The sequence below is a fragment of the Emys orbicularis genome, chromosome 10 (assembly GCF_028017835.1).
Source record: "Emys orbicularis isolate rEmyOrb1 chromosome 10, rEmyOrb1.hap1, whole genome shotgun sequence".
NCBI classification, from domain to species: domain Eukaryota; kingdom Metazoa; phylum Chordata; order Testudines; family Emydidae; genus Emys; species Emys orbicularis.
The window spans coordinates 71,896,284-71,964,862 of NC_088692.1; the positions used below are offsets into that span (position 1 = coordinate 71,896,284).

The window sequence follows — 68,579 nt, forward strand, 5'->3', positions numbered from 1 at the left end:
TGCGCTGTTGGCTTTTTGTAAATGTAGAAGCTTACCACTTAGAACTCAGTGGAGAACCCCTCCATTAGCATGTATGTAATGAACAAGGGGTTCCTATAGGCACCCACCAAGGGACTATAATCCCACCCCTTCAGTGCTGAACACATAACTTGAATTAAAACAGTAATTCTGTTAGTTGCCAGTAAGTAGCAGGCTCTTATCCTCCCTGGGTCCAGCCATTACCAGGACACAGAATTTCATGCGCTACACCAATATATGGCCCTGAGGTCACTAGACCGCTATCTGTAATGATTTTGGTCCCTACTGGCCTCAGCCCGGGTCAGCCTCTATAATCCACTGTCACAGCACCCCCCACCCCTGAGACATCCAGTCCCGTCTCACATTTATTATTTGTCAGTATTACCAACCCCAGCCATTCGCAAACCATGAGGCAGGCCACCCAAAATCATGAGACTGTGAAAGGAAGGCAGGTAGGAAGGTTGGGTTCTTTTCATTTCCTTTCTCATTGTTGAGGCTTTAGGGTGCACTTGGGTCAGATTTTCAAGCTTTTCTTTCCAACTGTGAGCATTAGTAACATTTTTTTCCCCCCAAAAGAAAACTGACTCTCACATCACCTCATGCCTCCAGGAGCTTTAAGAAAAATACCAAATATTTCAAGGCTTGCAAGAGTTGGCAACACTGCTTCTGGCTATTGGGCTATTAGGCAATTGTCTGCTGCAGCCCATCAAAGACTGGCCTAGCCCACGGTGTAACATGCTAAGGTTTAACAATACTAGGCTGGGTAGGAAAATAAGTGCCACTGAGACGGTTCCCAGTGGGCACAGACAATGTGGAAAGGATTCTGTCTGCTTTTCTTTATCCCCATGCTGTGTTGGGCTGCTTTTGGAACCATCCTTGACACCCCCATCCTCATCCAAATTGTACATGAATGTGTGTCTGGGTTATTTCATGGGGAGTGATTTACTCTGTGGCTATTGACAGAGACTGAACACCAGGCTGCATTCCCAATAGTAAAAAGGGTTAATGGAGAAACAAATCATCTGGAGGAAATTATCTTAGACATCAAAAGAGTGCAGGGAAAACACACACGCACTCTGAGAATTACAGGGGGGAGGAGTTAGATACATAGTTCCCACTACATTAATTTGCCTACGCTAACCCTTCTCTGAAATGCGTGGGTCTGGCAGATAAAGAGAGGTATAAAGGCTGAAGGATGAGCAGGCAGCAGTGAAGGAGGACAGAGCTTCCTGCAGCCAACTGAAGATTCACAGCCCAGATTGGAGGGGGTGACTTTGGAAGGAGCCATCATGGAACCAGGGGAGTACAGAGAGAGAGGTGAGTGAGGCAGATCTTCCTGCGGGCCTCTTCAGGCTATCAAAGTGGGTGGGTGGCAATTTGCTTGCTGGGAGAAGAACTGTTGTGGGGCTGGGAGTGGTGCATGGCAGTCCAGATGGATTTAGGGTGACCCGATGTCCCGATTTTATAGGAACAGTCCTGATTTTGGGGTCTTTTTCTTATATAGGCTCCTATTACACCCCCCACCCCACCCCCTGTCCCAATTTTTCACACTTGCTGTCTGGTCACCCTAGGTGGGTTCTGCACACTGAAGTGAACGTACACACACATACCCACGCAGGCTGACACTGTGCACTCAGGTTAATGGGAGTTAACACTGTAAAGCAGCAGGAGAGAGATTGGGTGGAATATCCCTTCAAAGATGAGTTTCAGAGGATGGCTCTGATGTCAGTTCATTTCCTTGCGGTTATAAATAAAATACTACAGCAGCCTACGGCAATGGTCCATAGCCCTGCAGTCTAGACAGGGCCGGCTCCAGCATTTTTGCCGCCCCAAGCAGCGAAAACAAACAAACAAACAAACAAAAAAGCCGCGATTGGCGGCACTTCGGCAGCAGCTCTACCGCCGCCACTTCGTTCTTCGGCAGCAATTCGGCGGCAGGTCCTTCCCTCCGAGAGGGACTGAGGGACCCGCTGCCGAATTGCCGCCGAAGACCCGGACGTGCCGCCCCTTTCCGTTGGCCGCCCCAAGCACCTGCTTGCTGTGCTGGTGCCTGGAGCCGGCCCTGAGTCTAGAATAACCTTATGGGAGAGGGTTGTGTTAGGTACTGTGAACCAACTGCCAGCCTCATTGACACCCCATGAAACCCTGCTGATGTCAGTGTGGTTGCAGAGGTGTAAATCAGGGCACAGCTCAGGCCCATTAGAACATGTCATATAGTTTAAAAGTCAGGCACACTCCATGTCTGATGCAGGAAAGGGAGAGTGTCTAGCAAGTGGAGAAGGAGCCCAGAGCCGTGATTGCTTTTAGGGAGTGACGGGATAGTCCCTGACCAGCACAGAGAGAGAGAGGACTATGAAAGGTTTGAGCATGATCTTTATTTCTCTGAAACACACCATTTCAGCCAATTTGAGTTGAGGCTGAGACTATCTGAATATCCATCAGTGATTAGACACTGCGCCAAGTTACAAGGCACTTGAGAAATACTGTCTGATACTTAACACCGACATAGCTCTCTTCATCTGTGATCTCAGAGCTTTTTACAAACATGCTATAAAGGGCTCTAGGCCACTTTACAGATGGGACATGGAAGCACAGAGAAGTTAAATGTCTGACCCATTGACAGAAAGAGCCAGTTCAGAGCTGGGACCAGAACCCAGGTCTCCTGGCTCTGGGCTCCCTGCCTTTTCCAGAGAAAAGGCTGTTTTCCTTCATGAGGAATATTCAGAAACCCTTTGCCTTTGGGAGGCTGTTTCACAAATGCATCTCAGCTGTGGTGTGCACTGTGTGTGTTCCTGGGGAACAGGAGAGTACAGGTCCACAAGGCTGTTATAAACTAAGTGTAGTAATTGAAACTATTACCATGGCGTCTGGTGCTCTTTTATTATATGGGCAATGAAACAAGTATATTGCCAAGCAAATGCTATCAGGGGAAGTTCTTCTTGGGACAGAGAGAGTCTTAAGCAAACTCTCAAGGCACTAGCCAAAGTCAGCTTCTGAGGAGAGATGCATTTTTAACTAAATTCTAACAATCTGCACTGGAAACCCTGGGGCTACTTTTAAATGGTCACTGAAGAGAAGTGACTGCCAAGCACAGGGGTCCTTAGTGTAGGTTTCAATGTAGTTGGCATTTTAAGCATTTTACAGACATCAGTGGATTTCCTTTGTCTTCCTGACCTGCTCTTGAGTTAGGGGGGTTGAGATCAAGGCACTTTAGAGTTTCCAGCCACTGTTCATGGGGGGACACATGCCACTGTACCATTGAAAGCCGAAGCCCATCACTCAGGATTTGCCTTCACTGGGTCACTCCCAAGAAACGTGTGAGATACAGTACAAGAAGCAGGTGACTTACAGGGGGAAAACGTGGCTCTTTTAATGTACTCAGTTGAGTTTTCCAAGCCTTGATAGCTCTGGAGTGTCCATTGTATTCAGTACTGCAGCTATGCATTGAGCAGTTTGATAACTGAGCCCTATCAAATGCAAAGAGTGTGTGTGAATTGCTATCTGCTGTTGTTCCTATGGCCTGACTTCAAAGGGCACATCCTGCCTCTTCCAGGGAAAGAAATGGTGGATTACATTTGCCAGTATCTGAGCAACGTGAGAGAGAGACGGGTGACTCCAGATGTGCAGCCTGGTTACATGAGAGCCCAGCTGCCAGACAGTGCCCCTGTAGAGCCAGACAGCTGGGACAACATCTTCAGAGACATTGAGAAGATTATCATGCCTGGGGTAAGAATTAGAGTAGAACCGGACTCAGGAAAGGGTCATTACCATCCAGTGTGAACATCTGCACCCTGGGAATGAGTAGTTCATAGTGAACTCTACTTAATTAACTAGCACAGGCATTCTAACAGGGGAGAAGATCCATGGGATTACAATTAAATAATGGTGAAATCAACAAGTCACTCTTGCAGCAAACTCCATAAAATACAATTATAAGCCTCCCTGAATAATCTGATGTAAAATAAAGTTACCGTAATGGATGGTTGCCAGAGGACCATTATTTCCTGTTTGAAAATGTACGGCTGTATGTTTAATTTAGATAAATACTTCTGGCTTAGTTTGGAGTTTATCTAGTTACTGCATATTACTATCTTTTGAAAATGCTCTTTTGCTGTTAATGTTGAAACTTGCTGTTATCAGATCTTCAGCAGGGAGTGGTGAGACTTTCCCATCACATTGTTTTAATTTGTATGGTTGGTTCAGAGTTCTCTGACATTGTTCCTGATATAATTTCTCTGCATCCTCTGATCTAGGTTGTCCATTGGCAGAGTCCACATATGCACGCCTACTTTCCAGCTCTTACCTCCTGGCCTTCCCTGCTGGGGGACATGCTGGCTGATGCTATTAACTGTTTGGGATTCACGTGGGTAAATAATGTTGTTTTTATATAGTTTTGAAATGCTGTTCCTTGGTCTGTGTTATGCAGAAGTCCAGACCAGATGATCATAATGGTGTCTTTTGGCTTTAAAATCTGTGAATCAATAAATTAATTTATTTACTTCAAACCATTTTAAGCTGTTTGCACAACTAAAATATAAAACTGCTTTAAAAAATCTCCAATTTTTAGATGTCATAATTTCAATGAATGGCAGCAAGAGCAAGAATGATACACCAGTAAGGGCTTGTGTGCATATAAAGTTGTTCCTGATTTAACTGTTCCTAAATGACTCCATGTGTGGATACTCTTAATCTGGAAAAAGAGTAGGGTTGCCAATTTTGGTTGGATGTATTCCTGGAGGTTTCATCACATGACAATCTTTAATTAAATATTAATCTTTAATTCCTGGAGAGTCCAGGACAATCCTGGAGGGTTGGCAACCCTAAAAGCCTTGTGCTTATTTAGCTTAACCCAACTGGAGCTAAGCTAAACTACCTTAATGTGTGTTAACCTGCAAGTACAGACAAGCCCTAAGAGGCAAAATGACAAAAATCAACCGTTAGGAAGGCACCTGGTCCAGCTTCATGTTTCTCTTTGCTCTTGGTATGGAAGTAGCACAGCAACCTACAGTAACAGTCCCTGTCAATTCCCTTGGGTTTATGTTGGTTTAGACTAGGTCAGTGGGAGTTTGGAGATCACCCTTTCTCAGCATGGAGGCTCACGTTGCAAAAGTGGTCAAAAGTTATTGTGTGTATTGCAGTAGTGATGAGATCAGGGGTTGGCAACCTTTCAGAAGCGGTGTGCTGAGTCTTCATTTATTCACTCTGATTTAAGGGTTCGCGTGCCAGTAATACATTTTAATGATTTTAGAAGGTCTCTTTCTATAAGTCTATAATATATAACTAAACTATTGTTGTATGTAAAGTAAATAAGGTTTTTAAAATGTTTAAGAAGCTTCATTTAAAATTAAATTAAAATGCAGAGCCCCCCGGTCTGGTGGCCAGGACCCGGGCAGTGTGAGTGCCACTGAAAATCAGCTCGCGTGCCCCCTTTGGTACGCATGCCATAGGTTGCCTACCCCTGGGCTAGATGCTGTCCAAAGCGCTTGCAATCTGAACAGACAAGACAGACTAAGGGTGGGAAAAAGGAAATGTTATTAAACATATTTTACAGATGAGGAACTTGCCTAAGGTCACAGAGGAAGTCTCTGGCAGACTTGGAATTGAATCCAGATCTCCTGAGTCCCAGCCTATGGCCTTAACCATAGACCATTGCTTCTCTCTCAGAAGTGCCAGTAACTTCTTTTGGGATATATGGGATATCCTCCCATTTTTCTTGGACATGAATGTCAGCACAACAATCCATGGCTTGTCAAATCCAAACTAGTCTACTGTAATGGGTATTTTAAAAACTGTAGTATTGTCACTTAAGGAAAACATAGGGTATGAGGTTTACTATCAGAGGGATTAAAACATGACTGAGTCTATTTGTTCCAATTTCTAGGCCTCCAGTCCAGCCTGTACAGAACTGGAAATGAATGTAATGGATTGGCTGGCAAAAATGCTGGGCCTTCCAGATACGTTCTTGCACCATCACCCAGACAGCCAGGGAGGAGGAGTATTACAGGTAGGAGAGCTCAGTGGGTGTTTTGCAGAATTGATTCGCACACTTCAGAATGGCTATTCCTTTGCTCAAACAAAACTCCCTTTAGAAGTCAGTGGAAGTTTTTACCTGAGGTAAAGTTTCCAGGAGTCCTGTGTCCAATTCTGGGTACCCCATTTTAGGAAAGATGTGGATAAACTGGAGAGAGTCCGAGGAAAGCAACAAAAGTGATAAAAAGTTTAGAAAACCTGACCTATGAGGAAAGGTTAAAAAAACTGGGCATGTTTAGTCTTAACAAAAGAAGACTGAGAAGGAACCTAATAACAGTCTTCAAATATGTTAAGGGCTGTTATAAAGAGGATAGTGATCAGTTGTTCTCTGTGTCCATTGAAGGTAGGACCAAAGGCAATGGGCTTAATCTACAGCAAGGGAGATTTAGGGTATATATTAGGAGAAACTTTTTAACTCTAAATGTGGTTACGTTCTGTAATTTTAAAATCCAATTTTTATATAGAACCATTGCATGATGGGTCCCTGAGTTACAATATAGGAGCTATTTCTCTTTGGAACTGTGTTATTGCTAAATGAGGCCAACACAACTTTTCCTTCTGATTTCTTCATTTCACATCATCCTTGTATGCTCCAAAATTATGTGAAACCACCTGGGGATAGTGGACACTTCTCTAACAACCTTTCTTCATGCCAGTAACCCTGCCCCATTTACTTCAAGTCCTGTGTACTTTGAATGTGTAAGAATTGCAGGATCAGGCCCTGCATTTTTAACTGCTTCCATAAGCCCTCCTCCAATGCCCACTGAAGTCAATGGAAAAACTTCCACTGACTTCAGTGGGCCTTGATCAGGCCCATAATTTCTGTGGATTATACTACTTTATAGCCAAAGGAAAATGTACAGTACTTTCTTCTTGTTAATGCTCTCCTGCTCGTTCAAAGCACACAGCATTCAAAATGCATCACTTTCTGCTGCTGGCCCACAGAGACCAGCAGCACAATGGAGACGATAAGTGGGGTTCCACTGCACATGAAATAACTTGTGGCAGAAATAAACTAGGGGATGGATAAGATGATTGCTTTAGTGACTAGCAAATCCATGCCAAACTAGCAAGAAAGGAGGAAAACTCTTCTGGATATTCTGCAATTAATAAGCAGCTGTTTCTTTGCAGAGCACTGTTAGTGAATCAACCTTGATTGCTCTGCTAGCAGCGAGAAAAAACAAAATTCTGGAAATGAAGGTTTCGGAGCCAGATACTGATGAGTCCACACTGAACTCTCGTCTTGTTGCTTATGCATCTGATCAGGTAGGTTCCCGCTGTTATGAATAAACAAATTAGCTCCTGTGTTATCAGACTGAATAATAACACTTTGCAATTTTATATCAGTAGTCAAAGTACTGTGCTGCTGTGACTGAACCCTGAAGTGGGCGGTGTTAGTCCCGTTTTACAGAGGGGAAGCTTTTACAGCAAAGTGAAGTGCCTTTCTTAAGGTCATAGTGGCACTAAGAGATCCCCATTCACCTGACTCCCAATCCTGCACTTAGCCCTTCTTCCTTCCCATTATTGGCCAAACCTCCCATGTGCTCCATCCAGAGCACAGCACCTGAGAGATCATCTGTTTCCCCAGAACATACATATTGCCACAGAATAGATGCTGGAGCTGGATCTCCCTCACTATAAATGAGACGGATGTTTTTGGTAAGGGCCCCTTGTTTTTGGAACTTTCTCTTCTCCCTTGGTTCATCTGTGCCCAGATTTGCTATCCTCTTAGGCACACTGCAAAGCACATTTCTGTTCTCTCCTTCCTACGTCTCCAGAGGAGGGAATCGAGTGAGGGAGCTGTATTTCTAGGCAGTCCTTTCTGTTCTTTTAGGCTCATTCCTCAGTAGAAAAGGCTGGCTTGATTGCTCTTGTGAAGATGAAATTTCTGCCTGTGGATGAGAACTTTGCCCTCCGAGGCGAAGCCCTGAAGAAAGCCATCGAAGAAGACAGAAACCAAGGCCTAGTGCCTGTCTTTGTAAGTTCTGCTTTCGGATATTGACATATTGGTGTATTATTATTGTCCATGTAAAAATGTGTCTGAATCACTTTGCTATTATGGTAACAATAATGAATTCAAGGTAGAAATACATGTGAATAATTTACACTTTGGTCTGTTCAAATAAGAAGGTACAATTTCCATTCTGACTGAATTCTTAGCCTGATTAGTTCTTGAATGTGTGGGTCAAAAAAAAAAAGATTATTTAAATATCCCATCTTGACAAGTCTTTGTTTTCTTCCAGGTTTGTGCGACGTTGGGTACAACTGGTGTCTGTGCTTTTGACAATCTATCAGAGCTGGGTCCAATTTGTAAGCATCTCTTTAACCATAAGATCATATACGGGCAGTAAAGGGAGGCAAGTGTGGGATTTTTTGTGGCACCAAGAGCAAACAGGAAACCACTATTCAGCTGACCTTTTAGGACCTGATTCAAAGACCTTTGGAGTCAATGGGAATCTCTCCATTAATGTCTGCGATGTTTGAAATAAGCCATTAAAATATGTCCTGTTCAAAATGCATGAAATTCACCCACTAGCAGAGGTTCCATGGAGGTCCCAGTCTGGAAGAGGTTTTGAAAGTAGGGGCTGGCAGGACATCATTGTGGCCACTAGGTCTATGTTTCAAAGGAGTGGGAAGTGATTGTGGATCCTACTCCAGCCCAGGTTCTGATTATTGGGTGCAGAGAGACTGGTGTGCTGCTGCTTACATTGCCATTGGTTGGGTGGGGATTCCATTCTGCTGGGATCCCCCGACTCTGGCTTTGTGGTGGGGATGTGATGAGGAATTTCACTCACTATCAGTACAGATGACAGGACCTCAAACTTTAAGAGGCTGCCTTACAGAGGGGGAAGGATTAGCCAAGGTTCTGTCGTTGAGAAGAGATGGGCCTATCCGGATCCAATCTTTTCCAGTGGATTTAGGTGTCTGATGCAGAAACACCTTTGAGATGGACTGGTCTGTCTTGCTTCCACATTCTTTTCTCTTGTGTCCTAAACAAAATGTAAACCTACTTCTCCAGAATGGAGAAGCTACGTGTTAACTCACTGAGCCACCATGACCCCACACACATTTTCTATTTCTCCAGGTGCCACTGAGGGTCTCTGGCTTCATATTGATGCTGCCTATGCAGGAACCGCATTTCTCTGCCCTGAATTTCGACTATTTTTGAACGGCATTGAATATGCAGATTCTTTTGCTTTCAATCCTTCTAAATGGATGATGGTTCACTTTGACTGCACTGCATTCTGGTGAGTAGAGCAAAACAATCAAAGGGAACGAACACTCAAAGTACAACATACAAATTGCAAGGTCTTCCTCTGAGGATTTTTTTTTACTAAGCACAATTCATTCTATTATTGATAGGGTCAAAGACAAATACAAATTACAGCAAACCTTCAGTGTTAATCCCGTCTACCTCAGACATGCCAATTCAGGGGCTGCTACTGATTTCATGGTAAGTAGCCATCTGAACCAATACTTTACATTTCCTACAAAATGTTTGAACAGAAATTGTCAGATTCCTAATACTCCTGGAGCATGTTTCATGTGATGATAAGAATATCTCTAATGCAGACTATAGAAGCAATCATAGTGAAGTGTTTAAATAGGGGAGCGTAACATGAGCTCTGGCAGTAAGTCTGCATTGAGAGTAAAATTGCACAGAAACTCTTCTAGATCAAATATAGAAGCTAGAAGTGATAAATATAGACGCTAGTTAGGTTAATCAAACAACACTTGGATATTACAATCTTCTGTTGCCCTGGACATTTTTTGTCTGTGTGTACTGAGATATTGAGCCAGATTCTCAGTTGATCTAAATCAGTAAAGCTCAATTAACTTAATTGGAGCTACATTAAGTGACATCAGCTGAGGATCTAGCCCAGTGCCTCAGCCAGAAAAAGGTCACTTCCGTGCAGGGGCGGCTCTATGTTTTTTGCCGCCCCAAGCACAGCAGGCAGGTGGCTTTTGGCGGTGCGCCTGCAGGCCGGTCCGCTGGTAACGTGGATTCGGCGGCATGCCTGCGGGAAGTCCGCCGGTGCCGTGCCATCAGCGTCTCCTCCGTCGAATTGCCGCCGAAGCCGCAGGACCGGCGGACCTCCCGCAGCCATGCCGCCGAAAGCCGCCTGCCTGCCGCCCTCACAGCCACCGGTAGGCCGCCCCCCGCGGCTTGCCGCCCCAGGCACGCGCTTGCTGCGCTGGTGCCTGGAGCCGCCCCTGCTTCCGTGTAATTTATTGTCAGAACAGTTCCAGTTAATGAGGTTTTTACATGTTTGCGGGGCTTATTCTGTTTGTCTTATTCCTACTCTAACCTACAACAATTATTCTGATACATGACATAGTTATGGGAAAACATGTAAACAATGGAAATTCCTTGAGTTGAAACAGCAGTAAAATAATAAAATAAATTAAAATTTCATTGGGCTTTAAATGCAGCTGTTGACGGTGGTGGGGAGCTAAGAAGCAAATCATTTCAGATCTAGCTAACTAAATCTGAATACTGTGTTACAAAATAATATTCTATAAGACCAGTGTTTCAGCTATGTGCTCATCAAGGTCCTGAAAAAGGCAATTGTTTTCTTTCTTGGTCTCAGTATAGCTTATTTCTTTAATTAGCATACATTGCTCCCTCTGGTGGTTAATTTGGAGGCATGTAGTTTTGTGGATTCTTTGATATAGTTTCTTTTTTTTTAAATGTCGTCTGGTCCCTCCGTTAGATGGCTGCCATTGCTCTTTCTAATTTTTCTAGTCTCATTTGTCTCATTCATCCTTTAGGCCCTGATTTGGGAAAACATCCCTCTTCAGGACAGCAGCTAAGCACATGGACAAGTCAATGGGACTTAAAGTTAAGCATTGCTGTCCTCAATTGCAATGGACTAATCATGTTAAGTGTTTTCCTGAATCAGGATTTTAATCAGTTTATACTGCCCTCGGCACTGTGAACTGGAATAATAAAAATTAGTAATGCTTTACAAAAAGTTAGACACATCTAGGGCGCCAACCACTGTAATATCTGAGTGCAGTAGCCAAAATATAATGGTTTTTCAAAACACCTGGGAAAATAACTACATAGAATCTTCCTTTAATGACTGTTTGTTATGCCAATTTCCGCAGTCTTGTTTACTCAGGTCAAACTCCTTGTCTGAGTAAGGGTCACTCATCTGAGAAGAGGGGTGCAGGACCACACTTGATTATGCTGAAGTGGGACTCTCTTTAAAATTGTTTTTTTCAGCTTGTTGATGTGCCGTTGTTTTGTTCACAGCACTGGCAAATTCCACTAAGTCGTCGGTTTCGCTCTTTGAAGCTCTGGTTTGTGATTCGTTCCTTTGGGGTGAAAAAGCTTCAAGCCCACGTCAGACATGTATGTGAATTAACTGGACAAGTGTTAACATATTGATATTGCTTTTCAGCATCTGAGTCCATTAAACACAGCTGTGAGGCTGGCTAGCAGAGATCCTCTCACACATGAAGTTTGTGTATATCTGAATGCTATTGACAAATGTATGCTGCTTTTAGCCTGTTAGAGGTCTTGACTCTGTAGTTCCTAGGGAGGCAAAATTCTCATTGGATTTGCTAGGAGTTTTGCCTAAATAGGGTCACAGGATGGGGCATACAGACAAAAGCTTTTTTTTCAATCCTCCACAAACACAAAGAGCTCTCCATGGGGAAGGCGGTGAGTTATGAAGAGGCCAGGCAAGCGGATCCAACACCCCTCTGCACTCCACAAAGCAGGACTCTACAGAGGCTTTCTTTGGAACAATGTGGGGGTAGTTCATGAAGTAGGCAAGGGGGTGCTTCATGGGCAGTGTGTCTACAACTATGCGAATCCACAGGCCTAAACCCCTGAGTGTAAGTACAGGAAGCCACAGTATGATACAGCATCAGCTGTGGAGTGTCTCTACTGGTGATCCACAGCCCAGAAGCATGGGGACAGATTCCATTCTCCAGTGTTCCTCCAGAAAACCCCAGCCAAGCCCAGTCATTCTAGTTTTGTACAGATATCAAGGGTTCATCTGTAAGGGTCTGATTCACAACCCATCAAAGTCACCGTCTTTCCATTGATTTCAATGGGTTGTGGATCAGGCTGTGAATGATCAGGCCAGATATTTTGGCAACTGGATGAAATCTTTATTACTTTGCAAAGCTGAGAACCTCAGTGTTTTGGCACTAGGTGTGTGAGGTTGTGGTTGGGGAGGGGAGTTGGCTTTATTTATCTACTTAATTTTGCATCTTATGCATTGTTTGTCATTCACGAGAAATAACCACTTTAAAAAAAACATTTTAAATTACAGGGCACTGAGATGGCCAAATACTTTGAATCTTTGGTCAGAAGTGATCCCCTCTTTGAAATTCCTGCCAAGAGACACCTCGGATTGGTTGTATTTCGTTTAAAGGTAAAGATGATGATGATTTGTATTAATTTTGGAATGAATCAGCAGTAGCCAGCGTCATGTCTTCCAGCTTGATTGCTATGGGTAAGGGTTATATGAAGGAATGTAACAAGATCACTAGCAATTGTTACAGGCTGTTGTAGATCTCTAATATGCAAAGTCCACTGTAATATACATTTCTTCTTATATATTTTTAAAACAGGGTCCTAACTGGTTGACAGAAAAAGTCTTGAAAGAACTGAGTAAATCTGGCAGCCTCTTCCTCATTCCAGCTACCATTCATGACAAGTTCATCATCCGCTTTACTGTAACATCTCAGTTCACAACCAGAGAGGACATTCTGCGAGACTGGCACATCATCCAACAAACTTCAGCCCAAATCATTAACCAGCATTACATGCTGCATCCCAGCAACTCTGCTGATGGGGCCAAAATCCCCAACATAATAAGTAACCCCAGTCCTATTGCTGATAACGGTATTTCTCCGTTTCACACGGAGGTAGGCGAACACAAAGCGCCTTCCAGAAAGATAATAGTGCAGCCTAAAAAGGTAGCAGTCAGTCCCACTACATGTGTGGTCAGTCAACACCTGGAAGCCCAAGTGGATCCTCTGGATGACTGCTTTCCAGAAGATGTCCCAGATGTCACCAAACATAAGTTATCCTCTTTCCTATTCAGCTACTTATCTGTACAAGACAAGAAAAAGACAGCCCGCTCCCTCAGCTGCAACAGTGTGCCAACCATCGGCCACCCGAAGGCAGCAGCCTCTGAGAAAAATGGCTCTCACCCCAGTGATAAAATCCTTTCCAAGCTACCCAAAGAGGTCATGATGCTCAAAAAAAGTGCCTTCAGAAAACTGATCAAGTTCTACAGCGTCCCTAGCTTTCCCGAATGCAGCATTCAGTGCGGCATTCAGCTGCCTTGCTGTCCTCTGCAAGCAATTGTTTAACAGGCGAAACAGATTGGCCTCCCCAGGCGGAAGAGAACCAAAGTTTGCTTATTCATATGCAATATTACCTGCTACCATGTTTGATAGAGAAACAATGTGAATGATCATTAAGAAAAGTCCTGTGCTTGTACCGAAGCAAAACACAGTGTGTATTTATTGATTAAAATGACAAATAAACCTCTTAAACCTGTTCTGTGAAGCTCCTCCTTCCAGACTGCAGTGGGGTTTGAATTAGATTTTGGATTGTTAATTCCTGCTTTGCCAGAAGGCTGTTCGTAGCTAGCAGTCTGGATTCGTTGCTGATTTAAACGAGGCGCAATCCCACTGGCTTCAATGGGAATGCATGAGGTGTAGCTCAGCTCTGAATTTGGCCCATTTATTCCAGTGGCTTGATTTTGATTGAAAAGTTACTGGGACTGATTCACACCTGTGGGAGCAGGGAATGCTAACAGCTCCTCCACACTGTGCCAGAGAGAGGAGTTCACTCATGCTGCCCTTCCCAGGAGGGGCTGCCAGACAAAGGCAGCTTCAAGTCAGGGAGGGCTTTGCAGGAGCCCTGCCTGCATATCTATTCAATTAGTTATAGGTCCTCGCGGTAGTGGGGGTGGTGGGCAGCCTACACCATTGCAAACCCTGCTCCAGGCAAATTTACCATTGCTGGGCACCTGGAACATGTGCCAGCACAACCGAGGCAGGGAGTCTGGCTCGGTAACAGAGCCAGTGTTAGGCATAAGTAGAGCCCTGCCAATCCATAGATATCCGCATCCAGATGTGGATATCCACGGATCATTTTTGTGGAGTGCAGCTCAGATGCAGATACAAATTTTGTTTCCATACAGGGCTCTAGGCATAAGCAGACTAAGCAATTGCTTAGGGCCCCGAGCAGCTCAAGGGGGCCCCCTATTAATTATTAGTATGTGTTGTGTGTGGGGAGGGGATGGGGCAAGAATATTCCTGCTTAAGGGCTCCAATGAGCTAGCACCAGCTCTGGTCAGTAAGACCAAATTTTGCCTGAATTACATCCATGAAGCACCAGTGGAGGCAAACTCCCCTCCCCCCCCCCCGGGGTAAATTGGGCTGTACAGATATAAACAAGGGCAGCGTTTGGCCTATTAATCCTCTCCAGTGTTTCTCTCATACTGTTTGCCTGGCTTTTTAACCATAGCAGAACCTAACCCATCCCAAGAACATGTTTCATTATGGCGACACTAGCCTTCCACACAGCCCTATTAATGCCCCACTGTAACTCTAGCAAGGAAAATTCTTGCGAATTATTATAAAAATCAGTCCTTTTTAGCACATTTATTATTCGGTGCATTAAAAATACTTTAAAGCGAGAACATCTCTGCTACAATGGAGAAAAACTAATGAGAGCATCTAATCCAAGGTTCTGAGAGCAGATAAAACAGTAATCTTAGGCCTGATCCATACACATTTTGTGTACCTGTATAATAATGTTGATTTGGGTGTGATTTTTTTTTAACTGATACCAGTAAAAACGGGTGCCTTACGCCGGTATAGCTTATTCCCCTTCCTGTACTGGAATAAGCTATACTGGTATAAGTACATTTATTCTGGTATAACTGCCGCCACACTGGAGGGTGGGGGAGGGGCCACACTGGGGGGGGGGAGGGGAGGGGAAGATTGTACTGCTTTAGTTAGTGGTATAGTTAAACCAGTACAACTTTTGTGTGTACAAAGGCCATGTGTGGTCTGCTCTTCACTCCAGGTGAAATCAGTTGAAAATGTGGTGTGGATCAAGGGTAACACATGACTTTAACTGCTTCAGAACTAAAATCCTGAACGTGAATTACCTGGAGTCATATAATGATTTATAGTCACTTCAGTGTATTGGCAAAAAGCCTAACAAGGGACCCAGTTCTCTGAGGGTGTATCTGCAGAGATTGGGTGGCATTTGGACACACAAACCTAAAAAACCAGCACCACAGCATTCTGATTTTATTATTTCTACGGCACCACAGAGCCATTCACGGCGCTATATGACAATCGAAGACAGGTCCCTGCTCTAAAAGAGCTTACGATCTACATACGTAACAACACAAGTCAGAGCACAAGTTGATTGTGTATGTGCCTTGCTAATTCTGAATTTCCTCTCCTGTTCCATTTTGAGGCCCTGACTCAGGAAAGCATTTGAGCACAAGATTACGCACAAGAACAGGAATGATGGTGCGCTGGGTCATGGAGGCTGTTCCAGGCACAAGGGGCAGTGTGAGAGAGGCACAGAAGAACCAGTGGAAGCAGGGAGCAATATGGTGATGGGAGTGGACAGCGTTGGGTTCGAGAGGAGAAGAGGAAGGAGCAGCCAGGCTGAGATGTAAGTGGAGGCAGAGTTGTTGTGTGTCCTGGGTGAAGGTGGGGAGTGTGAAGGTTAACACACAGACCACAGGGAAAAAGAAAAGTAGTTTTATGTAGATCGTGTCACTATTAAAACATCTCCATCACACAGAATTTCGGATACAGGCACTTGGTAACATTTATCAACTCACCAAAATGGCTTTTTGGACTTTTAAACTCAATAATGTGTTTTGAAAACTGAATATTCTAGAACAGTGATTTTTTGGACATACTCATAGTTTTAGGCTACTGTTATTTATAGCGTTATAAATGTCCTGCGTCATCGGCACATACATCTTTTCTTTGTCATCCAGGAAATACAGGCCATCCCTGAGGACTGCTGGGTTGAAGCCCTCCTCCACTAATTGGACTTTACGGTGTTTAAAAGTTGCTGTGATCTCAATAGCATCCTAGAAAAAACAAAAAGGATACTCTGACATTGACAAGCAACCAACAGTGGGTGCTATCTTTAAAGCAGTAAAAGTCAAATCATTCAGAAGAAAACTGTCTTGCATTTTCTCCAAGTGCAATAGTTACATGAAAGAAAATGTAAATCCTACCTCCAGTGGTATAGACATTTAATATCTTTGAGATGTGGAACTCAGATTTGATGCAGCTCTGTAGCCTCATAGCTAGGAGTCAGAGACAAGCTAACAAAAATGTATAAGTACCTAAATTTACCCAAGAATTATTTCTGCAGGTTTCAGCATGTGGGACATAATCCTGGTTCTGGACCTTAGAAATGCTTGGGGCCACAGTAGCCAAATGCCACATAAGGCCTTCTGCACTGCCCCCCATTCTGAACAGATCTCTATGGCCTTCAGGAACGAGGCCAGGAGACTCCTGTGAGCATACTCATGCATGTTCCATCTGTAACTTAATGAGAGACAATTGCTTCAGGGCCTGATCTAGCAAAGCACTTAAGCACGTGCTTAAAGTTAAGCCTTAAATTTAAGCATGTGCTTAAATGCTTTGCTGAATCAGGGCCTTACTAATGTCTATTAAAGAAACGGTGTGACAGGGTCTATAGCTTCTTTCAAGCCATAAAGGGTGCCTTGGAGCCATAACATCCCCCATCCCAAGATCTTGACCATCTGGGCTACAGCACAAAGTGGCCTCCAGGAACCAGAGTGAAGCCAACGGAAGGCTGGCTCCAAGGGAATCCTTCCTGGAGAGCAGGGAAGCTAAAACAAATCCGCTGGTTTCCCAAGGAGGCCTGGTGCAGTTAGGACCAGTTGGACCCTGTTCTGAGTTTAAGAGAAGAGGGGTGTGAAAAGGGCAGGATTTCACTCAGAAAAGAAAAGAGAGGGAAATCTCTACAGGAGGTTAGGTAAGTCTCAGGGTGTTGCATCGTGGATGGGAAAGCACAGTATAGTTTGCCTCATGTGGTTATTTGTATAGCTACTCAAAGACAGAGGCTGGATTAAATAGTTTGGGATGTTAATATCTCTGTGTTTCTTCTGATGAACCATCCCAGTAAGTACATGGTCTTCTTGAGAGGAGAATTCTTTTATTTGTAATAAATAGATACATATAATCAAATTACCCTCAGGATTGGCTTCCTCAGTTTAGCTTAAACATTATTTTTCACCATGAATAATATAGAAAAGGAGGGCTGAGGTTGTTTGTTCATCAGTGTATTGAAATCTAGAAGTGTCAGGGCCCCTGGCCTGCAGAGTGCTCCAGGTGCGTGGATCCCTATGTCTGCAAGAGCAGTTTGCAGACCAGCACAGCCTAAATTTGAAACTTAGCTCCCTTCGCTGTGTTAAGAGTACGTAAGAGGAAGTCTGTATGTTTCCACTGAGAGACCTTTCTGGTTCATAGGGACACACGTGATACATTCAGACACATGACAGGCATCCTGCAATCTCATGTGCTCACCCAGCTTTCTGGTTCTAGGCAGAATGGAAACATCGTGGGCCTGATTCTCCTTTCTCAGTGGTGTAAAACAAGTGTAAGCGAGGGAAGAAAGAGGACCCTAGAGTGCTGCCAGCATAATTATAAGTGACTGCGATCCTCATGGAAACAAGGGAGAAGAGAATGCAGACAGACTAGTGCCCTCTTTTTTGCAGTGAGGCAGGAGACATGTAGGAAGGCTGCCTTACCTGAATCCTTACAAAGCGAGGTCTTGCATAATTCGGTAGGAAGTCCACAACATGTCTGTATGTCTGCTCCCCATTAAATTCACAGCCCTCCTTTAGTCGAATGGATGCCATTCCTATTCTGCCTTCGTGACCTAGAGGAACAGTTATAGGCAAAAATAATGGCTGATATCTAAATTCCTGTTGTATAAATGCCAACACTTGTGTTTCTCAGCGATTTCATTATTTAAAGATCTCTAATGATGGGAACAATACATTTATAGAACTGAGGGAAAACCCAACCCTGTGCAGGATCCCCCACACCACTTTAACCAGGGCCGGCTCTAGGTTTTTTGCCACCCCAAGCAAAACAAATTTTGGCTGCCCCCCGTCCCAGCCCTGGGCTCCTCGCCGCACCCCCCTGCCGCCCCAGCCCTGGGCTCTCTCCCCCCGACCTGCAACCCCGGCCGCCCCAGCCCTGGGCTCTCCCCCCCCCCACACACACCCTGCCGCCCCAGCTCTGGGCTCCCCCTACCCCCCCATCATTGCCCCCCACACACACCTCCTGCTGCCCCAGCCCTGGGCTCTCCCCCACCACCCACACCCCCTGCTGCCCCAGCCCTGGCCTCTCCCCCCCAACCCGCACCCCCCTGCCGCCCCAGCCCTGGGCTCTCACCCCCCACCCGCACTCCCCTGCCACCCCAGCCCTGGGCTCTCCCCCCCCCCCACACACACCTCCTGCCGCCCCAGCCCTGGGCTCTCCCCCCCCCCCCCCCCCGCACCCTCCTTCCGCCGGAGCCCTGGGTCACTGGTAACTCGCTCCCAGGGCAGGTCATTCAGCAGGAATTTTAGATGTGCACAGAACACAGACAGGATTGGTTCCCATATGGTTACAGAACTGCAGTAAAGTGGAACAATTTTCAGCTTGTGTGGTTGGAGGATATCTGGATGCATATTATAAGACTGTCCTACATAAATGAGGAAAAGTTGAGGTGCCTTTATTATTCTTTTGTTCCACTCTTTCTTTTTATGGGGAATTTGCCAATGCAATATCACTGTCTTCCTTTTAAACAAACAAACAAACAAACAAACAAACAAACAAAAAGGCAATGGCTGTTAAAAATAGCAATTCCAGTCCTAATAACCACTGGGAAGCATTTCTTGCTCAATTTTATCCTACTTTTTCTACAGCAAGTTACAGTGGATCAGTATATTTGATTTGGGAGAAATGAAGTAACAGCTGCCCAAACTGAGCTTGAGCACTCCTGAATTTTGAGGTGTTCAAATCTGGAAGGCAGGTGCTGGGAGGGGAGGTGTGGCTCCGCAGGGGAGCACGGCAGCATGTATGCAGCAGCGTGTCTGGCACTGTGCGAAGCCAGACACGCTGGTCTGAGTGGCACGGTAAGGGGGCTGGGAGGTTGGAGAAGGGGTAGGGAGTTCCGGGGGGCAGTCAAGGGACAGGGAGCAGGGGGGGTTGGATGGGGCGGAGGTTTGGGGGGGCAGTCAGGGGACAGGCAGCAGTTGGATAGGCATGGGAGTCCCAGGGGTTTGTCAGGGGACAGGTAGGGGAAGGTCCTGGGGGGAAGTTGGGGGGGGGTCTCAGGAGGGGGCAGTTGGGGACAAGGAGAAGGGAGGCTTAGATGGGGGTGGGGTCCCGGGAGGGGGCAATCAGGGGACAAGGACCAGTGGGGCTTAGATAGGGGGTGGGGTCCTGGGGGGCAGTTGGGGCAGGGATCCCGGGAGGGGGTGATCAGGGGACAGGGAGCAGGGGGGGTTAGATGGGTCAGGAGGTTGGGGGGGCAGTCAGGGGACAGGCAGTGGTTGGATAGGCATGGGAGTCCCGGGGGTTTGTCAGGGGACAGGTAGGGGGTGGGGTCCTAGGGCGGAAGTTGGGGGGGGGGTCTCAGGAGGGGGCAGTTGGGGACAAGGAGAAGGGAGGCTTAGATAGGAGGTGGGGTCCCAAGGGGCAGTTAGGGGCAGGGGTGATCAGGGGACAGGGAGCAGGGGGGGTTGGATGGGTTGGGGTTTCTGTGGGGGGCAGTCGGAGGAAGTGGATGGTGGCAGGGTGGGGCTACCCTCCTTCCCCATGGAGTGTCCTATTTTTTGAATGTTAAAATATGGTATCCCTACCCTTCCCAGTGCAGCTCTCCATTCACAGCAGACTGCAGCATGAGGTCTCAGCTTCCTCACTCCCTCCCCCTCTTTCCTGTTGGTAGTGGCCAAGGGAATGCTGGGAAATGTAGTTCTTTCCCTGCTCCAGGGCTGGCTCTATAGGCAGGGAGCTAACCAAGGAACTACAGCTCCCAGGGCCCCCTGTTGGTTCTCAGCTCCCATGCTGGATCCCTGCCGCCCCTGCAAATGGGCTGCCCCAAGCAGGTGCTTGCTTTGTTGGTGTCTAGAGCCACCCCTGACTTTAACCCTTAGGCAGAAATTGCACTCAGCTGGGACTGAGTGAAATCTCAGAACTTGACTTTTAACACTGGGGTTAAGTTGTGCAGAGAGCTTCACATGGGTTTTATGCATGGGGTGAATTTGATCCCTAAGTAGGAGAAATATGAACTCTACTGTAAATTGCTGGAAAAAAAGAACCCGGCAACCGAGCACAGAGCATGTCTCATTTAAATCTATCCATCCTCTGTTTGCCAGAAGCTGGGAATGGGTGACAGGGGATGGCTCACTTGATGATTACCAGTTCTGTTCATTCCCTCTGAAGCACTTAGCACTGGCCGCTGTCTGAAGACAGGATACTGGACCAATGGTCTGACCCAATATGGCCGTTATGTTAATCAGTTCTGGTATTTCTGGCATAAATGGTTCAGGAATGTACAAAATGGATTCTAATGTGGAATTGTTACAGATCCACAAATCTCCAGTATTTTTCTGCCTCCCCATCTACCAAGAGTTCTGTTCAGATACAGTCAGAAGCTGGGACTTCCTCTCCTTCCTCCTCTGCAACCCTTCAGTAGCCTCCTCCCTAGCCCTTCCAAAATCACTCAGGATACTTAATGTACAGCAAATACTTTAACAACTAGGACAGGGAAGGAGGGGACAGAATGGTTTCAACAGGAGAACATCAGACCTGATATTTTAAATAAATTCCTACAGTCATTTCGTGACTAAATGGATGTTCAAACAGGGGCATTATGGAATTAATTTTAATCCAAAAAAGAATAGAAAACCTGCTAGACCTGATTTTCTCATGCTTATAGTAGGCCAAACTCTGGCAGGTCCTGACACCTGCAACTACCGCAAAAGTCAGCATTTACATTATACTGTAGAGCAGTTTAGGCCAAATTGCGTGAGGGTTACACTGGTTTCACACCCAATTCTTTTTGGATTTCATACTAACCTATATTTTCCACAGGTGAATCTTTCCCTCCAATCCTATTTTGTTGTTAATAGGTATTTAGAGCCAGCTTTTTTCAAGAGAATTCTATTCCCATTTAAGCACCAAAACAAGTGTCCAGATTTTTAAAATAATTCAGCATGTCAGGTACTGAGTTCCTTTGACAATCTGACCATAAGCATCACAATGGGAACTGCTGGGTGATGAGTGTTTTTGAAAATCTGCCTTCTATTGGGTCCCTAAGTGGGAGCTGAGCCCTTTTGAAAGTCTGGTGTCAACCTAGAGTGCCAAGCACTCTAAAATCTGGCCCTTATTGTTTAAAAAGGAATTTAGGAGCCCATTCTGCTATCTGCTACACCAGTGTAAATCAATGTCTAGATTTACACCAGGGTAACCAAGTGGTAAATATGGCCCATAATTCATTAATTGCTTTGCAGGATAAAATTTAAGCAAGGTATCACTTTAAATATGCTAAACATTATTCAGTTGTGCAAGCGGCTGATAAATGATAGTCCCATGCTCTTTTGTCTCTATCAGGTCTAGTGGGTGTCAACAAAAAATACTGTAATTCTGGACAGTCCTTCTGGATTCTTTGCTCAAACTCATCCATCTGGGGTGAGGATGGAGAGGAATAAAATCCAGTCTCTCCTCATTCATCACCATCCAAAAGGGCTGTGCATTTGAGTTCTGCAGGAATCCAAATAACTGGGTATTTATATCTGTTACATTCTTGATGTTTTCTTGCCTGAGATATTGATTTCGGGGGGGGGGGGGGAAGGGGGAAACGATGACAAAACAGCATAAGGGGCTGGTCTTTTCATGGTATTTCTATCACCCAGGAACACAAACACCATGGGGCAACTAGCCCTAGCAATACTACAATCTCATAAATACCCCCCAAGCATACACCTATCCTATGGTTTTCTGTAGTAGCTTTGCAGCACTGTAAAAAGGACAAAGACATTTTCACAAACAAATGGAGCCACATGAAGACAGAGCTAATATCCCCACAAAAGGCTTTGCAGCTGGCAGTCATGTTAATGCTTGACATAGGGCTGTGTAGAGGCTCCATTATCCAGACAAAAAGGGAAAGTGGCAGCTAAAAGCAGTGCAGAGCAAAAGAAAAAGATGTGAGTTTATTGAGAGCAATGGGCATATAGTTCCTCTTTAGCCACCATCGTAAGCATGTTTCTCTTCCTCCTTCCAGATCACCTGCTCAAAGAAGCCACCTGGCATTCAGATTTGTTTACTCATGTTATTGAAAAGGTCGGGTTTGGAGCTTTATATTTTTGGCATCTGAACACACTGGATTGGTTAGCTCTTCCCTGAGCTTGTGTATTTTATTTTGTGTGGTTAACTCCCAGGTGCATTGAGAGACTGAAATAATATTTGTATTTGTAGTATATAAAAACAAGTTTACATGCAAAAAAATCAACAATTATATAATGTTGTGGTAAGAAGAGAACTGTTTTGAACAATGCCTATTGCTTTCCCGTAAGGCCAGTCAGTAATTGGATACTAACACCTCTTCTAGCTGGTTTTACAAGTCCAGTGGGAGTTAGGTTAGATTTCCCTCATCTCCTACAATGTAATCTGAGAAGAGGCTAAGGAACTCTGGACTATTCACATGGTTACCTGGCTTGTGAAATCTCTCCCATGGCAATTGTGTGTTTATCTCCATCTCAAAGGCAGGTGCAAACAAAGATGATGATTTAAAGAGACAAACCCTAATTTTGCTTTAGTTGTTAATGGTGATATGCAAAGAAATCTTGGTTCTTTGTCCTTTATGGTTTCTTTTGGATAAATACAGATGGCCTGAAACAGTGGTGGGTGGGCTAAGGGGTTTTGCTGGGTTTGGTTTTTGGTTTTTTTTTACCTTGGAAACATCAGGAATGTCCACTATGGTCAGCCCTGCTTTGGCCAGAGGAATTACTGGATGTGTCAGAGATTGTATTGGGAATTCTCACACTTTCAAGAAATAGATCGGGGAGTGAAATCTTTAATAAAGACTTCCTAATTCCAAAGCGTTGATTAGCCATTGAAACTACACACATCTGAAGAAGTGGTCATAGCCCACAAAAGCTTATGCTCTAATAAATGTGTTAGTCTTTAAGGTGCCACAAGACTCCTCGTTGTTGTTGCTGAAACAGACTAACACGACTACCCCTCTGAACACATCATAGTGTATTCTAGGCTAGACAGGGCTTGAATTTCAAAGCAGGAAAAAAAGCTCTTTCTGAAAAACCTTTTGGTGCTATCACCAAAAGCAAATATGGGCCCAAGGCGACCCTCCCCCCTTTACAGGAGCCACAAAAACTGCAAATAGCAAATGTAAGACAAGTTAGCGAACATTCACCATGTAACTGATTCTAAACTGACCTTCTCTTTGTTTGCTTTAGGATCCCCCAAAGTTTCACTGTGATCCCCCCACATGGATCATGCTGGGATCTACCATCACAAAACCCTTTTCAGCAAGACCTGACATATGGGGAAAGGTATGCAAATCAGGTAAGCAACATTGCTTGGCATATGAGGGTATCTGAAATGTTTCTATTCTATTCAGTTATTAGATTACAAACCCATATGGGTAGGGACAGCATCTTCATCTGTGCCCTGTACAGCACCAAGCACACTGGGCCAGATCCTCAGCCACTCTTCACCCTCTGCAGCATAGGGGGCATTTGATGGAATGCAGTGTGCTCCAATGATCCTGGTCCGTGAAGTGGCTCCTTGGGATCTGTCATCCACAGGAACAAATTAGAGCAGCCTTGGGGCTACTCTAACTTGCTCAGGGGGACATTTGGGCCCCTGGCAGCCTCCAAGATAAAGGAGACAGAAAGGTGGTGTAAAGCTACATACTCTGACCCCTCGGGTCAACTAAGGGTTAATCTGACACACCTGAGAATCTGACCCAATGTCAGTGCTCTTCAAATTACATAATGATAATTGCCAGGATACAGATTAAATGGGGGTGAGGGACTTTATTTAATGTTCTGAGGACCACCTGATTATCTGGGGAGTAGAAAACTGTACATGTTGTACAAAAGAGACTGTACATGTGGCTAGAACTGCTTTTGGGGATTCAGCTCATTGAAGAGAGGTGGGAGGAGACTCAATTTCCCAAACTACCTTCTTCTTCCTTTTCCCCAAAATCTCTTTTCACAGTATTTCCCCCCTCTCACTCTACAGTAAGTGCAGATCTGGTAGCTATAAAACATAATGGCTAGTTATCTTCTAGTGTGGTTTCTAAATCTCAAATCCTCTCCTACTTTCCTGTTAACATCACTTGCCAAATACTAGATTAAAAAAGGAAGTTTTTGCTAAGGCTCTGCAGCTAATAGACATTGTACACACATAAATGACTGAGTTTACCAGATGCAGCACATGAAGAATAGAGAAGCCAAAAGAGAGAGAGAGCCTTTTTGTATAGTTCACTTAGTATGTGATGAAATTACGGTAATCTGTGTAAAAAAAGGTCTTGCGTTACCAGATTTTCAAATGATTCATTTATACCTGGCACAGGCACTCCATACACATTAACTTCTTGGACAAAGTCGATCAATCCTAAAATATCTGCAACTTCAGTAGTAGCCACATTTTCCCCTTTCCATCTGGAAAACATACAGTAGTGAGCAGATTTCATTTCTGATCAACAACAACTTTGTCATGGGTTTACCATTGCACTTTCACTTTGGGGTCAGGGTGCACATTCCCATTGGCACAAGGGACCTGTTTTGATGCCCTACCTGTTGGGGTACATGGAACCTGTGTGGTTCCAAAGAGTTCAAGGAAAGACTCTTGTTCTACCCGTAACCCAATGTATTGCTTTCTGATTTTCTTTTGTCAACTGTCAATATTGTGGGCCCTAAACACCCTTTCCCCAGCTCTAGTATTTTGGGTCTCAGTGGCTTACAGCGAAAGAGGGGAGTCCCAGGCTGAGTCTAACAGATTGAAACATACAGATATTTTGAAGTTTTCTGCTGTGGTTATGCAGGTGGTGAAGGAAAGCTATTTTGCCTCCACCATGGCACCTGGGCAGTATCATGCTATAGAACCATTTCTGGTGCTGGTGGTGGACAGCATGGTCAAGCTGAGCTGCCCCCACCCGATAGTAGAGATTAATCTCACTGTCGAGATTTTTCATGTTACTTTAAGGATGAAACCTCTTGAATCCAAATGGAACTGTCTGCCTCCATGCTGACACAGCAGGGCCTGCTGAAGGGAGGCTTGAGTTCCAAGTTCCTGGACATACTGGGGAAGCTCCAGCTACAATCTGTGAGCTGGACCTATGTCCTCTCTAGATGGTGAAGGCACTTAGAACCCATTAGGTTTGTTGTAGGTAGAGACTCCCTACACCAACCTTTAGGAAGGCAGGGTACCAGTTTTCCTTAAAGAAGCTATTATGTAGCTCAAAAAACCTTTTGGCAATCTTGCCAATTAGCAGCTTGCATCTAATCTCCCTTTCTGGAGGCAGGTTTTTGAGAAAGATGCAACAGATAACTCGGGCAGTGTCTGGAATCCTCACTTGAGCTTCAGGAAAAGGAAGTAAGTGATATAGGGTCCTCATTTTTCTCACTTTGAAGTGAGACAAGTGAGTGCTCTTCATCAATCATTGAGAGACGCTGGACAAGGAGTCAGAAGGAACTGAGAATGAATTAACATTTTCTTCAGTCTTAAGTATCTTAATTACGGTAACTAACCGGAATGTGTCTCCGACTCGGTCATGAAAGTAGATGAAATTGTCCTGGTCAACCATTAAAAGGTCACCACTATTAAAATATAAATCCCCTTTCTGGAAGACGTTTGTTAGTTTTTTCTTCTCTGTCTGGCTTTTTGCTCCTGCATAGCCACTAAAAGGAGAAAATGGTGTGATTTTGCAGATCAACAGCCCCGCTTCACCTATGAAGGGGGAAAAAATGTCTGTCATGTGTTTGCAAACCACCACGTAAACTGATGACACTATATACGTGATTTTAAATCATATAATAGTAGTGATGATGTTTGTAGATGTTATAGAATAATTTTAGTCTTCTTTCATAATCACCTGCCCTTAAAATTAGCTGTATAACTGTAGGTTAAGGGCTCAGTTTCATCCTTTCAATACCATGGGCTCTCACAAATACAGCGGATATTACGAGTTACACTATACTACCAACCGTACTCTAGCAGACAGGAGCACAGAGTCATTAAAGATTTAGGCTGAGATTTGCAAAGCCTCTTTAAGAATTTAGATGCCCAATTTCCATTAAAATTAATTGAAACTGGATGTCTAGATTCCCTAGGCAGCTTTGAAAATCTCAGCCTACATAGGGCTTGATCCCACCTGGGGATAAGCAGGATTACTCCATGAGCATCCTCTGAAGCGGGCCATCGTACTCCACTTCTCTACAAGCCAGGCTACTCCCATGCTGTACTGGTTGCTTCAGGGCTTGTTCACCTCTTAGTCACCCGACAAGCAGCACAAAGAACCAGTTGTGAGGGGAGAATGCATGTAAGGACTCAGCCCACTCACTGTGAATGCAAAATGCATAAAAAAACTGCTTAGCGCATCCACAGCTACAGTACGTTGCTCTCTAGACCAGGAGAAGCTATAGTTATGGAGTGACTTGTGCTGGGGGGTGGGAGTGTGACGTTTGGAAGGAGGCGGTATTGCACCTGTGTTGATATGCAAGGTGAAATTCACCCACGTTCAGCAGGAAGATAGGGCCTTGTGCAGGTGCTGTGCTCTGGGGCGAATTTTACCCAGACTGTGTGCAAAATAAATTGCAGCTGCATGCTTGGCAGCCTTCTCCATCCTGCCCTCTGGCTTGGGATTTGGTGGAGATTTCACATTTATCCATTTTATGGATACAGAGTTTGTTTCTCTAGCACCTCATAATCATTCATAACCAAATGTTAGAAACAGCCCCCAACTCAATGGCTAAAACCCCAACCTCCCCTGATGTAAACATTTACACACAATACCAGGCATATGCGTTCTCTCCTTCCTGCCAGTCTGTGATGTGGGGTTGTGGTTGGAGGGGGGAGAAGGAGACACACCCTGGGGCAGATCCTTAGCTAGTGTAAATTGTCATTGGCATATGCCACTGAAGTCAATGGGGCAATTTACACTGGTGGAGGATCTGCCCCTATACGTAGAGCGGGAGCATGCATTTCTGCTCCACCCCCCCAGCCCTCTCTCATTCCTCCCTCGCACAAATATGTATCTGGCATTTTTGTAGTCCAGAGGCCAAATCCTGCTCTCAGATATATCCATGCAATTCTGCTGACTTCAGTGGAGTTGCATGAGTGTAAATGAAAGGAGAATCTGGCCTCAGCACTGAATTTTTGAGTGGCTCCATGTGTGAGATTGAAAAGGACAGCCAGGGAGATGAAGTTGAAAAAAATATAATCCCCTGAATCCTGCATGTGAAATCAACAGCTGTAGGGAGTGTTCAGTTTGAACTCAGAATTGTACATTCCAGTTATAAAGTCATTCTCCATGTGAAAATGCTTAACACACGTAAAGGATCAAAGTAGTTGCCTCACTTTCATAGCTGCATTTTCCATTAAAAACGATGAAAGTTTAATCTACAGGGGCACAGATTTTACTATATAATAATTTTGTTAATGCTTCTTTCGGCGGCAGGTTAAGTAAATTTATCAGACACAAACAAGATGGCTCAAGTTGAAAGCCAAGGTCTGTACTATGAAAAGATTGTTAGCTCCAAGGTAAAAATGTTAAAGCACCCTCAACTAAAAGAGACTGCAAACATACTGAAGGCAGATAGAATTTTATTAAAACAACATGTAATATAAATATACGTTTATCTGATATGGCATTATCCCTTGTCTTTCCTTAAAGCTGCATATCAGATCTCATTCCCACAGCAACACATTTTCTTATTTGTGTTTAAAATCTAGAGCAGGGATTGGCAACCTTTGGCACGCGGCCCATCAGGGAACTCCGCTGGCGGGCCGGGATGGTTTGTTTACCTGCAGCGTCCACAGATTCGGCCGATGGCAGCTCCCACTGGCCGCGGTTCGCTGCTCCAAGCCAAAGGGGGCTGCAGGAAGCAACGCGGGCCGAGGGACGTGCTGGCCGCCGCTTCTGTGGATGCTGCAGGTAAACAAACCATCCCGGCCCGCCAGCGGAGTTCCCTGATGGGCCGTGTGCCAAAGGTTGCCGATCCCTGAGCTAGAGATCACCCAACAACTGTCCTAAACGACCTTTTCCATTAAGATGGGCATAGAGAGGTTAATTTGTGATTTTAAAGAATTAAATTTCTTTGTGATTTATTTTTTTAAGGAGTAATCATTGGTACCTTTAGGAACTCTTATGCAATATCCATTTTCGTCTCGGACTGGTTCATCTTTCTCTACGTCGTATCTAATCAGCTCATAGCGTATAATTTTCTAGTGAAAATGTACAAAATATACATACACGTGAATATCTGAATCGAATTCTCAATATATTCTACATATTAAAGTATTGCTTTGAAAGGTGCTAACTTCATAATATTTCAGAAATATGTTCAGTGTCCAAATGCTCTTTTGTCTGAAATGCTGGCAGCTGTATGGGGCTCTCAAGGCATGTTTATGTTGCAATAAAACACTCGTGGCTGGCCCAGGTCAGCTGACTTGGGCTTGCAGGGCTGAGGCTGTGGGGCTATAAAACTGCAGTGAAGATGTTTGGGTTCAGGCTCAGGTTAGAGTCCAGCCTCTGGGACCCCTCCCCGCTCGTGGGGTCCCAGAGCCCAGGCTCCAGCCCGAGCCCAAGCATCTCCACTGCAATTTTATAGTCCTGCAGCCTGAGCCCTGCAAGCCCAAGTCAGCTGACATGGGCCAGCTGTAGGTATTTTATGTAGACATACTCTTAGTGAGATGGCGACAGTTATGGTGATGTCTAGCATGGGACAGGCATAAGCTAACGTCGGGGAGTGCAAGGATCCCTTCCCTGGGTATGTCTGCCCAAGGTTCAGCTGAGCACTGGGCTATGCATTTGCCTCGTAGGGCTGAAGTGATGTGGAGGGCCCAGATGAGCCTTTGGCAATGAGTTGAACTTCTCCCCTGCAGGACAGAATGCCAGTACTGATGTTATTTCGCTTACCTTATGGAAGTAGTTTACTCTCCCCACGGCACCGACTTTTCCACTGTAGTTAATAAACCCAACGTTTCCCTCGGTTGCAGCATAGAACTCAAATATACGGATGTCTCCAAATCTTCTGACGAATTCCCTCCAAACATCAGCCCTTAACCCATTGCCTATGGCAATCCTTACTCTGTGATCACCATCGCTGTCTTTCTGGACATGAAAACCCAACAGACATAGGTTAAGGATTAGGTTGAGTAAAACGAACCAGTTTAAAGAAAACATCAGTCTGCAAACATAAAGCACATTTTGAAGTATAACAGGCGCACACATCTTTACAGCTACACGTGCAGTTGAGAGATGGATAGATGGCCTGATACTTACATTGTCTAACATCAGAGACAGGAGAAGGAATGTTGGAGCAGCATTAGGCTATCTGTCTTCAGCTGAAATCAGTTGCAAAACTGACTTCAATGGGGGCAGGGCTGGCCCCTGAGGGTGAAATTCACCACCTGCAGAGGGTCAGCATGAAACCTATGCCCCATTTTATGTTCCACTTAAGCCTGTTTTGTGCACAAGACTTGTAGTGACCCTCTGCATGGGTTGAATTTCACCCTTAGTGCTGTCAACGATTTAGGAGGTAAAAATGGACAGATTTCCAAATTTCCTATACTTCAAAATGACATTTTGGGGGAGGGAAAGCTGTCTTGGCGTTGAAGTCGTTACCTAGGCAATACATTAGTCTGTGAGCAGGGTGCAGGACTGAGCCCATTAAAATGAGAACATTATCCTCTCATTTTTTAATATGCTGCCATAAATGTGCTCTTCACACATTAGCAAATAAATATGGAGATGACCAAGACAAGGATGACAGTTAGTTCATCTGGTTGCTTAAACAAATTGTTCTTATTTATTTACTTACATCCCAGCAATAAAAGAGAACCGATTTGCCTGTACATATCGGCTATAATACACAAGCAATTCTAATGGGCTTTAGGAAACAGTGAACGGAGCAATAGTACTCTGGGAATTTTGACAAAATCTGGGGACATTGCTCTTCCAGATCTTCTAATTTCTGAGGAGAATTTGCTCCTCATAGTTATGTAACTTAATACCCAACAGCATTTCAAGGCCAAGGGGAGAGGTTTTTTTTTAAATACATGTTGGCTTATTAACCTGGACTGCTTTCACTGTTGCTACTGGCCCAAATTCTATTGTAAACCCACTGTCACAGGATGGCTGCCTCCATGGCACCCCCTTGTGGCCTTATGGTGGCCCAGAAAGTGGCCCTCTGTCTCGATTTCCTGCTTCTGGTGTCCCCAGTTCCCATGGCTGATAACCTGCCTGCATTCTCCAGCATAATTTCATAAGGTGGCCCCTTCCTGGAGCGCCCTCCAGTGGCAGACTATAACACCACCAGTGCACATACCTCAGTTTCCCCCTTCTTCCGGAGTCCCCAGTAACTCCACACATGTTTTCAGAGTATAAATAGCCTTTTGTAGAGTTAGTTTATTACAAAACGTCCCACAACCACAATTCAGATTTCCCCAGCACAGTCCACACAGTACATTCACATTTTAAGTCCCAACATGCCATCAACACACCAGCTACAGCTCTGGCATCTCTCACCACACCACACCCCAACTTTCAGGTACAGATCCGGCTTTTCTCACCACACCTCAGCATCTCTCACTTTGCCCCACCCCAGCCCCTCTAGCTGGGGTGCTTCTCTGCCCTGAAGGTATGGTTCCTGCTCTTGCCTGGAGACATCAGCAGGCTCACCCCTCCATCATTCTCCAGCCTACAGCCCTCTCTGGCCTTCTGGCTTCAGCTTTACAGCTCAGAGAGCCAACAGGCATTTCTGTCTGCTGTACTCAGCCTTCAGCCCTCTCTAGTCATACCTCTCTGGCCTAGGGAAGTTTGCCTTCCTGCCTTCTGCTTTCACCAGCCTGCTCTGGCTCTATTCCTCATGAAGGAACTCTTACCACTCCCTTCTTCCCGGGCATCCCCTCCCTGATGCTCTCAACCCAGCTCAGCTCTTCCTCTGAGCGCGCTCTGTCCCTCTCTCTCCCCCATGGCTTCCAAACTCTTCCTCTCTCAGGGCTGGGTTCTGGACTCTCTCTAGTCTTTGGGCTGTCTCTAATTTATAACTCCAAGGGGCAGCCCCACCCTCCTCATTACACCAAACTAGGGTGCCCCTGGAGTGGAACAGGAGAGTTGGACTCGATTTCATTTAAGGGGACAGCTACCCTGTTATACCTACAGTTCAATCCTATTTTTTCCCAGGCAGCAGGTGGCAACTCAGTTATCTGAATAAATGAAATTCTGCTTGATAGAATATTAGGCTGTTTGCATTTTCTCAAGCACCCTGACTCCAATGGGACATCAGCAAGACACAGGAATGTCCAGCTGCACTGGATGGATACATTAGCTCAGTGCATCTCAAAGAATAGTGTGTGCAGGACTAGCCAGACGGGGAAGGGAAGGATGTAGAACAGTGGCAGTGCCAGTTTCCCCAGGCTGCCTTAGCATGGAAAGGTTGAAGGTGACCACAATTAGTTTTATTTTCCTGAATCTTCAACTTTCAGAAGTTTGGGAAATGCTGCATTAGCTGAATGTTTCTCACCCAACTGCCAGCGGTGAAATGGTTAAGCAATTTCTTGTCATTTAAATGTTCGTAATCAGGCTTCAAAGTTCATGCTTCTCTCTGTGCTGGTGTCTGTCTGTCTAGTTACAGAGACAATGAGCCAAATCTCTCTCTGGGGCAAGCCCACTAAAGACAAGGGAGTTACTCCAGGGAGGAATCTGGCCCCATGAGACAGCAGTTTGGAACCATTTACATTGTTAGATGTTCACAACAAAAAAGGACAAGAAACTGCCCTGGTAATGAGGCTGCAAGTTTTGAATATGCAAATGCTCTAATTATAGTTTGCTTTTATTTTTTTGATTATTCCAGCACATGATACTGTTCTGGACTTTAGTTATGTAGCTTCTGGGTTATTTTTGCTTTTCTACACAATGGGTCCAGTAGTTCTGATTGGCTTTCCTCTTTGATTTACTGAGAGATTTGCCATTAAAATGTCTGAGCAGAGCCAAGTAGCAGGGCCGGCTTTAGGCCGATTCCCCAGAATCGGGCCCCGTGCCTAAGAAGATCCCGCGCCCGCGCCTATGAGGGCCCCGCACCTAAGAAGATCCCGCGCCCGCGCCTAAGAGGGCCCCGCACCTAAGAAGATCCCGCGCCCGCGCCTAAGAGGGCCCCGCGCCTAAGAAGATCCCGCGCCCGCGCCTAAGAGGGCCCCGCGCCTAAGAAGATCCCGCGCCTAAGAGGGCCCCGCGCTTTAGGTGCCTTTTTAATTTTTTTTACTCACCCGGCAGTGGTCCGCTCCAGGTGTTTGGCGGCACTTGGGCAGCGGGGGGTCCTTCAGTGCCGCGGAAGACCCGGAGCGGACCCCCCGCCGCCGAAGTGCCGTCGAAGCCCCGGACCGCCGTCAGGTATTCGAATTGGGCCCCGCAGTTCATAAAGCCAGCCCTGCCAAGTAGCATAGAAAACAACCCAGACTGTCTGCTGAAGTTCTGCACACTTGTGCCCTAATCCTGTATGGTAGAGTTCAGTTATTCTAAAGTCTTTCTGGGTCGACAGTAACTTGCATGCTATAGAGGCCTGCACAATATGTTCATGTGTCCTGGGAGGTTTTTTCTTATACTGCTTGACTGGGGACTTGTAGGGCTTTGAGACCAAACACGTGTTTCCATTTTGAAATGTTGCACTGGGGACTGTTTGTTGGTTAGCTCCAGACCAGCAGTCTGTCCCTCCTCTTTCAGGGTCCTGAAGTTGCTCTCTCTCATTCATTCTTTTCCATGTGTTGGTTATAGAGTCCAAGGCCAGAAGGGACCATTGTGATCATCTAGTCAGACCTCCTGTATAACGCAGGCCATAGAACTTCCCCGATCAAATCTTTTAGAAAAACATCTAATCTTGATTTTAAAATGTCCAGTGATGGAGAATCCATGGGAGGGTGTAAATTAAGGCAGAGGGTAATTTACAGCCAGGTATAACTTACTTAGGCTGCCAGCTCTCTGAGGCAGGGACAGTCACTTTGTTTGTACAGTGCCTAGTGTAATGAGACCGGGACCTCAGGGCACTGCCGCACTACAAATAAGAGCTTCCGCCATGTCAAGCTCTTGCATGCTCTCTCTAAGGTCTGAATTGCGGCTTTCTGGGAGAGGCACATCCCCTGAACATGGTGTACCTGTGGGCCCCCACAGCAGACGTTTGAGAAGCCTGTAGGCCCTGCTTGTATGGAAATGCTTTCTCCAAAGATGCTGAATCCTATGTGCTTGGGGCGATGATAATTCCTGTGTTAAATAATTAAAACAAAAATGTAGGTTTTCTTTTAAAGTCTGATCGCCATATATAAAAACTGCCCCCACTACCGAGTAACGCCCATGGGAAGCCTGCTTCCCCCACGAAACGCCACTCAACATAAAAAAGTTTCATTGTCCTTGTACAGGAGTTTGCCGGGGCTCGACCCGCTCCGGGGCGGCGGGGAGCCACACCGACTCACTACCTGCTGGGGCTCGAGTGCTTTGTCTGGCTGCAGGGTCTCGCCCGGCAGTCCTGAAAGATACAGGAAGCCCGACCCCGGCTCAGGGCGGGCACCAACGTTATGTCAGGGCTCAGGCCCTCAGGCAGGGCTGAGCCACAGTAAATAAAGTATTTAAGCCCAGGCCCTAGGTCAGGGCGGGGCAACAAACGTTGAGGCAGAGCTCAGGCCCTCAGGCAGGGCTGAGCCACAGTAAATAAACCTGAGCCTCAGCAGGCCTGGGGAGAGGGGGAGACTGCCACCCACAGGTTGGGTGGCAGGGGGGACGCAGGCCCTCCCACTCCACTGCGTCCCAGCCCGGGGCCCTAGCAGCGGCAGAAGACCCGCTGCTTCATCAGTGGGGATCCTGGCCGCAACACACTGACATCGGCTCTGGCAGTGCTGCAGCCAGACTGGGGTCGGCTGCCCCCGGGCTACTTCCACACTCCCCCTCTGGGCCTACCTGGGTGCTGGCGTCGGCCTCGGGGGGATCCTGGACCATGGGTTCGTCCGGCCAGGGATCGTTTGGCAAGTCCGGGAGCTCCTCCGGATAGGAGGCGCCGGGCAGGCTCGGCGGTTCCTCTAGGTAGCGGGCGCAGGGCAGGCCCGGTGGCTCCTCGGGGTAGCGGGCGCCGGGCAGGCCCGGCGGCTCCTGGCGGTCACTCCGGTCCGCGGAGGTTTCCCAGCCCCGAGCTAGGCTGGAGACGTCTGGTCTCTCCGGCTGCTGGGGCCTGACTGAGTTCTGAGGGCCCGGTTTTATACTTCCGGGTCGCCGCCTGACCCTCTGAGGGGCGGGCTCAGAACTCCCTAGCTCCGCCCACTCCAGCCTCCGGATGGGCTCTTCCCCTTCCGGGGCGGCTGGGAGCCACACCGACTCACTACAGTCCTTGATTCACATAATCAGGGTAACAACACTTTATTCTTCCTGCCCCAATAACAGAGAAACTGGGGATCCCACAGCAGCCGAAGTGACCGTTTGGGCTGCTGTGGGTTCATGCTAGGCGGGGTGGGTTCAGTTTCAGCCTTGGCTTCAGTTTCACCCTTGGCTTCAGTTTCAGCCTTGCAAGTTTCTCAGTTTATGTAAGACTCCCAGTATTTTCATTAACGTGTCAGTTAGCGGTTCAGCTGCTTTTGCCTGTGCTGCTAACATTACTGAGGACCTTCAGCCTTCTAGGCATTTACAACTGACCTGTAATCAGGTGACAAAGCTGCCACCAGCTGTCCGAGTCCTTGAGACCTTGGTTAAACTCAATATGGCTTGTGATTCCTTTGTACTCTATGATTAAATGGGGCATGATTGCCAAAGGATGAAATTCAGTGAGCTATGAGTAACTATAAACTAACCTATTTATGTTAATAGCAAACCCCATATTGCAACCAGAGTAGTAACTTGTACATAAAATATATTAAGGCACGGCGTGGGGAAGAGTTAGCCACTTGTTAACTAATATAGAGAACTGTCAGAATCAATGCTATCACAATCAGGAGTTCTTGGGGAGGAGGAGACTTGGGGTATGTCTACACTACAGGATTAATTCGAATTTATATAATTCGAATTTAGGAAACCGATTTTATAAATTCGAATGTATTCGGCCACACTAGGCACCATTAATTCGGTGGTTTGCGTCCAAGCTACCATAGTAGCATCGATTTCCAGAGCGTTGCATTGTGGGTAGCTTTTACATAGCTATCCCATAGTTCCCGCAGTCTCCACCCCCCTTGGAATTCTGGGTTGAGACCCCAGTGCATGATGGGGCAAAAAACATTGTCGCAGGTAGTTCTGGGTACAGCCTCCCCCTCCCTCCCTGAAAGCAACGGCAGACAACCATTTCGCGCCTTTTTTCCTGAGTGAACTCTGCAGACTCCATTCTGCATCAAGCATGGATCCCGTTGTGCTCCAGAACGCAGTCTCGAACATTATAAACACCTCGCGCTTTCTCGTGGAGTTTATGCTTACACAGGACCAGAAAAAAGAGGCGAGGAGGAGGAGGAGGCGGCGATTGCAGCGCAGCGACCAGCGTGATGAGGACATGGACACGGACACAGAATTCTCTGAGACCGCGGGCCCCGGTGCTTTGGAGATTATGATGTTAATGGGCCAGGTTATAGGCTTTGAACGCCGATTCTGGGCCCGGGAAACAAGCACAGACTGGTGGGACCGCATAGTGTTGCAGGTGTGGGACGATTCCCAGTGGCTGAGAAACTTTCGCATGCGTAAGGGCACTTTCATGGAACTTTGTGACTTGCTTTCCCCTGCCCTGAAGCGCCAGAATACCAAGATGAGAGCAGCCCTCACAGTTGAGAAGCGAGTGGCGATAGCCCTGTGGAAGCTTGCAACGCCAGACAGCTACCGGTCAGTCGGGAATCAATTTGGAGTGGGCAAATCTACTGTGGGGGCTGCTGTGATGCAAGTAGCCAAAGCAATCACGGAGGTGCTGCTACGAAAGGTAGTGACTCTGGGAAATGTGCAGGTCATAGTGGATGGCTTTGCTGCAATGGGATTCCCTAACTGTGGTGGGGCAATAGATGGAACCCATATTCCTATCTTGGCACCGGAGCACCAGGGTACCCAGTACATAAACCGCAAGGGGTACTTCTCAATGGTGCTGCAAGCACTTGTGGATCACAAGGGACGTTTCACCAACATCCATGTGGGCTGGCCGGGAAGGGTTCATGACGCTCGCGTCTTCAGGAACACCAATCTGTTTAAACGGCTGCAGCAAGGGACTTACTTTCCGGACCAGAAAATAACCGTGGGGGATGTTGAAATGCCAATTGTTATTCTTGGGGACCCAGCCTACCCCTTAATGCCATGGCTCATGAAGCCATACACAGGCAGCCTGGACAGGAGTCAGGAGTTGTTCAACTACAGGCTGAGCAAGTGCAGAATGGTGGTAGAATGTGCATTTGGCCGTTTAAAAGGTCGCTGGCGATCCTTATTGACTCGCTCAGACCTCAGCCAAACCAATATCCCCATTGTTATTACTGCTTGCTGTGTGCTTCACAATCTCTGTGAGAGCAAGGGGGAGACCTTTATGGCAGGGTGGGAGGCTGAGGCAAATCGCCTGGCTGCTGATTACTCGCAGCCAGACACCAGGGCGATTAGAAGAGCACACGATGAAGCGCTGCGCATTAGGGAAGCTTTGAAAACCAGTTTCATGACTGGCCAGGCTACAGTGTGAAATTTATGTTTGTTTATCCTTCCTGAAAACCCGCTCCCTTTATTGACTCATTCTCTGTAAGGAACCCACCCTCCCCCTTCCCCCAGCTTGCTTTCAAAGGAAATAAAGTCACCATTGTTTAAAAATCATTTATTCTTTATTAATTGATTATAAAAAGAGGGAGAGAACCTGAGTGGGGTTTGGGAGGAGGATCAGCGGGAAGGAAAAGCCCAGTAAAAAAAGGTTAAGAAAATGGCAGCCTTTTGCTTGGGCTGTCCACTGGGGTGGAATGGGAGGGTGTACGGAGCCTTCCCCCCCGTGTTCTTACACGTCTGGGTGTGGAGGCTATGGAACATGGTGAGGAGGTAGGGGGGTTATACAGGGGCTGTAGCGGCACTCGGTTCTCCAGCAGCCGTTCCTGAAGCTCCACCAGACGCCGGAGCATGTCTGTTTGCTCACGCAGCAGCCCCAGCGTTGCTTCCCGACTCCTCTGATCTTCCTGCCGCCACCTCTCATCTCGAGCGTCTCTCCTCTCCTCACGTTGGTCCCTTCTGTCCTCACGTTGGTCCCTCATGTCCTCACGTTGGTCCCTCCTGTCCTCACGGTCACTGGCTTCTTTCCTATACTTGCAAACCGTCTCCTTCCACTCATTCAGATGAGCTCTTTCATTCCTGGTGGATTGCATGATTTCGGAAAACATCTCTTCTCTCGTCTTTTTTTTACGACGCCTTATCTGGGATAGCCTTCGGGAAGGAGGAGGGAGGCTTGAAACATTTGCACCTGCTGGAGGGAGTGAAAAAAGGAGAGAATTTTTTTAAAAGATACATTTTTCAGAACAATGCTTATACTCTTTCACGGTGTATACTATTCACATTACATAGCACATGTGATTTCTGTGCAAGGTCGCATTTTGCCTCTTAATATTGAGTGCCTGTGGCTTTGCTGCTAGAGATCACAGACGCAGGTCGGGGCAACAGAATTCACCTTGCATGCTGCCATGGTAAGCCACTGTCTTTAGGCTTCTGCGCCCTGCTTTCCCACATACCAAGCAAAGCCCGTTGTGCTGCAGTTTTCCTGTTAGCTTGTTTTCTGCTGCTGAAGGTTAACACCCCCCCCCCCCATCCAATTCCGAAGAAGTGGGTTGTAGCCCACGAAAGCTTATGCTCTAATAAATTTGTTAGTCTCTAAGGTGCCACAAGTACTCCTGTTATTTTTGCGGATACAGACTAACACGGCTGCTACTCTGAAATCTGGGATGATTGCTTTCTCCCTCCCCCCACCGCGTGGCTGGTATCAGGGAAGATCCCTGCAGGAACCAAACTAACACCACCCCCCCCCCCACCCGCCATGAATTCTCTGGGATGATTGCTTTCTCCCTCACCCCACCTCGGAGCTGGTATCAGGGAAGATCCCTGCAGGAACCAAACTAACACCACCCCCCCCCACCCGCCATGAATTCTCTGGGATGATTGCTTTCTCCCTCCCCCCACCGCGTGGCTGGTATCAGGGAAGATCCCTGCAGGAACCAAACTAACACCCCCCCACCCCCACCCGCCATGAATTCTCTGGGATGATTGCTTTCTCCCTCCCCCCACCGCGTGGCTGGTATCAGGGAAGATCCCTGCAGGAACCAAACTAACACCCCCCCACCCCCACCCGCCATGAATTCTCTGGGATGATTGCTTTCTCCCTCCCCCCACCGCGTGGCTGGTATCAGGGAAGATCCCTGCTAGCAAAACGCGAAAAGCTCTGGGCCAATCCTCCCCCCCCCCCTTGCACTTGGCTAAATGCAGGGAAGGATTTCTTTTCAGCCACAGGCAGACAGCCCAGTAGGAACGGCCGCCTCAGTCCCCTTAATTAAGTTCCCTTATTTCAACCAGGTTACCCTAAGCGATATCACTCTCCTGAGGATTACACAGCAAGATAAAGAACGGATGTTGCTTGAATGCCAGCAAACACCGGGACCATACGCTGCCAGGCTGTGTCAGGCAATGATACCAGATTACTTGCTACTAGCATGGCGTGGTCAAGTGTCCTACCATGGAGGACGGAATAAGGCTGCACTGCCCAGAAACCTTGTGGCAAGGCTTTTGGAGTACCTCCAGGAGAGCTTCATGGAGATGTCCCTGGAGGATTTCCGCTCCATCCCCAGACATGTTAACAGACTTTTCCAGTAGCTGTACTGGCTGCGAATGCATCCCAAGTGCTCAGGGCAAATTAATCATTAAAAATGCTTGCTTTTAAACCATGTTTTATATTTTAAAAGGTAAACTCACCTGAGGTCCCTTCCATGGGGTCATGGTCTTGGGTGCTGGCTTGGGAGGCTTGGGAGGGTACTTCAGTCAGGGTGAGAAACAGTTCCTGGCTGTTGGGGAGAACGGAGAGCTGGGTGCTCTCTGCCAGCTCGTCCTCCTCCTCCTCCTCCTCCTCCTCTTCCCCTTCCACGGAATCATCAGGTGTACCTGATGAGATTATCCCCAGCTCGGAATCCACAGTCAGAGGTGGGGTAGTGGTGGCGGCCCCCCCTAGAAATGCATTTAGCTCAGCGTAGAAGCGGCATGTCCGCGGCTCTGACCCGGAGCGACCGTTTGCCTCCTTTGCTTTTTGATAGGCTTGTCTGAGCTCCTTGACTTTCACGCGGCACTGATCTGTGTCCCTATTGTGGCCTCTCTCCATCATGCCCTTGGAAATTTTTTCATAAGTTTTGGCATTTCGTCTTTTCGAACGCAGTTCAGCTAGCACTGAATCCTCTCCCCATATAGAGATCAAATCCAGTACCTCCTGTACGGTCCATGCTGGTGCTCTTTTTCGATTATCAGCCTGCATGGTTACCTGTGCTGATGAGCTCTCTGTGGTCACCTGTGCTCTCCACGCTGTGCAAACAGGAAATGAAATTCAAATGTTCCCGGGTCTTTTCCTGTCCACCTGGCCAGTGCATGCGAGTTCAGATTGCTGGCCAGAGCGGTCACAATGGTGCACTGTGGGATAGCTCCTGGAGGCCAATAACATCGAATTGCGGCCACACTAACGCTAATTCGAATTGACAAATTCGATTTTGGCGCTACTCCGCTCGTCGGGGTGGAGTACAGAAATCGAATTAAAGGGCTCTTTAATTCGAATTAAATGGCTTCGTTGTGTGGACGGGTCAAGCGTTAATTCGAATTAAGGCAGCTAAATCCGAATTAAAGTCGTAGTGTAGACCAGGCCTTGCAGTGGTTTTAAGTATTTCTTGTGTTAACAAATCCTGGCAGAACGGTCATGACTATTTATGAATGGCTGTTAGATGCTAGACCTTAGTATTCACCAGTATGCACATGCTGGTAAGTTTACTGCCTGCAGAAATAGATTCAGAGTGTACTTTTTCTCTAGCTCAGCTTGTATCTGTTGCTCCAGCTGCATGGGTTCCACTGCGGTGGAGAGGGATGGGCCCACATCTTCTTATCCCCTGCCACCCCGATCCTGGGGTGTCAGATTCCCCACCTTGGGCCAGAAGGCCTGTGTAAGTCTACTGTCTGCCAAGCTAGGATGCTAGACTCGGTTAGTGCTCACCCCTACCTGAGCCCATAGACTGTGCTGGTGCTCACCCCTAGACTATCTAGGTGCTCAGCCCTGCTCTGCTCCACCCCAAAGAGTCAGAGCCTAGATTGTGTATTTGCTGGCTGCCTTAGCCTACAAGTTGAGACTAAAGCCTGCTCCCTGCTCTGTCCCGCCCAAAAGGGCCAGAGTCTGCACTCTTAAGTGCTTTCCGCCCCAGCCAAGAGGCGGTGGGCTAAAGACTGCTCACTGCTTCGCCCTGCCTGAGGGGCCGACAGCACCAGACTGTCCCTGCTGGTTTACCTCTGCTAAGTGGCTACAGGATTACAGATTGCATGTGGCTCGGCCCCAGCAGTGAGGCCCGAGCCTGAGGGTTATTGCCTAATACAGTGAGGCAGAATGGCCTCCCTCCTCACTTGAGGGTGAGGGACCACTACACCCACTTACACTACCACTTTATTTCACTGCTCAGAGTGGCCCAGAAACTGTAATGAAGAAATAGTATTCGGGACCAGCGATCCCACTTACACCCTAAACCCAGAGTAAGTCCATTGATTTCAATGAAGTTATTCCCTATTTATAGCCATGTACTTGTCCTACCTAGTCCACAAAGTGCTACATAGTTGATACCCTACACACACAAAAATCCAAACAAACAGCAAAAACAACAAGGAGTCCGGTGGCACCTTAAACAAACAGCAAGAAACCTCAGGCCTGATTTTGCATGCAGACAGAGAATGGGGGGAGGTTTCTCCATCTTTACACTGCTTCTATTCTGTGGCTGCTCTAACCACTACACAGGTACTGGTGACCCCATAGAATACGACAGAAAATGCTGATGGGTTACTTAGGTAGCACATCCCGTGCTTGACTATGAGTATCTCAAAGATTGTGCTACTATGCCAGATGAGTGAAGCCCTCCCTCAATCTGGTTATTTGGGGAACTTTTCACTAACACTTTCACCTGTGATGGTCACATGACTATCCTGGTCTAGTGTTTCTTGCCAGCTAAAAACTGATTCTAGCCAAGTCCAAATGTTAAATGACCAGCTCCTTGATTTCCCCATGGGACCTTTTGTGTTTGGTCTGCAGCTAGCTAGATTATAGCAGGTGTGCACTTCCTCCGTTCATTGTTATGGCATACAAAGCTGAGAGCCTAGTTATGACGTGTTCATATTGTAGTCCTCTTTGTCAAGATTGTGCAAAAGAAATGCCCACTTTAAGTCAGTGGTACTTAGTTTGAAAGACATTTCATGTTAATCTAAATTAGACTGTAAACTCCCTGGGCCAAGGATCTTGTCTTGATTCTGTATCTGTAAAATTCTGTGCAAAGTGCTTTTAGTTCCTCAGGTGGAAAGAGCTATCGAAAAAGATGTAAAATAATATATTACACCAAAATAGTCATTATTAAAAAAAAATGTTAAATATTGAAAATGTGGATGGGTAAAATATTAAACCAAGGCCAACCTTTTCACTTTAATACTTTTTGTTTTTATAAATTCAGTCTTTACAATATGGAGAGCATGTTACATACTTGCTAATGTCAAAACAGATTCATGTGTCCTTTGCACTAATGGGAGAATACATTGTAAAGTGTGAGTAGTAAAGTAGGCAATGGGAAAATGAGTCAGTCCATATAAGCAGATATTGACTTGGGTTTCTTCTCTTCTCAATATTAAAATAAAATAAACATATTGCATTACCGTTAATGGGAATTCTTTGGCTAAGACCTCCAAGAACACAGATTCATTAACTAGGACTTGATTCTGAAACTAGGCAACAGCTTTTAACAAAGAAACTACGGCTTTGCTCCGGCATGCCCGGTTCTCTTTCTTCCCCTTCCAAATGCTCCTCCCTTCTTCCTCTTATGCTGAGGGGAGGCTTATTGCACAGGAATAAGCCATCTTAATGCTGGAGGAATTCCCCAGTTGCAATCTCTGCACAGTCGGTATGTTTACACTGCAAAAAAACCCACCAGGGCAGCGAGTCTCAGAGCCTGGGTCAAATGATTCGAGCGCACAGAGCTCACGTGACAGGGCTAAAAACAGCAGGGTAGACATTCCCACTTGGGCTGGAGCTCCGGCTTTGAGATCCACCCCCCTCGCCGGGTTTCAGAGCCTGGGCTCCAGCGATCCCGAATGTCTACACTGCTATTTTTAGCCCTATAGCACAAGCCCAAGTCAGCTAGCCTGGACTCTAAGGCCATGTCTACACTAGCAAGCTTACAGTGGCACAGCTGTACCAATGCAGCTGTGCCGCTGTAAGATTGCTCATGTAGTCGCTCCATGTCAACGCTCTCATCGACATAATTAATCCAACTCCAATGAGCGGCGGTAGCGATGTCAGCAGGAGAGCGTCTTCCTCCGACAGCACTGTCCATGCCGGCGCTTCTGTCGGTGTAACTTATGTCACTCAGAGCGGTGGTTTTTTCATATCCCGGAGCGACATACATGATATCAACAAAAGTGCTAGTGTAGACATAGCCTTAGATTCGCTTCCATGGGGTTCTCTCCCCCCACCCCCCAGTGCTGATGTACCATTAGGCAGTGCAAAATGAACATGGTGGAACAGAGAATCTGGCCCCTAGGTTAATCTGTGGAGAATCTGAGGAGTATTACACAGGTAATCCAGACAATATTTATAATCAGTTTGCAAAAAACTCTGGCGCATAGAAGAAATTACCTTTGGCACGTTGCATAAATACCGAAGCACCTCCCCAATATACTGGATGACTGTTACGTTGTATTTCCTGCAGTCAACCCAAAACTGGCTGGCTGAAAATTTGGCGCGTAGAGCTAAGGTTGCACCTACGCAAAGAAGAAAAAGGGGGAAATAATAGAACTGGGCTATAACAAATAGATTGTGAGGAAATGGTACAATTTCCTTTGTAGTTTCAGTGATGAGTGCAGGAAACTTGCAGGATGATAGATTATATAACTTCATCTTAAAAGTGTGTGACCCTTTCCTAAAATAAATTCAGATACAATCCATGGCCAGAAACTAGCTTTATCCTTTAATTCTGTCCATCAAAAAGTATGGGAGTATTCCTAGTGGATGAACTTTGTGGCATTCTGCACCATGTAACCCCCGTGGTTGTGCTGCCCAGGAGGAGCTGCCTGTGACAGACATTGCAGGTGCATGCAGTATCTTTGGGGGGGATCACATTGTATTAAGTTGATCAGTGGTTTCTGTCTCACTGTGGGCCAGAGATTGTATGGAACTCCATGGGGGAGGGTTACCAGTGCTCTTCCAGGAACTAAAAAGTGTGTGTGTGTGTGTGTGTGTGTGTGTGTGTGTGTGTGTGTGTGTGTGTGTGTGTGTGTGTGTGTGTGTGTGTGTGTGTGTGTGTGTGTGTGTGTGTGTGTGTGTGTACACGCTGATTATAGCAACTCACTCAGGCTGTAAACACCTGCAGAGAGGTACTACCCCTAGGGAGATTTGCCTATACTGTTTCAAACTGAGAGTTCCAGAGACCAGCAGACAAAGAAAGGGCTTTTGGTATAAAAAGGCTGAGTCTGAAGGGCTTTCTTTTTGACACAGCAAACAGACAAGACCTTCTGTCCAGCAAGGGCCCCAACCCTTGCGGAAGGGTTGGAAAGACTTTGGCTTACGAAGGCCTCATAAGACAAGCTTTTGGCCTGTGGATAGGAACTTCTATTATTTTTTATGCTTTCTCTGTAATGCTTTTGCCCTTAGAATAAATGTATTTTGCTTTGTGAGGGCTGGTCGGTAACTGGTATTCAGGCTTGTAGCCCCTGGAGAAAGGTTAACCACAGAGGCTGGATCCTGGTCGTTCTGGGGAAATCTCAATGAAGTGCAGAGGGACTGCAAGTGTAAACCTCCAGTCTGGAGGGAGGATGATGCAGGTCTCCATCCAAGAGAGGTGAGGGCTAGGAAGCCTGAAGTGGGCACCTTCAAGGGAGACCAGGAGTGTAGTCAAAAGTGCAGTTAACCCTGAAACTGTGACACTGCCATGTAGGGCAGAAGAGCTGGCTCCGGGTATGAATTTTGCTGTTTCTTCCCATATGCACAGTAACTCATTTACACTGTAAGGTGCACTGTACCTTGCATGATGCATCCATGAACTCCAATCAGGAGGGCAGCACTGTGATACAGTGGCAGGGCATTATACACAATGTCCTCAGAGGTCACGCCACTTGTACTGAACAAACCACAAGCTAACAGCATGCGTTCGTGGGTAATCACTGCAGCCTTTGGAAGACCTGTGTTAAGACAATAGAAAAGGTATGCTCTTTCATATGACTGGAACACCTAATGACCAAGGAGTAGTTCAGACAAGGACTTCCCTTAGCGGAGGAGTTATTAAAGGGGATACTCTATATCCTCATAAAGATCAGAGGCTAAAAGTTGATAAAGTACAGATAGAAACTAAAGAGAAATAGTCAAATGAAAAAGAGTCCTGTTCATTTACATCACGTGTAAATATACAACTAAATATTGACAAGTTTTATAATTGCTTGTGTACAACTGCTAGAAGTCCAAATACTAAGATGGCTTAACCTGAAGGCCTGCTATTGAATGAAGATACTGATATAATAGGTATCACAGAAACTTGGGGGGGCAATGATAATCAATGGGACATGATAGTACCAGGATGCAAAATATATAGGAATGCCAGAGTAGGTCACGCTGGTGGGGGAGTGGCACTGTATGTGAAAGAAAGTATAGAGTCAACTATAGTAAAATATAGTATAGTTTGATTCATTTAAGATACAATTTGATTCACATACAACTTGGAAGATGTTTACTTCCAAAAGTGCTTGCAATAGTTAATGGGCACCATCACCTTGAAATCTAGTCAATGAAAACAAAAAGTAGTTAAAAATAGCATCTGGGACTATATCTATCTCTGAGTCCCCCTGCCAATTTTGGAGATTGGACAGTCATATCTGCCTATTTTTTTTCAAAAGTTCTTCTCCCCCCATCGATGTGTTAGAGATGATCCACACAAATAAGGGAAAATGACAGTACACAAAGTGCTTTCAAATGCCCAAAGAAAAGAAAAAGCAAAGAAAAACATATTTTTCTCTAATCTCTTTCATTTCCAGAAATCTTGGGTTTACTTGTAACAATAGCAGGTAAAATATTTTCAGACAGAAATGGGATTTTGAAGATGACTTGTAAGAATTACTCAGCAGAAAAAAAGGAAAATTAAAATCTCACTCTAATCATTTCCTCTCCCCCGTCGATGTGATATTTGTCGGATAACCCCATTTACATTACCTGTAGTCCCAGAGGTATAAATATACATGGCAGGAGTTTTAGAAGTGACATTTGATCTCCAAGAGTGTGGAGTAGGCTCATCTGAAACCACTTCCATTTTGTCAATGAAACTGTCAACCCCTTCTGTATCGGATGTCCTGCTTAGGTAGAAGACTCTTACGTTTTCTTTTTTCAGGGCTGGCAATATTTCTTCAACAGCTGCTTTCAATTCTTACGGCACAAAGAAAATAGAAAATAATTCTAAGAACATTTTGCATGGCCGAATTTGTGTCCCAAGTTTTGCCTTGGGAAATTTTGTATTTAACTGCACTCAGGAATGATTCATGCCTATGTCGGTTCAGTGTCTAATGAAAGGACTGAGGCCGTGGCTATGCTCAGGGCTGGTGCAAGGAAGTTTCGCACCCTAGGCGAAACTTCCACCTTGCGCCACCCCCCCGCAGCAGCTAACCCCGCCCCCCGCAGCAGCTAACCACTCCCCCCACCCCCCACCAAAGGAGCCCCCCCTGCGGCAGCTAACCCTGCCCACCGCAGCAGCTAACCACGCCCCCCACCTCCCCACCAGAGGAGCCCCCCCACCGTGGCAGCTAACCCCGCCCACCGCGGCAGCTAACCCTGCCTGGGAAGCCCGCTCCAGCTCACCTCCGCTCCGCCGCCTCTGCTGAGCACACAGGCACTGCTCTAATTCTCCTCCCCTCCCAGGCTTGCGGCGCCGATTGGAGGAGAATTAGAGCGGGGGCTGTGTGCTCAGCGGAGGAGGCAGAGTGGAGGTGATCTGGGGTGGGGAGTGGTTCCCCTGTGCGCTCCCCCCCTCCGTTACTGCGGGCGGCCCCCCCCGCGCCCCCCCCCCCCGCCCCAGCTCACCTCCACTCCACCTCCTCACCTGAGCGGGCTTTTAGGCACCCTAGGTGGCCGCCTAGTTCGCCTAGTGGTTGCACTGGCCCAGGCTATGCTACAGTGACACAGCTACACTGCCGCAGCTGTGCTTTATGGTGCTGTAGTCAGGGCCACCCAGAGGATTCAGGGGGCCTGGGGCAAAGCAATTTCGGGGGCCCCTTCCATAAAAAAAAGTTGCAATACTATAGAATACTATATTCTCAGGGGGGCCCTGTGGGGCCTGGGGCAAATTGCCCCACTTGCCCCCCCCCTCTGGGCAGCCCTGGCTGTAGTATAGAAGCTTTCTACACTAACAGAAGTGGTTTTTCCCCTGATGTAGATAATCCACCTGTCCAAGAGCTGCTACTACAGTGAGGGTTAGGTCAACCTAACTACGTTACACAGGGCATCAAGTTTTTCACAGCCCTGACCACTGTAACTTGGTCAGTCTCAATTTTAGGTGTAGACCAGGCCCGAGGAAAAACACTTTGTGCCTCCCTGATCCTGAGGCTGACTCAATCGTCAGTACAGGTTAGCTCACCTTTGAGAGGTATGTGCCTTGCAAGAACCAGGGAGTAGGAATGCCCCAGACACACTTCCTCCTGCTTGCAGCCACCAGGGACAAGATCCCTGGGATGGGGGAGGAATATATAGCTGGCCTACCCAGTCTGTGGCTGCTGAATAGGACTCATGCTGAGGGTTTTTCCCAGGGAGCCTTACAGCCTCTTTGCGACTGTTTTGTGCCAGATAGGGGATGGAGAAAATGGCCACTGAAGGGTGGTGAATTTCCCCCTTCCAGGGAAATACACTCCTGTGCAGAGTTCCCACACCAGGTCTATGTACCACTATGTCCCACCCATCCTTCGTACAAAGGCGAATTTTATCCACAGTGAGCCCGAATGCAAATGAAAAAAAAAAGTTGAAATTTACAATAAAAAGGGTCCAGTGGTAGAAATGACAATGCACAGGCTCTCTTCATGTACAGCATGATGTTTACTTGCTCACTTGCTCTATTAGAAAAATAAGATTATCTACTTTGGCTGGTATAGTCACCAGTGTCTTGGCTGGTTTCTTGCAACTCAGAGTCCTCCTTTAAACAGCAAATGGCTATACGTGTGAAAACAGAAAAGAGAGTCTACATTTTCATAATGTTGGGTGGAATCTGACAAGCACACTGCAAAGCAAACAAAAAGACCTTTCAAATCACGGGTATGACCATTTCCCTTTGAACTAGCAAGTTCAGATAATTTAACATGGACCCTCATCACCAATTTCACTCAAACAGCTACTGCTTCAGGATTCCATTCTCAAAACAGCTTGAAGCAGGGGGGAGAAGGAAACACAGACTCATGTTGTAGAAAGAATAATTTACGGGAATCAAACTGTAAAACTCACACACAAATCAAACCAGCGAAAATTCACACCCAGGGACAAATTGGGATTGACTTACTTATATAAATGCTCCCACTGAAGTCAAGTCAATGGGAGTTTTATGTGAGCAAGGGGAGGAAAATTTGGCCCCAGGCACATGCTATCAAATCTGCTGATGTGTAGAGAGACACAAACCAGATTCTCAGCAGGTGTAAACTGTCATAGCTCCATTGACTTCAATGGCTGTCTTGAAGGCTGCCCTAATCAGTGCTGAGTGTCAACGGGGCAGAAGGGGGGTCACGGGGCAGAAGCTGTGTTGATTTCTATGGAGATGCATCGGGCTTACACCATCTGAGAATCTGGCCCCACATTTCTAGGATGTTTTATAGCATGAAATATATGTTTTAAATGTCTGAGCAAAACCCTGACATACTGTCCAATTTGATGTCTACAGTTAACTTACGTAGTGCTTTCACTTTTATATCACTAAAACCAAAAGTGAGAGATTACTTGTAAAGGTAGCTGGTTTATGTACTGCGTCAGTATTCTCTGTAGGAGACTGATTCAATATCCCAGGGACTTTTCTCTTCACTCAAAGGACCTAATTCTTGCACAAGCCATTTTTTAGATGTTCATGTAATTTGCAAGAGTCCTTTCATTTAATTTATATTAATCCCTTCCCCAAGTCATGAAATGTTGCAAAACCTGGCTGTGTGCATTTTTCTTGTGTAGAAATGCCATCAAAAGAGTTGGAACTGTTCCTAATATGCAACCTACTGTTGGATTCAGCAACCCAACCTGCTGTATCCCAAAACAAACCGCTCTGCCATTCACTTTGAATTTAGCAACTGGGATGAAAAATTGCTATTATTGGAACCAATATTTCTAGGGTAGTTGCCTGTCGATGTTCTTGGGAATGGTATTTATAAATATACCAAGCCAAGGCCCAGACTGTAAAAGTTTGCCCCCCTAGCAGAAAAGCTACCCCCAAAACTGGCAGGTCGCAGGGCCATCCATGTGGAGACCCCAGACGTCTGCTGCAACTCTGGCTCCCACCAACACCCCTGGCTCTCTGCCAGCACAACTCCATTGGTGCTGTACTGCCAACAGGAGCAGCGCCAGGGTTTTCGCCGCCCTAGGCGGCAGCGCTCCTCCTCTGAGCATTCGGCGGCGGGGGGTTTTCCGCTCCACGTCTTCGGGGCACTTCGGCGGCAGGTCCTGGAGCAGAAGGACCCCCTGCCGCCGAATTTCCGCCGAGGACAGCAAAATGCCGCCCCCCAAATCCTGCCACCCTAGGTGACCACCTAGGGTTGCCTAGTGGAAGCGCCAGCCCTGACTGCCAAGGACTCTCCCCCCCCCCCACAACCCTCCGTAGCCGCCTCTGGGATTCAGGAAGGGGAACTAAAAATGGTTAATATGGCTTCAGGCTGTATTAACATTTTTGGACATCTTCTGCAGGACTGGAAGGGAGAATAATGTGCATTCAGATGGCCTGTCCCTCCTGTTCCTGCCCACCCTCACTCCACCCCCTCCTTCTGCACAGACCCTGGACTGCATGGAGAATTGGGTTGGGTGGCAGGGAGGGGAATGTTCTGCAGAGGCACCTGAACCCCCTTTCTCCATGGAGAGTTTAATATAAGACCCCTCCACATGTAGATCTAATGAGCCATGGTCTGGCAACAAACACAGATGTAAATACAATACACTCTATTCCTATTTATAATTGAATCAGCATATTCCTTTGCAGAAACCTATTCAAAATATCCATGCAAGTAAATAACAATGATCACACATGATACAGTTGTGATCAGAAGAGATTTACCTTTGACCAAGGGTAGCACAGAACTGCAGAGTAAAGGTCGAAACTCAAATCAGGGATGAGAAAGTAAATGTTTAACAGAGGGGAAATCTGTCTTTTTTGTCCTCTCCTTATATTATTTTAACAACTGCCAGTAGTGACTACTACAGCTAAGGTTGGGGTAATGATGTCATTAATAACCCACTATTTTCAACCATTCGGCTTCAAAAAAAAATTCTCATTTGGGGCTGAAACCTCCTTTGTTTGGTCTTTTCCCAGAGCTGAATACTTTTTGGAAAAGTACATTTTCCTATCCTAAACACTAGCTTTTCCCCATGGTGATAACTTAAACATTGATTAATTTTGAAAGTTCAAATGTAGCATGGAATTCATTCTCACTGAGGTATAGTTCCTATGTTAGGCTTGGAAAGATTTGTTTTTGAGTTCATAAAATTTAGGTGCATTTAAACATCTGCATAGAAATGGCCTTGACCCTGCAAATATTAATGCAGATACTTTATCTGCATACATACCTGATGCCTAAGTAAACTCTCTTTTTCTGGAGATTTCCCCTTACTATATAAATTGGAAATGAAAATATATTGCAAATGATTTGGGAACATTCATCGATTCATAGATTCTAAGGGCAGAAGGGACCACTGTGATCATCTACTCTGACCTCCTGTCTCACACAGGCCATAGAACTTCCCGAAAATAAATCCTAGAGCAGATCTTTTAGAAAAACATCCAATCTTGATTTTAAAATAGTCAATTACAGAGAATCCACCACGACACTTCGTAAATTGTTCCAACGATTTATTACTCTCACCATCAAAAACTTACACTTTATTTCCAGTCTGAATTTGTCTAGCTTCAACTTCCAGCCCTTGGGTGGTGTGTTATGCCTTTCTCTGCTAGAGCGAAGAGCCCATTATTAAATATTTGTTCCCCATGTAGTTACAAACAGCAGGTATGTTACATTCTTACACCTGACTTGATGCATCCTCTGCTTATCCCACAAAGCACCTGGATGTTTAAATGCTACATCTTTGACTGCCTGGCTCTTTGACAAGACCTTTCAGCACTATGGCACATATTTCATCTGGGCAGACCCTCCTTTGCCCACCTGGAGCCCCATTAAGTCAGTGGGGGCTCAGTGCAGGTGCAGGGGACCACCCAGACAGAGTCAATTTCAGGATTAAGGTTTAAGGCCCCAAACTTGATGCTGATAGGGCAGAGGTGGGCAAACTATGGCTCGCGGGCCACAACCGGCCCATGGGACCCTCCTGCCTGGCCCCTGAGCTCCTGGCCTGGGAGGCTCGCCCCCGGCCCCTCCCCTGCTGTTTCCCCTCCCCCGCAGCCTCAGCTCGCTCCGCTGCCGGCGCAATGCTCTGGGCGGTGGAGCCACGGCCTGACCCGGTGCTCTGTGCTGTGCAGTGGTGTGGCTGGCTCCAGCCGGGCAGCATGGCTGCCTGTCCTGGTGCTCTGGGCAGCGCGGCTGTAGCACCCCCAGCTACCAGTGCTCCAGGCAGCATGGTAAGGGGGCAGGGAGCAGCGGGGGTTGGATAGAGGGCAGGGGAATTCGGGGTGGTGATCGGGGGCGGGGGTGTGGATAGGGGGCGGGGCGGTCAGAGGGCGGGGAATGGGGGGTTGAATGGGGGCAGGGGTCCTTGGCGGGCAGTCAGGAAGGAGAGGGGGGGTGGATGGGGCAGCGGGGGGCAGTCGGGGCAGGGGTTCCGGGGGCGGTCAGGGGACAAGGAGGGGTGGATGGGGCAGGGGTCCCGGGGGGGGCCGTCAGGGAACAGGGAACGGGGGGGTGGATGGGGCAGGAGTCCCGGGGGGGGGTGTCAGGGGGCGAGAAGCAGGGGGGGGAGGTCGGATGGGGGCAGGGGCCGGGCCATGCCTGGCTGTTTGGGGAGGCACAGCCTCCCCTAACTGGCCCTCCATACAATTTCAGAAACTCAATGTGCCCCTCAGGCCCAAAAGTTTGCCCACCCCTGTGATAGAGCTACTCACAGTGTGTAAAGTTAATCATGTGCATTGGTAGGACTAGGGCCTTAGACTGCATCTTGCTCTTCTGCACTTGCTAACTATTGGAAGAATCCCGCCTCCCTCCCCAGAAAAAAACTGGGCAAGGCATCTCCCTTGTTCCAAATTACTGACACTGGAGAGGCCAAGTCTTGACAATGAAGTTGTAGCAGAGGTTATTGTACATGTTAAAGGAACAACCCTCCACCTCAACCCGCTCCCCATCCCCTGGGGCCTGTCCCACATTCTGGGCTACCCCATCCCCACCCCTGGGGCCTGTCCCACATTCCCGCCTCAGAGGGCTGCAGGCCAGGTGCTGTCTCCCTGAGCAGATGTCGATGAGCAGCAGAAGCCCAGCAGGTGTGGGCCCACGTGGATGGGCGGCCAGGGCCAGGCCACTTTCCCTATCCCCTCCCCCGAGCAGCCTGGCCGCTGGAGCGGGTCTCACCTGGGGCTGCCAGCAGCACCTTGGCTCCGCTGCACTGAAAGCAGTGCAGCAAGGACTTGGCCCTGATGTTGTAGTTGAGGCAGGCCATGGCGCAGCCCAGCTTGGCCAAGCCCAGCCAGATCCAGATGTAGGCAGGCTCGTTGCCCAGCAAGAGGGCCAGGCAGTCCCCTTGCTGCAGCCCGGCGTGCTCGCGCAGCGCCCGGGCCACCTGGCTGCTCCGCTTGTCCACCTGCTCGTAGGTGTGCGCCTCCTCCCTGAACAGCAGCAGGGGCTTGCGCGGCGCCAGGCGCGCCCGCTGCCTGAACACCTCCAGGATGGTGCGCGGCGGGCTCCGCGCCGCGTTGTTGCGCGCCAGCCGCGCCGCCCGGGCCATCTTGAGGAAGAAGCGCAGGTCGCGGAAGAAGTAGGGGCAGGCGAGGTTCAGCAGCAGCGGCAGGAGCAGCAGCCCCGCGAGCGCGGTGTAGAAGAAGGAGAACATGACCCTGTCCGGCCAGTGCTCAGCGCAAGGGACTCGGAGCGCACGGAGCTGCGCCTAGCCCGTTGCTCTGCTCCCGGCTGGGCAGGGGCGGGCCCAGCCGCTCCCTCCTCCCTGGCCCCGGCGGGAGGGAAGCGGTGCCCGAGCGGGGGTGGGATTAGAGGGAGCAGGGGCTGGGATCGCATCAGGAGGAGTCAGCACCAGGTACCAGCCACATGGGGCTGGATGGTTGCGGAGACAGCGCCTAGGCGAAACCTGCCGCGTGAGGCACAGCGGGGAGGACTCATGGCCGGTCACTTTTCCAGAGCTGGACGTGGTGAGAGATCGGGGAAATGCCTTTGCTGGTGCGGGAGAGCCCTTTCCTACCAACTGGCCACGCTTCGGCGAGATGCCATCTCTTCCCGTCGTTAAAACCAAAGTATTCTCCAGCTCTGGCTCGCCTGCCAAGCGGTACCTCTAACCGGACTCACTCCACCGCACCCAAAGGGGTTAGGTACCTGGGAAGGGAGGCTGAAATCAGGATAGTAGCACCCCCGAGTTTCTTTCTGATTCCCCTTCCAGAACAGGTGCCCCAAGGGGTGACAGATGCCGCCCTGCTTTGCTGCAGGGGACGTGGGGTTGGAGAGGATGTTTCACACACAGCTCATCTAGTTCCACATCACCAGGATAACAAAGCTTCAATTACAGCTGAGGGAAACAGCGATTTGTACGCATGATTTACATATCTCTGATTTCAGTGGCAACAACAATTGTATTGCATGGTAGCGGAGGAGAGACACTTATCTATCAGATTGAGCTGATTCCAAAAGTTTGGGGTATTAGGATCAAGGTCAAATTGATTTCTCTCTTCAGGGCAAATGCCAGGATTATATTGCAACATGCTGCTTTCCTTTTCAAGTGCATGTACAGCTATCCACGGCTGACAGCTAATGCTAACATAGGTGTACAGTACAGAATGAATGACTCATAAAGAGACTTGGGCTCCCATCCTGCTTCCACTGATGATATCACTAACAATTTCCCATTGACATAAAGGGAAGGGGACCGGATACTTAATACTTAGTACAAATCATATCTGAAACGTGTAAAGAACTTACAAAGCATATATTAAGTACAAAGTATGATTATTGACCATAGCACAAAGGCTGTGAAAATAAGGCATATGGAAAATCTATGAAGACAATGGTGACTTATCTATAGAGGGCAAGCACATTAGCTAGGCCATAGGACATCAGCTGCAGCAATAGCCTACACACAGGACAGCTGTGTCCTGTTTCAATTCACAACATTGTGTATACATGATGGGGACTTGGTGTGCACAAAGTGCGTAGCATTCTGGGTGAGTATCCCATGGTCCTTTGTTTGGGTGCTGAGCTGTGGGCACGCTGAAATTTTTCTTGCTGTGCATGGTAGGATACATAGTAGAGGCCAGTGGAATTCTGAGCCGTGGGGTCAAACTCCAAAAATCAGATGACTCCGCTCCCGCTGTCCCGTGGTTCCTCTCTTTCCAGGCGGACATGCGCCATCCTGAGCAAAGCATTGTTTTTGAATTGCTGTCAGGCTGACTCTGATCTCTGTTACACGGATGGCCTGATTCTAACTTCACACTGCTGTTACACTTGGCCAACCCCACTGACTTCATTAGCGTTACTACTGATTTGCACCAGTATCAGAATCAGGACCAGCATTTGCAGCTACGTTACTTCATTCATTTCAGGCATTATTGCTGATTTGCATTGCTGTAAGAAGATCATGTTTACGGTGGTTAGCAGAAAGTTGATAAAAATGTTAGTGTGAGAGAGCAGGAGAGGGCAAAGGGCAGGATTGGAGAAGGAATTTTGTGTTTAAAAATACTTACAGAGTAAAGGATTCAGGGACATGACTGTGTACTGCTGAATTGCTCCAATACCATAATTTGAAAATTAAGATCTTGCTTTTCGAGCACTGTCTAATGTACATGCCAACTATAGGGGCTCAGACAAGACCAAACAAAGCTTCTGTAGCAACCAGGCAGATTCTCTCTTCCTTTCTGGAACCCCAAAGGAAAAGTGCTAGCTCAGTGACTGCAAATTCATTCAACCTGACTGTCAGCTGTGCTCACAGCGTGTCTGGCCACTCCTTCTGAAGTGTAGCCAAGTACAGTAGCCAGTTCTGCCCTAGAGCTCAGAGAGTGCTAGTGTCAGCATTATGCGTGGGTACCGCACAGGTGTGTTGGAAGAGCCACCCTCCCCAAGCCCTTACATGCACAGACAACCCGAAGTTAGCTCTATTCTTTACAGATAATAATAATCAGCTGTCTAGAAAACAGAAAGCCTCCGTCTGCTCATTCATTGGCAAATCCACCAAGAAGCTCCCCAAATAATGGAAGTAATAGTTACAGGAGTGCATGCCCAAACTGCAGGGCCGGCTCCAGGCACCAGCCCACCAAGCGTGTGCTTGGGGTGGCGCCTGGAGGGGGGCGGCGCGGCGCGGCGGGGCGCTCCGGCCCGAGAGCGGGGCCGCGACTGGGCTCGCCGCCCTCCCCGCGGCGCTCCAGCCAGTCGGGGAGAGCGGAGACCCGCGGCCGGGCTCGCCGCCCTCCTCCCGGCGCTCTGGCCGCCGGGGGCTCTCCGCCCTCCCCCCGGTGCTCCGGCCGGTCGGGGACTGCAGGGACTGCGGGCCGCAATGGGGGGGGGGGGGGGTGCGGCCAGTGGCTTTTTTGCCTAGGGTGGCAAAAAAGCCAGAGCCGGCCCTGCCAAACTGCCATAAACTACAATTTCTGGAACTGCTTCTGTGTCAAGGAAAATCCAGCCCTATTTTCTTAGTCCCCATTCCTGTTCAATAATTTTGTTGGGATTACACCATCTGGGATATCGGGGGAGGGGGAGAATTTGTCAGATAGTTGCTCAGTGCATATTATTGAAGCTATATGTAGATTAATTGCTAGGACAGAACTGTGCACTGCATCCAGTCAGGGAACAGCCGTCCAGACTAGCACATGGATTATGCACCACCTAAACCTATGTAATCAGGGCCGGCTCCAGGCACCAGGCAACCAAGCTGGTGCTTGGGGCGGCACCTGGAGGGGGGCGGCGCGGCGCTCGGGCCGCCGGGGAGAGCAGGGCCACAGCCGGGCTCGCCGCCCTCCCCCCGGCGCTCTGGCCGCCCTCCCCCCCGCGCCCTCCCCCCGGCTGCCGGGGCTCGCCGCCCTGCGCTCTGGCCGCCGGGGGGAGAGCCGAGCCCCAGCCGGGGATCGCCGCCCTCTCGCCGCCCTGCCCCCGGCGCTCTGGCCGCCGGGGGGAGAGCCGAGCCCCCGCCGGGGCTCGCCGCCCTCCTCCCAGGGCTCCGGCCGCCCTCCCCTCCGGCGCCCTCCCCACGGCGCCCTGCCCCCGGCCGCCGGGGGGCTCGCAGAGCCCCCGCTGGGGCTCGCCGCCCTCCCCCCCCGCGCCCTGCCCCCAGCCGCCGGGGGGAGAGCAGAGCCCCCGCCGGGGCTCCGGCCGCCCTCCCCCCGGCGGGAGAGTGGAGCCCCCGCCGGGGCTCGCCGCCCCCCCCCACGGGGGGGGAGGGCGACCGGAGGCTTTTTTGCCTGGGGCGGCAAAAAAGCCAGAGCCGGCCCTGTATGTAATCTCTCAAAATAAGGCTCACATGGGATCATAGGTACTGGAACTAGGGGTGCTGGGGGTGCAAAACAATTAGCGAATGAGAAATGAAGCAGTGTTTGGTCCACACATGATTTTGGAAAGGGCAGCCAGGATCAGGGGAGAAGGGTTCCAGGTAGCCAGGCGTATGGCAAAGCATGAACAGAGGTAAGCCATATGGTCTGAGGAGTTTCCCAGGTACTGATTGCAAATGCAGGGGATAGGGAATTTTTTGGCAAATGTGTGCACGTTAGAAGCAGAAAGCCAATAGACAGCGAGAGAAGCAGTCTTGAGTGTGGCCCTGAAAGGGTGCAGAGAGGGAGAGAGCTTCTTGGGGCACAGGACTGACTGGAGAGGCAGGCTATGGAATTGTGAGCCTGATGCTGTTTATTTCTACTGTGTTCAGGGAAACAGGAATTTATTTACAAAGAATGTACACAAACAGGATTGCATCAAAGAAGTACCTGAATCATATCATCAGTTTCTTCTCTTGAAGGAAACAGCTTGGCAAGGCTCTGAATACTGGCTTACTGCTCAGGTCAAAGGGACAACAATATAATGCAGAAGAAATATTGACACTAAGAATACTAAAATATAAGGACTGCAGAGTTTAAAGACTACATTCTCTAGTTCATCCCAAGCTCTCATGCATGCAGAAAAATTTAATGAAAATCACATGCCTACGTGTTTTATATTTTTTCTACCAGGAAGAAAGTGAAAAATGGACTTTTCTCTCATTCTCCATACCAGAACACATAGATATCTCAAGCAGGGTACCCCAGAAATGGGTACTCCCAAAATTAGTGAACATTTTTGAAAATATGATTCCTAACCTATTGGGCTCTGAGGGTATGTCTACATTGCGACAAAAAACCTCTGGCACCGAGTCTCAGAGCCCAGAACAGCTGAGTGGGGCTCAGGCTGTGGGGCTAAAAATTGCTATGTAGACACTCAGGCTGTGCCTGGAGCCCAGGCTCTGAGACCGTCTCCCATCATGGGGTCCCAGCGCCCAAGCTCCAGCCTGAGCCTGAACAACTGCACTGCAGTTTTATAGTTTCACAGCTGGAGCCCCAGGAGCCCAAGTCAGCTGACCCAGACCAGCTGCGGCCATGCAGTAGGACTTCTATTGCAGTGTAGGCATATCCCGAGGGCCCCGTCCTACTCCCCTTGAATTTCGCTATTGATTTTAATAGAAGCAGGACTGAACCTTTAGTTTCCCCCCTCTGCAAATAAGTCTAGGTATATTAGTTTACCATAGGGGACTAGGGCAAGGATTAGTTAATAACATTTGCACCATACTTGGAAGAGGCAGAGTGCTAAGTATTATGGTTATGTGACAGTGATTATCAGCCTGATCCAATGCCTGGTGAAGTCACTGCAGATTCTCACTGACATCAGTGGGAGCGGGATTAGGTGGCAAGAGCTCACCCCTTATTTATACTCAACCTTGGACATTAGAACCTGCCTTATTGACAGAGGACGCATTGTCTAGGTAGTTTATTCACTGCCCTTCCATTCTCTGCTCCAGTGCAGGACTCGCTCTGCTTTCCTCATTTTTACTTCAGGGGGTGATTTTAGTTATTCTTACTAATGTCAATGATCTGTAGAGGGCTTGTTGCGTTAGCACCCAGGTGCTTATTTACAGAGTTAGTTATATTATCCACCTATAACTAGGAGAGGAAAAAATGAAAGAAAAGCTAAACCAATTAATTAACCCTTGCATCATGCCCCAAAGTACGTTAAAGTTATGCTCTGGTGAACTGCTCACTGTTTTATCACAAATAAAATTACTGTTCTTTGCAGAAAGCACCATGTAATATTTAACTTCCAGCAGAATGGTCACCAGAGTGGAGCAATTGGTGCTTTAGTTAATACCGTATTTGAAGGGCTCTGTGTCCAGCAGTGAAGCTGCCCCTTCGTATTACTCTCCTGTGTTAGAGCCTTGGTGGGAACTAAACCCAAATTCTACAGGCCCAGAAGTGAAAATGCTGCCAGCTGAGTGGTACAGATCCTAGGCTCAAAGTAATTCAGTTATTTAATATAGTAATGATCCACCAGGGGTCGTTAGAGGGCAACTTATGCTAGGCAGTTTATCGTAAAGTGGAATTCAGGACATATGCAATTAAGGGGATGGCGTGGGGACAGGGAGCCCAGGGAAGCTATAAATTCCCTACACCTACTTAGCACATGAAGCTCTTGGCTGGAACTTTCTCTGTGGAAGCTTTTAAGTGGAAGAAAGCTGTGGTGTCAGCCTTCTCTCTTGTATTTCTTTCCTTAACTGGCTTGGTCGGGGGTCCTTACATTTGCCTATAGGTTGAGCCAAGGTTAAGTCAATTTCAAGTTATTTTTAATGTCCAGTTTGGAATTGGCTTTCAGATAATTTATGGCCGTGTGTAGTTCTTCCTAGAAGAAACTGTGTTAGCCATAGTGAAGCTGATCACAGAAACCTTAGCGGTAACTGATATGAAACCCTAGCAGCCCAGCGATAGTGTTCTCGCTGCCATATGAGAGGTGCCAGCTTTAACCACTGGCACTGGACTAAGACTGGATTCCTGGCACAGAGCCTCTTGTGCCTTGGATGGGCAGGGGTGAGAATGCTGCAGAGCTGGTGTGCTCCTCTACAAAGGGGAGGGGAGTTTCCTTCCCCCAAAGCGTGTGATCACAATACAAGGTGATAAATTGTGGAAACCTTGTTTGGAGCCACAGGACAGCCAGGGAGAAAATATAATACTGGCATTACTGGATATCTCTTTGTGGTGGTGTATAGTAACTGCTAATTTGGTGTAATGTTACAGCTTGCGCACACGGCAGTTTTAGCGTTATCTACCTGTTGTGGCACTAATTCCCCTTGCAGAATTCCCTCTATTGTTACAAGATGGTGGTCTTGCTTTGCTACATGTGTCTGATTCGAGGAGTACCTTTTTTTTTATGAATCAGGAGATGTTAATCATTTAGACAGAACATTCAAAAGAGGATTGCCCAAACTGATCCTTTTAGCAAGAGTCCACTGTACTATGACAATTTGAAATAGCTATTGAAATTGGTGGGGCCAGATTTTTAAAACAGCTCACTCATTTAGACCCCAAAATAAGGGTCTAGATACTCAAAAGAGCTCAGCACACCAGTTACTGAGTTTTTTGAAAATCTGCCCATAAATGCATGCTGAGCACTTTTGAACAGCTGTCCCCAACTGTGGACAATGCTCTCTTTTGAAATTCAGGCCTCATTATGTGTGGTATAAATATATCATTAAGATAGTTTGACAGTCGTTGCCTTAGAGAATGTGTATTACCCAAATCTTAACAGCAATTCTTGGTTGAGTGTGTTAAAAAAAGATCCTACCTAGGCAGGCCTACAGTATTTTTCTTATAAAGATATTTCCATTAGGTTTTGAATTGGGTTAATTAGGTTTTGAAACTGTGATTTTGTTATAGATCCAGATCCATAGTCACTCCAGGACTATACCAACAGGCACTAGGCTACATACTGGTGTAGTAACCCCAGTGGTAAAAAGTCCCACCATAGAGTCTGTGATAATGCAAGGCACCTGCAACTGTCTTGGGACCCCTCATGTGCCTGGAGAAGCCCCAAATGTGGTAGATTGGGGTGGTCTAGGGCAGCTGAAGGTACATGGATCAGGGCCTTCCACATAGCAGAACTTAAAGCTGCCCTCCTCCAGCAAAAGTCATCCTTGTCACTTTTTCCATTGCTGTCAATGAAGGCAGATGACATCTGACACGTGTCCAGTACAATGTTATTTTTGAACTGAGACCAATGTTAGGGCCTAATTCTGAGCTTCTTTCTCAGGCAGAACTCCCACTGAAGTTAATGAGAGTTGTGGCTCAGCAAAGTGTTCTGGATCAGACCATGTGTGTAATTTGTTACCAGCCTATAAGCACAGCAGGCTTCTATTTTAGCTTAGGTAACATTTGCAAGGAGCAGTAATATTAACCATAGTCACAGAGGCTGCCAGCAGATCATCAAATAATGGAACTGACTTTATCAAAGTACAGTATTTTCTAAGAAAAAGAAAAGGGAGGGGGGAGAGGAAGCTTTAGTCTCACAGCTAGATTTACTGAGCTGTAGGAAACCCTATTGAGACGGCTTGTTATAATCCCAATTTAGTCACACAGGATGCATGTTCTGTGGCAATTAATGGGAGTAACAGGACTGTGCATCATCAGAGAATTGTGCTAAAGTACCATGGGCTCCCATTCAAGGTAAAATTCCCTATCCTATCAAAGGAAGGAATTATTCAGATGAGTGCGTGTTACGGGCTCTGTTCCTTCTCAGGGCCCTATGCTCCCACACGTCATGAAGTGCAGAGGGGATCAGAGATGAATAGATGAGGCAACAAAGCTGCCAGGAGTGGGAAGAGTGGTGGTGGCTCTGCCTTCCTAGAAGCCTGCAGTGGTCCCTTCCAGCGTACTGTGTGTGCTCACAGGGTAAGTCCAGGGTTTGAACTCAGGCTCAAGCCTACCTCCCCCTTCTGTCTACACACAAATCATGCTGATCCAGGGCTTGGACCCAGGGTCCCAAATCTCCACAAGGGTGGAGGATCTGAGACTCAGTGAAGCTGGGACCCAGGGTTCATGCTCTATTATTTTGCAATGTAGACACAATCCCACTGGACTCATGTTCTGGGAATCTGCCAAAAGTATTCCACAATCTCACGGGCCTACTTTCTTTGTCCTCCAGACAGTCAAATTTGGTGGACAGTCGAGTTTCCCCACACTGCATCACGTAGAGAGGCCACATTTTGGGAGGGCACTAGGAAGTCTGGGATATGAGTGGTTGGACTCGGGCCCATGTAATACAGCATAGAGCCACAGGTTGGGACCCAGCGTTCAACAATTCCTAACCTGGGATTACAAATGGAGAGGCTCAAGCCCTAGGTTAACAAACACAGGGTCTGCTAATGCTGGGCTTACATTGCAATGTAGACATACCCTGAGGCTCAGTATAAGGGAGGCACATCGGGATGGGAGGAGGAAGGAAAAAAGCTGCTCTTTGTAGCATGCTCCCCAGTGGAAATAGGGGAAATACTTCTGGTGCTTTGTGCTGTCCCCCCCCAGCAGTGGAGGAGTAGGTCTCAGGCTCACTGGGGAGCCAATGGCAGCATGGTTCCTCAAGAAGGGAACATGTATTGCTCCACTGCAGAGTAGTACCGAGGTTGTGTTGCCAGAGCTGCAAACTCCTGCAAAGACTCTTCCAATAGGAGGGATGGTGACTTGCTTCCAGCTCACTGGTTAAAGGAAGATAATACCATTTTCCTGGACTCCGGTTGCTCTCAATGACACTGCTGTAATTCTGGACTAACTCCACTGACATCATTCTGTATTTACTCATGTGTGAGTCAGAACAGAATTTGGTCCACTAGCCAGATTCTTTACCCAGTGGCTCCCCAGCTTTATTGGTTCACATCTGACCTTCTTAAAAGCTTGGTGTGCAGCAACTGGGTAGAATATCAAGCTCATTTACCCCCAGTGATACACACGGCACAATTTGGGAATCCTTGAGTCCACTTAATGGGCACATCGTGGAAATGCTAATAATTCCCAAGAATACTCAGCAGAAAACAAATCTGAGCACTTTGCAAATTTTAGACCCAAACATGCTGCGGAGTATGTCATAAAGAGAATATGTATGAGATTTTATGGGATTTCATATGTCCCCATGAAGTTCTCTTGGCAGTCCTGACAGAAAGTATCGTTGATACCGTACTGGCCACTGGAAAGTGTAGGCAGTTCATGTTACTGGGAGCATGGGAATGTTGGTATGAATGAAATATATCCCCCTGAGTGACTTGCCTTATGCTGTATGACCTGCCTGAACTTTTCAGCAGTCAGTACTATAGAGTGGTAGAGTGTAAAATGTCATGTATTACGATCACAAACTCTCTTCGTGTTGGAATACACTCCATCGCTGTCACCTTGCTCTGTGAGAGAAGCTAAACAAATATTTACATGTTTTTTTTTAAATAATGTTTATATATATGCACATATATTAATATTGAAATTGATACACAAGTTTGAAGTATACATATTGAAATGCGCTTTATATGCATGCTTTGGTTATATTTTATAATGAAATTGAAGAGGAACAATTATAAGGCAAAAAGGTCTGAAGAAGTTAAGCAATAATTGTATAAAATATAAAGTAATACAATTAGAGATATCTTTATCATACCACTAGGGTGAGTTAAGAAAATTTTAACTTACTGCTACATAAGTTGCATGTAAAACACCTGCAAAGGAGCCATCCCCTATAAGACAGCAGAAGATCTAACTAGTTTTTCTCCTTTTTACTTCTTAAAGATAAGAAAGAAATTATATTTTTTCCTTTATGTAATTTAAACCTTCTAGAATGCAAGATGAGAAATATTTTGCCTTCTCCAACTGGTACACATGCTGGTTTGCCTTGAAAAAGTACAGTAACGTTTTTCAGCTGTATTTTTAATGAATTACAATAAAAGAAGAGCTCTTTCTCTGATTTTCCTTTTTATATGCAGGGTAGTTGTAACCATGTCTGTCCCAGGATATTAAATAGACAAGATGGGTGAGGTAATATCTTTTATTGGACCAACTTCTTCTTCAGAGCTCTGTGTGGGTTGAAAGCTTGTATCTCTCACCAAAAGAAGTTGGTTCAATAAAAGATGTTACCTCACCCACCTTTCATTTTTATAAGTGATTAAGAACAGGGAAGTAAAGAAGTTTCTCTGAAGGTCCCTGTGAAGCCTACATAGTATTATTTCCTATATGGCTTTTAAGCAAGGTTTTATATTACATAATACTTGGATAAAATGGGAATCCCTTTCAATGGATTTTGAAACATTTAAATAAGAATGTTTTTTAAAGATTGTGTTTTCATAAGAGTCACAAATAAAATATATTAAATTAATATATTTGGTTTTAAATATTGCATAATAGAATACACACATTGATTATTACTAAAATGTATGTTTACCTATTGAAATATGAGGCTAAAAGGGAAATTGCTTAAACTGCAATCTTAAGGTTCTGAGATACATTTTGTGCAAACTTGGACATCCCAAAGAAACAATTGAGGATCTTCAGGAAATTTGAAACTAGATCTTAAATATACAAGTAATTAAAGCAAAAATATGTTTTGTGTTTTTTTTAACTGCCAACCCTGAAAATTCAACCTGGAATCTGAGAGTCGGGCAGGGTCTTTCATCTTGCGCCACATCTCCAGTAGTTAAGGTTCTGCAGGCCAAATTCTGTCCCAAGTGACATGTGTTCAAACCCTCAGGTATAATTGGTTGGAATTTAGTAAACAATAACACTGACTTTGCACTAAAAAAGACTTGAACCCCCTCACAGTGGTGCTAGCTCTGCAGGGCTAAGAGAAGAAGAAAGCTGTACAATATGATGGAATGCAGGTGGAGAAAAGTTCTGTTGAGTAAGTATGTCCCATTTTCATACTAAAGCATTTTTAAGTTGTTCGGCAAAAGAGAGTCTTCTCAATCCTCTTGAATACTAAAAGCCACTTAGCTCAATTTAAACTTCTAAAATAAATGCATATAAAAACATGACTAGTTGAGACAAGATGATTTGACACCAGGTTCTTTAAATTAGTCAGACAGCAAAAATACTGGTCAGACAGGCTCATCTGTTGCTTGGCCTTTAGTAGCATGGGCCACAGACAGGGCCGGCGCAACCCATTAGGCGACGTAGGCAGTCGCCTAGGGCGCTGCAATTTGGGGGGCGGTGACTGCAGCGGCATTTCGGGACGGGACCTTCTGCCGCCTAGGGCGGCAGAAAAGCTGGCGGCGCTCCTGGCCAGAGAGCACATCAGGCATTACAACTGTAAATGACTACAGGTGTGCTCACCTGTTATGGTGCTGTAGAACATATGTGGGATAGATATTCTCATTAGCCAACAGTGTATTCCAGGGGTCGGCAACCTTTCAGAAGTGCTGTGCCGAGTCTTCATTTATTCACTCTAATTTAACGCATGCCAGTAATACATTTTAACCTTTTTAGAAGGTCTCTTTCTATAAGTCTACAATATATAACTAAACTATTGTTGTATGTAAAGTAATAGGCTTCAAAATGTTTAAGAAGCTTCATTTAAAATTACATTAAAATGCAGAGCCTCCTGGACCGGTGGCCAGGACCCAGGCAGTGTGAGTGCCACTGAAAATCAGCTCGTGTGCCGCCTTCGGCATGCGTGCCATAGGTTTCCTACCCCTGGTGTATTCCTTTAAGACTTCTGTTTCTCTAACAGTTATATCTTTAAAGGAAGAATCCACTGACTCCCAGGGCCGCCCGGGGGGAGGGGGCAAGTGGGGCAATTTGCCCCAGGCCCCGGGCCCTGCAGGGGCGCCCACGAGAATATAGTATTCTATAGTATTGCAACTTTTTTTTAATGGAAGGGGCCCCCGAAATTGCTTTGCCCCAGGCCCCCTGAATCCTCTGGGCGGCCCTGCTGACTCCAGAGGGAAAGACCATCCAAGGTGATGGTGAAGGACAGCTTGAGCTTATACTTAGAGCTTCATTCACTGTGACTCTTGCAGTCAAGGCTAACACCAACATGATAAGTATCTGCAACCCTTTCATTACAAAGATATAATTCTGAAGCATCTTTTAACTGGAATTGCAGTATCACATCTGACTCACTGTCTAAAGCCCTGGGGCCAGAATATGCCTTCATTTACACTACTAGAACTTCAGTGCCATTGCTCAGTTACTGAGGACAGTTGATTCTGTCCACAAACAAATTTTGAGTGTCATTCATAAATGGTGGATGGAATATTACAAAAAATCCAGAGGGCCCAGTCAAAGGAGAGCTACATGTATCTGGGTCTGTGTATGTTAGATATCAGTAACTCAGACAGGAGGTCTTCCTATTCCAGGTTGGAAAATTAAAGACCTTACTCAAAGTTATAGAGTCATACTGAAACAGCATGAGACCAGAGCTGGCTTAGATCAGAAAGGGTTACAAGGTAGGTCAGATTTTACCTGCTGCTTTATGGTAGTTATCACAAGCCCCTCTAGCTATTGACCCATTACCTCCTGTTTCTGCTTGCATCAGGTTCTCATTCATGTTATGCTTCAAGGCAACCTGGAAGCTGTAACACTGATAGTAAGTGTGTAACAAGCAACATTTCCAAACACCCTCCCCGCCTCATTTTGCCCAGCGCTAAATATGCATTGACTGTGATTGTGCCAAGATACACCGCTGCCACTTTTCATCCAAATTATGCACACAGAAATGCTTTTTAACACGCAGGTCATGATTAAATGATAGAGCCCCACCTTGGAACCACAATTCAGCAAAGGTAAGCACTACTGAGCTTGCTATGATCCTGCAACCCTGACTCATATACAAGTAGGGTCTGCAGGGTCAGGCCCTAATGGGCTATGGATAGTAGCCTATTATTAAAATCCATCAAAGTCTTGTGAAGTTTTTACTTCCAATTCTATCTTTCATTTTGGGAAGTAATATTACTTCATTTTCATTCATTTGTAAAATGCTACTATGAAAACTATATTGTATTATTTTTAACAAGGATAATTGCAATTTGATATAAGATCCTTGTTTTTAAAAAATCATACAAACGTTGATTTATATGTTAAAAATTGTTACTAGAATGTTAAGGTTGCAAACCAAGCACTCATAAGTCAGGAATGCCAGAATTAAGATTCCACCTTTTATGCACTAAATGAGGCACAAACCCTGTAGAAAAAATGTGATTATGTAATTAAAGACTGTACCATAATGCAGTGGTTCTCAAAGCCGGTCTGCGGCTTGTTCAGGGAAAGCCCCTGGCGTGCCGGACCGGTTTGTTTACCTGCCGCGTCCGCAGGTTCAGCCGATCGCAGCTCCCACTGGCCGCGGTTTGCCGCTCCAGGCCAATGGGGGCTGCAGGAAGGGCGGCCAGCACATCCCTCGGCCCACACCGCTTCCCGCAGCCCCCATTGGCCTGGAGCGGTGAACTGTGGCCAGTGGGAGCCATGATCAGCCGAACCTGCGGACATGGCGGGTAAACAAACCGGCCCGGCCCGCCAGGGGCTTTCCCTGAACAAGCGGCGGACCGGCTTTGAGAACCACTGCCATAATGCATACTTACCAGGGGGCTGAATTAAAGTTACATGGACAACCTTACCTCAGGCATTTCCTAACTTTTGAGTACTTGAATTTGCAATCTTACTAACATTATTTTAACATTTTTTTGCTATGCAATTTCCTAGGTCTATTGAGAAAGAAAACAACATGCAACTCTAACAACCCCATCACATATCATCAACAGGTTTTGAAACCTGGACCTTTAGCACTGATCACTACTACTACAGCTAAGAGACTAACAGCAATGGAGGGCAGCAAGAGGAACCTGCCTTTAGAGGAGGATGAGGGGGACAATGAAACAGTGGGTCAATATGGAGGCATGTACTACTTCTTTAAGGGACAGACTGGAACCTGCAACCAGAACAGGTGGCTGTGATCAAGGAGGCCTTCTGCCCAGCCCAGGGCTACTTAAGCAGGAAGAGGAAACCAAGCAGTAGAGCAGGGGTCGGCAACCTTTCAGAAGTACTGTGCCCAGTCTTCATTTAGTCACTCTAATTTAAGGTTTCGTGTGCCAGTAATACATTTTAACGTTTATAGAAAGTCTCTTTCTATAAGTCTATAATATATAACTAAACTATTGTTGTATGTAAAGTAAATAAGATTTTTAAAATGTTTAAAATGCTTCATTTAAAATTAAATTAAAATGCAGAGCCCCCAGAACCGGTGGCCAGGACCCGGGCAGTGTGAGTGCCACTGAAAATCAGCTTGCGTGCTGCCTTCGGCACTTGTGCCATAGGTTGCCTACCCCTGCAGTAGAGAGAGGGTTAGTAGCTATATTGGTGGCTGTGGTCTCTTTTTCAGACTCTAGGGAACTAGCCTGACAAGCTTAGAGGGTTTGTTTGCCGACTCTAAGTTTAGGAGCTCTGAAGTGGGGACCCTGACGTCAGGGCCGGCACAACCCATTAGGCAACCTAGGCGGTCGCCTAGGGTGCTACAATTTGGGGGGCGGTGACCGTGGCGGTATTTCGGCGGCGGGACCTTCTGCCGCCTCTGTGGGGAGCGGCATTTTGGGGCGGGACTGTAGCGGGGTGGCTACCCTGCTCCTGCCCGGAGGGGTTTGAAATATCCCTGGAGGAGGGCTGCAGCTCTAAAAGCTGGGCTGATTGGAGAAGCGGCTGCAGCTGGGCCACGCCCCAATCAGAGCCCAGCTGGCCCTATAAAGGCCAGGGCAGCCAGAAGCTCAGCAGTCTCTCTTTGAGTGCAGAGAGAGAAGGGCCTGGCTGCAGGGAACTAGAGTCGAGTACCTGGGTGGAGCAGGGCTGGGGAAAGGCTGAGGAGCTGGGGAGCTCCAGCCTGGAAAGCCCCAGGCTGTGGCCTAGTGTTACCCCAGGAGGTACTGGGGGTTGCAGAGGGCAGCCCAAGGCAGCAGGCCCAAACCCAACCTTGCCTGTGATGAGTGGCTGATACTGCAGTCTGCCCCTGGGCGTGGGGCTAGATGGTGACTGACAGTAGCCGGATACTGAGGCGAGGTAGGGTTAGCGGGTGGGGGTTCCCCTGGGAGGGGAGACCCAGTGTGTGGGTACTGCCAGGGTGCAGCACCCTGAGCAAGGGGCACCGGGGTCCTGGGAGGGACACGGGGCCCAGAAGTAGAGAGCAAGGCAGATCACTGACTTGCAGAGTGCGCTCCGGAGGCTGGGTCGAGCTAATTCCCTGAGAGACCAGCAGGAGGCGCCACAGGGGTGAGTCCGCTCATGTTACAGGGACCTTCCGCCGCCTAGGGCGGCAGAAAAGCTGGCGGCGCTCCTGCCTGAGGTAAGGCTCTAAAGAACCTTGTTAAGGCTGCACTGTCCCTGAGATGTTCTTAAAGGGGGATACATTTGTTTTGGCTTCCCCTTGTTTGGATCCTTTATAATCATATATTCCTGAATAGCTGCATTTTTAACCAAGGACTTAAATTTGGTAGATTAAAAACAGCATGTCTGAGAGCTGGCTCTGCCACTGTAGAGATTTGGGTTCTGGTTGCTGCTTGTGTAACTGTTCAGTAATGCCTTTCTGAATAATGTGTGCTATGAAAAGTACAGCACTTAGTAACGGTAGTGAGACTTATACTCATGATCTTCTGATTCCCGGCATGTGTGGCATGGTGAAGTGAGATGCTATGGGGCATGCTAAGTGA

The 68,579-nt window shown here is 47.1% G+C and overlaps 2 protein-coding genes across 3 annotated transcripts; one reads left to right on the forward strand and one right to left on the reverse strand.

The window, feature by feature from the left end:
• The first annotated feature begins 1,232 nt into the window (after positions 1–1,232).
• Positions 1,233–13,576, forward strand: HDC (histidine decarboxylase). The gene is made up of 12 exons (XM_065411480.1): positions 1,233–1,335; positions 3,572–3,744; positions 4,272–4,385; positions 5,900–6,022; positions 7,180–7,314; positions 7,883–8,026; positions 8,292–8,358; positions 9,134–9,296; positions 9,412–9,502; positions 11,309–11,407; positions 12,339–12,440; positions 12,640–13,576. The coding sequence occupies exons 1-12, from the start codon at positions 1,308–1,310 to the stop codon at positions 13,384–13,386; spliced, it is 1,986 nt and encodes a 661-aa protein (XP_065267552.1). The 5' UTR covers positions 1,233–1,307; the 3' UTR covers positions 13,387–13,576.
• Positions 13,577–15,974: 2,398 nt separating this feature from the next.
• SLC27A2 (solute carrier family 27 member 2) lies at positions 15,975–52,757 on the reverse strand. Of its 2 annotated transcripts, XM_065411995.1 has the most exons (10): positions 52,280–52,757; positions 45,762–45,971; positions 44,582–44,740; positions 43,200–43,324; positions 29,258–29,452; positions 28,473–28,563; positions 25,869–26,067; positions 24,682–24,779; positions 17,847–17,977; positions 15,975–16,151 (listed from the first exon to the last, which is right to left on the reverse strand). In XM_065411995.1, exons 1-10 carry the CDS (start codon positions 52,755–52,757, stop codon positions 15,975–15,977), a joined length of 1,863 nt encoding a protein of 620 aa, XP_065268067.1. The 2 variants fall into 2 exon arrangements, with proteins under 2 accessions (XP_065268067.1, XP_065268068.1); XM_065411996.1 differs by lacking the exon at positions 44,582–44,740.
• Between the last annotated feature and the right edge of the window lie 15,822 nt (positions 52,758–68,579).

Coding starts and splice junctions, on each gene's coding strand:
- SLC27A2 (XM_065411995.1), bottom strand. CDS start 52,757: ATGTTCTCCTTCTTCTACACCGCGCTCGCGGGGCTGCTGCTCCTGCCG. Junction 44,741..45,761: donor TTATACCTCTGGGACTACAG/GTAATGTAAATG, acceptor GTCTTAACACAG/GTCTTCCAAAGGCTGCAGTG. Junction 17,978..24,681: donor GTATGGAGTGCCTGTGCCAG/GTATAAATGAAT, acceptor CTGTTCCTCTAG/GTCACGAAGGCAGAATAGGA.
- HDC (XM_065411480.1), top strand. CDS start 1,308: ATGGAACCAGGGGAGTACAGAGAGAGAG. Junction 3,745..4,271: donor AGAAGATTATCATGCCTGGG/GTAAGAATTAGA, acceptor CCTCTGATCTAG/GTTGTCCATTGGCAGAGTCC. Junction 9,503..11,308: donor GGGCTGCTACTGATTTCATG/GTAAGTAGCCAT, acceptor TTTTGTTCACAG/CACTGGCAAATTCCACTAAG.